Consider the following 71,838-nt stretch of genomic DNA (forward strand, 5'->3'; position numbering starts at 1 on the left):
ACCCCCACGCTGCCCCTCTCTGCCTGCACATCCCTTTGGTGTTAAGTTCTGGGTTGGTGCCAAGCAGCTGCAACTTTATATGAGCTTTTGTTTTTTGTTTTAGCAAGCCCAAGAAACAGGTAAAAAACACAAAGAATTGCAAAGCCTTCGAAAAAAAGTCAGAAGATGTACAGGAGGCCTGGGTTTTGGCTTGGTATTATTACCCTGGTTTGACTATGTTATGGCAAGCTGGGCAACTGGAAGGGGGAATACACACAGCCCATCACTCTCCTCTTCCCAGTAAAGTGATTTGGAAACCCACCCTGGCAATGGAAAGGTGCAAGGACTGTATTCTCAGGTCCACAGACCCCCTGATGGACCTCCCAAATGAGAAGGTGCTGCAGAAAATTAGATGTGAAGGAAAATAAGACAAAGGCACTGCAAAAACAAAGCAGAGGTCATTGAGATGAACTGAAATACACAACTGAAACTGCTGTGTTGCCTGCCTTTGACAGCTCTTCCTCATTTCCCTCCCTCCTCTGTCTCCAGAGAGGCCCCAGGGGCTGCTCAGGTTGAAGGATGAGAAACCATCAGCTGTGGTCCTGGCTGTCCCCTTTTGCTCTCTGTCCTCATCTTCAGTTTCCCAGCCTGGTGAATGAGGGGTGGGACACCCTCCAAGCGACACGGTGAGGATGTGATTAACACCTGGTCAGGACTTGTTCCCAGTGAGACAGATGGGAGCTGCGTCCCAGGTGTCCGTGGGCAGAGGTCTTCAGGAGTCGTGTCCCATCCTGAGAGACTTGCTGCTGTCTGCACAGATCTAAAAATCAGATGCATGGTGTAATTGGGCAAATCATTTGGGAAAAAATAAGCTATTTCACCAGGGAGGAGATGTTTTTAAGCATTTAAGTGGCTCTATGTTGGATCACACAGAAAGAAAATGTTTCCATGATGCAACTATTCAGGGTTGTAATGAGATTTAAACAAGGCCAAAGATGCCTTGTACTCATCCCTGGATGTACACAAATAGTGGGATGCTCCTGATAGGTCTACATAGATCCCCTCAGAGACAAGAAGCATGAGTAAAATCCTTATTTTACAGGGGAAAAACTTGATAGGCAGGCAGAGTAAGGTTTTCTTTGTGTAGGGAAGTGGCTGGGGAATGAACTTTTGGTGTGAATTTAAAATACCACACCACTTGTAGAGCTGGAGACTGTGTCCAGACCAAATGACAGATGCAGTCCTTTGTTTTAAGTCCCAATTGTCTGGACAGGGGCCAGGCTGGAGCCCTTTCCACCCAACGGAGGCCATGGCCTTTGTACATGTGTGTAAACCCTTCTCAGGATGGACCAAATTCCACTGCAGCAGACACTGGAAGGGGATTATCACGGGAAAATCAGACATCTTCAGCTGAGGCACTCACCCTGGGCAACTTTTGTAGCCAACATAAGCTAAAGTTCATCTCACCAGATCTGATGTTTTGTTTAGGGTGACACGAGTCCCCTGTTAAATGAGCTCAGGGTGACTGGCCCAGGTGTGGATACCTGCTGTAGGGACGAATTCGCCCTTCATATGGAGTAAATGCACGTACTTTGGGTGAACGTGGATAGCTTTTCCAGTCTCTTTCCTCGTGTAGTCAAGTCCTAAGTGACTTGCCCAGGGTCACATAAAAAGGCTGTGGTAGAGCTGACAGATGGAGCAGCTCTCCAAAGTCACAGATTTAATGCCCAGAAAACATGTATTCCTTTCAAACACTGAGGCAGAGTTGGCTGGAATTTAGAATTTTTGTCCTCTGGGAAATGTCCACATTTGCTTCCTATTTATCATTCTGAATCTGAACAAAACCATAAAATTTTAAAATGTTTGATGGAATGAGAATGTAAAAGCCATTCCATCTGACACCATTGAAACATTTCACTTTGATAAAGTCAAAACCAAGCATAACAAAGGCACAAGAAACATAAATCCCGGCACAATAAAATATAACACAGATTGAAAATGTTTCAATTAATATTGCAATACAATACAAAATGAATCAAAGAAAGTTGAAACAATGCCTTTCTATGTCACCAAAACATTTTAACAGTGCTGAAGTGAAACTGAGGAAATGCGATTTGTTTAACTGTTACACTGAAAGCTTTTCATGAAAATTGATGCATTCTTCTGAATGCATTTTAAGATGGGGAATGATTTTCTCAGAAAAGTTGAGCCTCTCTGAGATGTGTATTTTTTTATTTTGCTGCAAAATAAAGTCACTTCTAATAATTAGCAAGCTCTAGAAGTCATCAGGTATTTACACCTACTCAGAGATGACAGAAACGATTCCTTAGATGCTTTTTTAATGCACATCACATCCCTTCTCTTATTACATGCAGGTGCTTTTCAGTTGCTGGATAAATTTCAGAGCAAGTTGTCATGGTGGCACCAATGGCAACGCCCAGAAGAGGCAAAATAGTCCAGAAGAGACAATAAGATGGAAAACTCCATCCACCCGCTGTGAGATGTCACACATGCTTTTTCACCCCATCAGATTTGAGTCAGCAGCCAGGCTTCTCCTTCCTTACACCATATTAGCAAATGAGCTAACTAGTTATTACCTCTGTCTTGGCCAGAGTCATCCTTTTGTAATTTACCATTGGTGACTTATTGTCATAATTAGTCACGTTCCAAATGACGGTCATGTGCTGGATAGGTCCCCACCCGGACGAGAGTCATGTCTTCCCTCACCACTGCTGACTGGACATCCCATGCTGGTTTTAGGATGTGTCAAACTCAAACTCAAACTAACTCAGTATTGGAGAGAAGAGGGAAAGAGAGAAAATGAGGTTGCTTCTGTGTTGGACCTCCATGTTCAGCTGGGACCTTGCTCACTATTGAGAACCCTCACCATGGCTCCCCTGATGCACAGAGCTTATAAAAATCTCTGATTTCTTTTTCCTGGCATGAGCCAGGACACAGGGGTCTTTCCTTTGCAGTTCTGCTTGATTGCTTATGGGCCCCAGTCACTGCACATTCATAATTGCATATGCAAGTAAGCCTACAACACCGTGAGTCCCCCATTCCCTTGCTAGGCACAGGGGGAAACTGTATTTTGTGAAATCTGTCCTCTGAGAGCAGCCTTGAGGTCTCAGTTATGGGTCTCCAGAAGGAAGCAGGCTGGACACACCTGGAGATACAGTCTCCAGGGTCACAGTGGCAGGGACCAGACGGCTTCAAACAGCAAAAGGGAGCCTAGTTCCCTTTTGATATCTACAGCCTGATTTTAGGGGCAAACCTGTGCTTGCTGGCTTCAGTCCTTCTGTATGGAGGCTCTACCTTGAAGTTCCTTCAAGCTCATCCTTTGCAAGTTCATGCCCATAGCACAGCCTGATGGCAGTGGGGAGAGGGGTGAAGAAGGCACCACGCCACTGAGTATGGAGAGCACTGTGGGAAGGTAAATTAATAAAAGGAGCAGCATGAGAGAAACCACTACCCAGAAAAAAAGCCTTGACATGGCAGCACCATACGGTCCATTCACCTTCTCAGCCCATTCCCTTTTTCACAAGTTTCAGGCTTGCCTGTCCATGATGAAGACCAGAAAGGAGATGGATTTTACCTGGAGGGCTCCACTTCACCTCTGGAAGCATTTTTATTTTCCCCTGCATCCCCACCCCAGCAGCACAGCACCAGGCACCAGCACCCTCTCTCATCCCATAGCACTCCCCACCATCATCCCTCCTCCCCTTCCCCCTCGTGCTGTGGCTTGACACAGAGGAACCTGAAAATTCGCTGTGATGTTTGAATCCCGGCCAAAACTGAAAGCGAGACCCTGCGACTGGTTCGAAAGCCTAAAAAACATATGGCATTAATTCTGCTTTCCCACAGTTCCTAAAACTGCAATTAAAAGCAGCCCCCACCAAACAGAGCCCCATAACTCAGCTCCGTGATTTATTGGAATCACGAAGCTTTAGGGGAAAGTTGGCGAGGACCAGGAATTCCACGTCCGGGAGCCGGGCTCTGTGCACATGGCCCGCGCACAGCCAAGTTTATTTTATTAGCATGCCACTGGTGGAAGACCAGGATCAGAGAGGGACGTGCCTTTGAGGAGGCTTATCTTTGGCACCCATTTGGCTTCCAACAATAAACCAGCCCCAATGCGTGCAGGCTGCAGAGGATGCTGTGCTGCAGGCACCATCGAATGAAATCTGGCTGGGGTTAATCCGTCTCCGAGCCATGGCCATCCAGGGGGTAAACAAAGTGCCTTCTTTCCTCTCTCAGTAACAAATAAATGTGGCCCATGAGAAGGCAAAATTAAGACTCATTGAACTGTTGGAGTAAATAGCAAATCTCCTGTTGCCCAAGGAGGAGCTTTATCACACCTGCTTTCTCAAAACCGAGGCCTTTCAGCTCTCTAGCTGTGAGCAAACATGGAAGTTGAACTGCAAAGCTCAGATCTGGGTTTTAAGTGTAGCGTGATAGTCAGGGAAGGGAGGTGAGTAGGGGAAAGTCATCCTAGCTAAAGACGCAGATTTCTGCCTCCCTGTCATTTTGCTGATGCCTTTCTGATGGTTTAATGCAGTAGCTAAGTATAGACAGGATCGAACTAATTTCTGGGAGACATTTTATAATCCTTGTGAACTGACACTTGCACATCACTCTAACTGATATCATAAAGGCAAATTTTAGCCAAATTGAGTCTCAGGGTAATGATAGGAAAGAAGCACAGTGAGTATTTCCTCTGCTACAGTGGCACGACCAAACACATCAAACCCCATCTCCCTTAGAAAACACAGTTTCTGCTTGTTGTCCAGCCCTGGTTTCCACCTCCACACTTGTTGATATACCAGTTTAAAGGAGCACTGGTCCATCTGGCATTTGCCATCATGCTTGTAGTGATGGTTTTGCTCAGCTAAACTAATGCAGTGGTAGTCTAAGGTGCCCCCCCCCCCCCCAAGCTTCTTTTGGTGAGCTGGAATACTTCATCCCACAACCTGTTGCTGCACACTAATTTGAGCAGATGTTTGTTAACATTTTTTAAACAGACTTTCAGGCTCAGGAGAAGATTATATTCACCTCATGCAGAGCCTTAAGCTGCAAAGCCTTGTGTCATTGTGTTGTACAGACCTTGTGCTGGCAATTAGCAGAGTGGGGTACTCCCCGTACAAAGAGACCATTTGCTGAACACCTGCCTTGATAGAGATCTCCAAACATCGTTGCTGATGGGGAATTGTCACCGTGCAACTTTATACAGGAGCAGGTGCAGCAGAAATCTGGCTGCAGTGTCTGGTGACAGGGGACGCAAGTTGTTTGGTTTGATTTGCTTAGCAAAACAAAAGTGAGACATAAGAGGAAATAAGAAGCCTTTTTCTAATTGTCACAGGAATGAAGTTTTGGTTGGTTCTTGGAGCTTTCCAAGCAGAGAAGAGGAAGCAAGAGACCTCCAGGGTCAGAGAGGGTAGTTTATGGAAGGAACGAGCTGATAGGGCACAGATGAAGCTGGGGTTAGACAGTGAAGCTTGATAAGAGTCAGTGAGCATGATATTCATACCATCTAACCTTAAACATGCAGGTGTCTTCTTTGGGCCAAGATGAATCACTCTCTACAGCACATTGATGATATTGATTAGATGTCCACTAACAGCAAATTGAGCAGAAGATAACAAGCTTACTGCTACTGCTGCCTAAACGGGTGCTCAGTGATGCAGGTGGCCTTTGGACCTGCCTCCCCAACCATCTGCTCTATCCCAGTCTGACAGCCCAGCTCTGGTCCTTAAGCAGAAGTCCAGACAAAGTGCTGCAACTTCAGATCCGGACCATAACAGTAAGTTGTATTAGATACACTGATAAAGTTGAACCACTAAGTACAGGAGCAAGCGAGAATATTGGTGATCGCCATGATATTACAGTATCTCAGATGCCTGACCAGCATGCCTTGCTTACAACCTCTGGATAAAATAAGTCATCAGATGTGGGGTCAGGAAAGCGAGGCAAGAACTGTTGGGCTGCTAATCTTCCTTCATGGTCTACGTGCCAAGATTGTCTAGGAATTTTCTTTAACTTCCCTCTGGCCAGTGAAAGATCTTAGGACAGTGTGATCACTTGGGATCTCTTCTGCTCTCTTTCATTAACAGAGTAGAAAAATGTCTTTTCACCATTTCCTCCTAGTCTAGAGTCTAACTGATGTCGGGAGGCAACTGCAGTAGGTACTGTATGTAGGAGATGTAGCAGATGTTTGGTGGGCACTGTGGACTACAGCATTTGCTGCAACTGTAAAGGATAGGCTGGATGACCATAGGACCTAGACCATTTCTGTATGATGATATTACTGTAATTGGTGCCAGGATTAAGAAGAAGAGTAGGCCAATTACAGTTGGACTAGCTCTGACGTTGACTCGTTGGACAGTATGTACCTTAGCAAAACCAGAGGCCAACCATAATGCCAGGGACATTTGTTCATCCTTTGCAGATCAGCAGTTCCATGAAAGCTCGTGATGTCCTGGTGCTAGCTGCAGGGCAGGAATTCATAGTGGGGTGTTGTGGTTAGGAGAGCTCATGTAATTTGTCAATATGCAAGGGGTGTACCTGTTGGTGAGAGGAGGTAAGATCTTACCACCTCTATAGGCAGAATTAGTGAGAGATTACTGCAGAAACACACTCGTTTGTGCTGCCTGGACTTTTAAATGAAGTTTGTGAAATCTGGAGAGGGTGCAGAATAAAATGAGCTGAGATGAGAACTGCTGAATCTGCCTCAAAATATGAGTCTGGAGAAGCTCAAATCTTTCATTTATCTAAGACAGATGTCCCTTAAAGTGCAGACACTGGCAAATTCTAGCCCACTGACAGCTGGTGTCCTTTCCCCTGCCTCTTCCATGAAAGCCTCAGAAGTAATCAGTGTCCTGCCCTGCATCCCAGGGCTGTAGGCAGCCAACGCTCTCTCTGCAGCAGCACCTCTCTCATAGAACAACGCTCTTCTGTTGGACAGACAGAACCAAAATGAAACACAGAGGTCCGGAGAGAGAGAAATGCAAATGGAAAGCAAGTTGTAAGCAGATGGTGACAATAAACACAGGGAAGGCTCTGCTCTTTGACACCTTTGAAATAGGTTTTAGTACTTTGAGATATTGGCTAAGCCAGTAGCTTGTGGACAACACTGAAAAAAAATCCCTTTGCTGGTTTTAGTCAACTTCACAGAATCATCTGAAATAACCTTTGCACCCACTGTTACTCACAAACCACGAGTGGAAAACCACTAGTTCAGCAAGAAATACAGGAGACCAAAGAAGAAGACCATGATGCTCTCTTCTGACTTCAAGCCTGTAGTATAATGGAATAGTGCTTACTTTGCCCACCAACAGCATATACAAATATAAATATACTTATACAAATAATCAGAAAAGCATGGCAACAGGATCACAAAGCAATGGTATAATATTTCCCAGAATGACCTCAAAATCATAAATCAGATCTCTGAATTGTCAGCAGCAATCCAGCTAGCAGCCAAATTGCTCCACCATCCAGCATATTTTATTAACCATTATTATTGTGTATTATTTATTTACAGAGTGCTGTACATGTAGATACTGCTTTACAGGTACACAAAAGACCACCCCAAGCAGTTTAATTACATTCAGGCTCATAAATATGATATTCATTGCAGCAGCACTATGGGTTAATGATTGTGGTACTGCTTCAGGTTTCTTGCTTCCTCTTTGATTTTATTGCACTGAAGTCAAACACTTCTTAAACTCTGGACTTCAAGTCAGCCTGTCTGTCTGAGGCAGTATATGGCCACATTGTCTTGGGATCAGAGTGTCTGATGGGCTTGTTTGCTCTAGTAGGATAGCTAAACTCAGGGTTTTGAACCGATATTTTGAACTCAGCAACGGGGCTAGACAATTAGAACAAGCGTGTGGTTACTGGAGGTACTAATGGGATGATATTTCTGCTCTTTGTGCAATCTGATGGAGTTACTGAGTGGCTTTTCTCTCCCAGTACATGACCTCTTCCAATCCCAGTTGCCATGGAGGAAAGACATGGCAAAATCACTCTTAGATAGCAGCAGTTTCTCATCCAGCCAGAGCAAGCCAAGAATATTTCTCAACATGAGCATCAAAGTGCCCTTCTGCAGATGTCTGGAGGAAAGGCAGCTTCTGCCTGTCTGACAAGAAGTCTTTGCATCTCTCAGGGATGTAGGAAAGATCACTGATTCTTTTCTTCCAGGTCTGTTACTCAACACTTAACTATAAGAGAGGATTTTTCTGATCCCAGGCATTGCAAAGAACTTCACGTGCTGGTGGAAATCCATGAGCTCTATTAATTAATGACTTAATTGTTAATTATTTCAGTACTGGAAAGTATGCTAGACCCTCCCAGTCTGCACAGGTACACAGCCCTGCCCTGGGGAGTTACTGGCTCGTTTCTGACGGCGTGGAACAATGTCGTAATGAAGTGGTGAAAATTTGGGGAGAGAAGCTGGGACATCTACTAAGGCTAGGCAAGCCCAGCCTGGCATGGCATAGAGACGAAAAATTAATGCCCTGGACAAGGTGGTGTCTTTGCTTACTTGCTTTTCACAGGAAATATAGCTGAAGGTATCTTGAAGAAGAATGTATAAAAGATGTGGGGCATCGTTTCCTGAGGTATGACAAGTGAAAGAAGCTGGGGAGGAGGTTTTGGGTGGTTAAGACATAAACGTAAAGTTAGAAGATCTCCCTAATTTAGGATTAAATCCCTCCTTGGCCAACATCTTCACTATGATCATGGGTAAATCACATGGGTGACTCCACAGTACCTGAGCTGCCTCAATGGGAACACCAGCATTGCCAAGGGAAGAGTGCCAAGACAAACAGGAGTCGTACTGGGAAGTGCTGGTAGCCCTGGTAGCCAGGGTTGGCAAAAGCTGCAGCAGGCAATGCTCCACGCACGAGCCGTGCCACGACTCGCACACCCAGCCTTTATCTCACACCCCGAAACACAGTTCTCTCCAGTCTCCCCCTGGGCTGAGGAGGCTGCCAAATATTCAAGCCCAGTCGCCCCTGGGAGAACTGGAGAAATGCAAGCAGAGCCTGGAGCCACTACCCAAGAAGTCATCCCAGGCTTTTCTTCTCCATGGGATGACTTGCAGTGGTGGTAGTCAATGCTTTGTCCTCCTGTGGTGCAGCTGATGCCACCCCTGCGCCTGGTCCCCCAGCCGAGGTTGTGCTGGGGCACGGCCCTGCAAACAAGCCCAGCCAGATTCCTGCTGATGAATGCTCCTGCCAGAGCTCTTGTTTTCCCCTGCGTGTCAGGAGATAATGATGGGTTGTAAAAAGCTGGCTGAACTCTACCAAAGCGCTACCAGCACCAGAAGCAGCAGCTCTCCCTGGAGGCACCGTGTCCTCACCCTCAAGGGCCAGGGTTTAATAAGACAGAGGCAAGAGCGTCTCCATCGCAAAGCCAAAGGGATGGGAAAAGAGCCAGGTCTCAGCATGTCCAAATCCCTCGGAGTGGGGAACTTCCTCCAGGCTGGCACCCTACAGAGCCACATCTTTTCAGAAAGCAAAAGGGATGTAGCCTCAAGAACATGGCTCCTGCAGACACTTCACTTTGGTAGCATGAGCAGCATTTGAGAAATCCCACAGGTTTACAAAATTAAGCCTGCACCTAAATTTGTGGAGGAAGAGGTGAGTATTAACAACCTCGCTGCTCAGAGCATGAGCATGTATGTGAGTTCAGTTTTTCAAGGGCCACAGCTGGAAAAAGCTGATGTCAGGCAAGAACTAAGTGATATACATCTTATAGCAAGGCAGGAAACATATCTCTGTGTTCCTGCTAACCTTAGAAAGCAAGTACTTGGATTGCTACACAGAGGATTTGTAGCAACAAGGAGAATGTAATTAAATAACAGGGATGATCTCATTATTGTAATGATGAGGTGTCATTTAATAAGGAGAATCCGGGAGTAGGAGCCGAGAAGTGGAGCCCTAATCCTGTCTCTGGCCCCAGCTCCCTTGGCAGCCTTGGGTAGGTCACATAAGGCCGGCACACTTTCCTCAGTGTGTTTTTATGCAACATGCAGCACCAGGAGACCCTTTGCAGAAGCTCTTGCAACAGAAAGAAAAACAACAGTAACAATAAAAGTTGTTTTGTCCCTCTGCCTTCCTTATAAAAGCTGAGTTAACACAATTTCCCTTTATATAAGGGACAGCAAGGATCTCTGGCAAATGATGCTGATGCAGAGCTCAGAACCAGGAGGGCAGCAAGGGTACTGCTAAGTTCTGCCCTAATCCTCAAGTCCTTCCATAGAAATATAGACTCATAGAATCATTTAGGTTGGAAGAGACCCCTAAGATCAAGTCTAACGGTTAACCTAGCACAGCCAAGTCTATCACTAAACCATGCCCCTAAGTAATTGCAAGCCTCAGTGACTGGTTATCAGGCCCTGCTATTACCTGGGGTAATACAGCCCAGAGAAAACATTTCCCCAAATAAGGTTGTTTATATATATGTGCATGTTTATGTATGTTTATATAACAAGGAAGGTCAAGGTAGTTTCAAAACCACATCACAGAAAAGGTATGAATAGTATATTTTAACTGGGGGCCTGCCATGTATTATGTGGAACAAAATTGTGTTCAATCCAAAGGCTGGATCTCCTGAATCCAGCTTAACTCACCAACCCATCCATCCATCCATCCATCCATCCATCCATCCATCCATCCATCCATCCATCTATCCCATTCAGACCAGCATCCCAGCAGGCTGCACATTTTGGTTTTGTGGCTGGGAGCCATGAAGGGGTGATGCAGACCACATCAGGCAGAGGAGCAGTGGGCTCTGCAGTGCTTTGAGCTGGGCTGCATTAATCTCTGAAATGCTACTTCAGTTTTTTTGTTCTTCATCAATCATCACGTTCAGCAACAGTTACTCATTGTGGCGGTGCCAAGGCTGAGGTGCCAAACAGGGTCTCCTAAACACCCGAAATTTCCTTCCATGACGTCATTTCTGCAAGGCATGCAGAAGAGCTCAGCAGTTCCCATCAGCCGTGGCAGTGTTTCTGGGCCACCCACACAACCTCAGTGCCACCCCACACCCCGGCAGCCCAGTAGTCAGGCTCTCATACTGCTTCTGCCACCATCCCCACCCCGTTCCCGTGCCAAGGGACTTGTTGGAGGGCAGCATCCTCTCCCCCAGGTAAGAACAGAGAAATCTCCCACTGCACAGCATGAGACATCTCTTTTTTTTACCTTGGCATTAGAAAGCTGGAGCATGGAAGGGATTTTTCCCTATAGCCTGACCTGCAAACACTTAGCAAAGTCAACAGCTTTGCTCTCTGATCCCTTCCAGTATTACAGAAAGTTAAGACTACAGCAGCATGTGTAACAGATTTCAGCTCAGTCCCGCAGCCTTATCCCAAAACAAGCCTTTGCTTTTTAATTTTACCATTTGCTTCTGAGCCTTACATGACGCTGCTGTTTCTCTTCTGTTTTTAAAGAAGCCAAACACAGCAGATGAAAACATTGTGCTGCTCTGCCTGCAGCACGCACGGTGCACTTGCAGAGCACTGGGGCACGTCCATGAGAAACTCCCCTCCGTTCAACAAACAGCCCGCAAGACAAAATAAACCACCGGAGCATCCCGTGGTCACCACCACGTTTGGGGAATCCGGGTTTCCAGCAGATGATCTTTTCCGTGGCAGGATTCAAGGCTCCCAGGCTGCCAATTTTGGGGCTTTTTCCATTGCCCAGATCCTGGAATATTTGCACGCAATTTGTTTTAAGAAGCTTTCTAGCCCTTGCATTTGGGGAGAAAAGCTTAAAAGCCATTACATACAAATTTTCTAAACTTTAAGCCAACCTTACAATCTGGAAGAAAGCCAATGACTTATATTTGTATATCCAATATTAAAACATCACTAAAGTAGTTAATCGCTCACATTTGTGTTACCATCCAACAGTGAGTTTAATGAGCTGCTCACAGTCCACAATCCACAGATCGCAACCTTAACGGGTCTTTTCTCCAGCCTTGTGGTGCTACCATAAAATGTCTTAAGGAAAATTGATAACAGCTCTCATCTGCACTACTTAAAGCAAATAAATGTCAGGAGAAGTGAGGACTTTTTGATCTCCTAGGTTCAAAGTCTTGAGCCTAGACTTGGGTCAGGCATAACATAAATAATAGGCATTCAGAATACGGCCCGATGCTGCTAAGTGCTAGGTTAGCCCTAAACGAGGACTTCTGCTGGTCCCAGATCCAACAGCTCCAGGAGAGCCCATGCCTGTTGCCATCTCTGGAGCTCAAACCCTGGGGGCCCTAAGCAAAAAAACTCATGAAACCTGGCTGAGAAACACAAGGTTTCTCTGTGTAGCAGCCCAGGCTGGATTCCCCACTCCTTTCCATGGATGTCTGTAGTGCTTCAGGTAGGTTATATACGAGCTAAACAATGCCTGACTGGTTTGCCATATTTCAGATGACTAATTTCCACCATTTCCCCCCGGCCAAGGGAAAAGCAAAACTTAAACCACCACATTTCTTTGCAAAACTTGTCATGAAAAATTCATCCTGTTTCCCAGCTGAAAATAAAACCACACAAATAAAATTAGTGTTTCTATTATTGTTATTGCTATATGAAACCTAGCTGCTTTCTGATAAGCTCTTTGAAAGGAGGGAAATGTCTAGTTTTCTTTAGGCAGGAGACTGTTCTTAGACTCCCCAGTTATGGGATGATCTGGTAAAAACTGTGGAAGAGAGAACCCATGGAATTTCCCGATGGTTTTATTTTGTTATTTTCCTAAGTGGGAAGTGCAGGAGTCCCAGATTCTCTATTAATCATTTGAGGAACCACAAGAGAAAGAGAAAACATCAACATGAGTTCCTCTTCCCTCACATGCTGGCTTGAAAGTGGTTGTGGTTGGAGAGAGGGGAGTGAAAAACAAGAAAAAATGACACAGCAAGGTGGTTTAATAGAAATCCCAGACCAAGAGCTGGCTCCTGAAGTCTGCTCCAGCAGTGGAGGTGGATGCACAGGCAGACTGTTCCCAATGGTGAAAACAGAGTGTGGGATGTGTTTAACGTTGTCCTATTGGTGGTGAGATAGCCTTGCTGCTCCTCATGGGGCAAGGGGGACCTTGCTCTGGGTGCATGTAGAAGGATGGAGGGGTGGAGGGATGAAGGGCGGAGAGATGGACAGACAGAAGGATGGAGGGATGAAGTAACAGATAGATAGAGGAAGGATGGAGAGGTGTAGAGGGAATATACCCTTGCTCTCAAATCACATCATAACAGGACACCCACATCCCACAGTGTCCTGTGGAACAGATTTCCCTTCCCATCTTCTCTGACCTCAAATTCACATCTCTTCTGCCTTAAAACATTTCCCCTCCCAGATCTTCTCCAGTCGGGATCTCTCCCCTCTGAGCACACACACAGCAGATGCTGCAGCCCCCTTCGCCTCCCTCAGCTCATTTCCCATTTTTTGCAGAATCAGAGAGGCCAAAAAGTGCACTCGGGCAGGAGGGAGAGGAAGACATCGAGGTGGGGGGAAAACAACAAACACGTGGCAGCCTTATGTGTGCACTTCTCTGTGAAATGCCAAACTGCCCTACTCCAAGCACCAGTGGAAATGTCATTAGCACTGGACACTGATGAAGCTGACCTATTGCCTTGGATGAAACAAGCCAGGGAAGCAGGAGGAGTGGCCCACGCTGCCTGTTTGCAGAAGGGACACCCTGTACTGTACCCATGGCTCAGACGGGGCATACTGCACACGTATTTGAAGAGGTCGTGCTTGAGTGACCTACATACTGAGCAAATGTGACGCTGCACTGCTGAATCAATACCTGTCAGGTCACATTACCTGCTATTGATAAACATGGTTGTTAATCCCAACATATTGTATTTGCAGAGGTTCCTGGTCTCCCTGGGGCTGTCTGGGATGAAGTTTTGCTTGGCTGAAACTTCTTTAAAAGAGAGAAGCTCGACAGAGGAAAGACCTTTGTGCACAGGGCCAAATATGAAGTTTGTTGCTGCTACTCTTGAGGTCTCCTTGCTCCCTCAAAGGCAAGTTTTAGGAGATGTGCTAAAATCTGCTTTGCAGGCCACAGGCCCTGATTTAGCCACGTCATACATAAGCAGTTACCTGGGGGCACCATCTGTAAGCATGGCTACCAGGTGCTCTCCTTGTAGCCCACACAAGGAGAGAAACCCCTCTGCAGGAGGCTGAGCCCAGAGCTGTGAGGTGCTGTCTGCAGGGACCTGTCTCCTTCCACAGCCATCGATGGTGCCAGGATGCTCATCTCCTCACAGAGATGCTCCCAGTTAAGCAGGATGGACCCAGACGAAAAGGAACGGTGGCACTGACATGTGGGGAGGAGGAGACAAGGCATGGTGGTCCCAGCCCTGTTCTCGGTGCGAGACGCAGGAGGTCCGATGCTGTGGGCTGTGCTGAGATGCTTCCTCCTGTCCAGGGACTTTCCTTCTGTTCTCGCTTCCCCCATGATCTCCACTTGTCACCCTTCAGGTAGGATTCAGGCTTGCAGCCCCACACTGCAGCCTTGCTGCCCCCAAACCCCTCTCCCCTTCCCTGGCAGGGCCTAGGGTCAACCCTGCAGTTTCAGCATCTGGGCTCCATTGTTCTGTAGCTAAATAAGGTTTCTGCCATGCTAATAAAAACCCCAACGCATGCGATCAGACAGTGACTTGAGGTCCTGACCAGGAGAAGGGTGTATTTGTGTGAATGAGGTGCATTTTCTGCTGTGCCCTTGTAGGCTTCATGGCATGCTGCTGAACGAGCATGTACTGTGTGTGCCTGGTGTTTGCCCTTTAATCTGCAGTCAGGCAGAGCTCTCCCTGACACTAAGGGGAGCTTTGAAGGCTAGGCCTTTATTTTTACCTTTATTTTGTAGCAGAGATGGGTCTTCTTCTCATCTCGATGAGGGAAAGGAAGCAGCCTTTGCAGGTGGGAGACCCGCCGCAGCAGTTGGGGCCCTGGCCAGGTTCCTCTTGCAGCTGGCTTGAAAGAGCCCCCAGCCACCATCTGTTCTCAGGAACAAAACTGTTGTGGTTTTGAAACACACGCACTGACATTAAAAAGGCACACAGAGAAAAATCCCACCCCAACAACTTCATAAAAATAAGCGGCAGCGGCAGCCTTGCTAAACGCGCTGCGGCACTTGGGCTGATTAATATAGTTTGGTCTAATCGGAGTCTGTTGTTTTAGCCCAACAGCCTTGGTTTCGTTTGGGCAATAGCTTTTCATGTAAAATGTGTTCATTACAGGTCTCTCAGAAGTTTGGGAGGTCGATAGACAGTGGCAAAATTTGGGTGATCTTGCAGCTGGTGTGTTTGTGTGTGCAAGAGGCAGCCATGACCTGGAAGGACTCCAGGTGCCTTGTCTGTGTGTCACAAGCCCAGCAGCGTGTCTGCATAAGGGAAGCCAGGTTTCATTTAGATAATAAAGGGCCTGTGCTTTTAGCGCAGGAAGAGCTGGATTTAATCTCCATGGCTGCTGTAAAGTGGCCAACACGTGCGGCTGGGATGCCTCAGATGAACCAGATCTGCTTTCTATAGAGGGGAAGCTGGAGGGGAGTCCTCGCTGACATACCCCATTAAGAACCCCTCTTCCTTGCTGAGCTTTCTGCATGGGGTCCAGAGCTCACGAAGGGTCTGTTAGCTGGGCTATGTATCTATCTAGTGTCCACAAAGCCATCCAGCTGCTGCTTTGGGTGTGAAACACTGCAGATCAGAGAAGCAAAGCCCTCAGCCTGTAGCCCCAGTGGGGGCAAAACCAGCCTGGGGCTGTGCGAGGAGTAACGTGCTCCACCAGCATGCCGGGGCTGGGTGCAGGGAGGGAACTCCAAGCCATCCCTTTAGCTGGCTTTTCTGCTTTGATTTATTTGCTCTGAGTGGCACAGACAGAGAGGGAACAAGGGGCTCTTTGGGCTGCAGAGAAAGCTCAGGTGGGAAAGAAAACCCAGAGGAGGGCAGGATGGGTTTAGGGCAGTTCCAGGGCAGCTCCCTATGTGCATGAGGGGAAAATTAAAGGAAAAAAAATTAAAAATAATAATTAAAAAAAAAAAAAGCTCAAGGGAATCTTCCGAATGACAAAAGCTATTAGAATGATTTCTGTTCCACCATGCAACAACTTTCCCTTCCTCCACATCTCCGAAAGCTTTAAGCAGGCTGTGTGGATGTGCTTGTGTGTGAGAAACATGTTGAGCACTTGCTCTCCGGGGTTTCCCTTTTCTTATTTAAAATGGGCAGAACTCCAGCTGTTAAAGCCTGAACAAACCCTAGAATGTGATACCTGAGTCAGGAGAGAGCCAGGGGAACTCCTGTGTTTGTCCCCCCGGTCCCTGTGGCCATGGGACAGGGCTGTCTGCCCCCCTGAAAGCAGAGGCAGCTCGGGGTGGGCACTGCCAGCCGGTGACACCAACACCCACAGGACACCAAAGGTGATGGGCCAGGTCCAGTGGAGGGGATCAGGAGCTTTCTCTGCAGCTGTGATGGGAAGGCTTGGGGGAAATCAGCCTTTCGTTCCAGCTCTGCATTAAACAATTCCGGTTCTTCATTAAAAATCCTGCCAAGTACATGCTACTGACAGATGAAGAGGTAAAAATGCAGCAGCCAGCTCCTCTTGACCTCTGGAGCAATTCCTGTGCAGTGTTCCTGCTGCAGCTCCGGTTTTGTCTTTACAAGCAGCTCCTTTGTGTTTCAGTTGGGGCTCATCCAGCCCTGGGGCACTTCAGGTCTACGGCTGTGCTTTGCCTCTGAAGACTCTGGGTTAATTTTTATTGTGTCATTTGGGGAAGGAGAGTCCAAAATTGGTGCTGGGGAGAAGAAAAGAGGAGTATAGTTACTCAGGGGTTGTTTTAGCTTGTGCCAGCTTGGGCCTAGAGGGTTTGACCAAATTAAACTGCCCGAGGACTTGTCCTATTGGGTGTCCTAGTGCTCTAGAAATTCTCTTTGTGCCCCGGTTATTCAAGCAAGCACCGATGCCTGGATCTGCTCCTTGCACTGATATTCCCAAGATCTCAAAAGAGCTGACTTCTCCCCAAGGCCTGATCTAATATTGACCAGCTTTTGGCTGAGGACAGGCTGTGTCAGGAGGTCACCTGCAGCCAGACCTCCCTGCGGATGGCCTTTGCTCAGGTCCAGGAGAGCAGCCAAGGCTGTTTGCACACTAAGAGCTGCATTTTGCACCCTGGCTTCAGTGCAGGCTCCAGGCAGTAGCAGGAAGGCATCCAAAGCAGGGAAAGCAGAGCTGCCTACTGGGTCCAGAGAAATATCCACAGAGCACCTACAGAAACTAAAATCCTCACCAAATTCCCCTTGATTATTCCTGGGGTAAAAGTCACCCTAACCTCAAGGCCCAAAGACATCCTGGGATGGTGCTAACCCTAGTGTGAGTCACAGGCAGACCTTAAAACCAGTGGATATTATTCCTGACATCCTCCAGGAAGCCTCAGTGTGATTTTAAATCATATCTGGCTCCTGGATTCATTACTAAAGGATTTTGGGGAAGGGGAGAGGTTTTGTTTGTTGATGATTTTTCCTGAAGTCTTCCACTGACTACAGCCCAAGTGATATCCCAGCAAGGCACCGGACTCCTGCATCTGCAGAAATTGTCCATATGTGCACATTTGCAGGGGGGGTTCTCCTATACCCAGAGATGGATCAGACACCAGCCCAATGTCTCCCTCCATCCCTCTCCATTGCCCCGAGGGAAGCTGAGATCTTTATGCCAGGAACTGGCACGTCACCCCCATCCCCATGCAGGAGAGGAGCCTTGGCTTTGGTGCTTGCCCACCTCATGTTGGGTGGGACCACAACAGGTGTTGTTTATAGTCTTTTCTTTATACTTTCTACATATATACAAGTATAAAGTGTACTTGTCAGTATATACTTTACACTGATATTGCTAATGAGAGGCTGCATGCCACACACTGCTATATACCCTAAGCATTCCCACACTTCACATACATATCTGTTTTCTTAAGGTACATTCAGAGGGAGAGAGAGAGGAAACTTGGTCCAGAGATGGACAAAATCCAGTCAAAACCTGAGAGAAGCCAGGAAAAGCAGTGGGAAATAACGAGCCTGTCCAAGCCTTCCTCTTCCATTGCACCTCTTGCTAACCCTTTCACTTTAAGTGCTGTCTTCATGCCCAGCACAGCGCTTTAAAAAATACTTCTGTACGTTAGGATGAGGGCTCAAAATTTCCTTTGATGGTTACAGGAACAGACAGAGGAGAAAAAGCCTTTTAGAGAAGCTGGGACGGAGCTATCTGGGTTGAGGAGGAGCATGTCCGTGCATCTGTTAGTGCTGGATGAGGCTGTGGAAGTGCCGGCTCAGGTCGGCTGAGGTCACCTCAGCTCAGATCATTGCCTCCAACTCGCAGCTGAGCTCCAGAAGCCAAAGGCACCACTGTCGCTCTCCTGGCAGTGCTCACGAGTGATGTCTCAGTTGGAAGTGGACCTGGGGAGCAAAATTCCATGTGAGCAGTTTTCTGGTGGCTCCCAAACAAAAGGAGAATGCCAGAAACCCCAGGCTGAAGGATGAAGGACACCTCAAGAGCTTTGCCTTGGGCCAGGAACCAAAAGAGGCCTCACCCACTTGGAAGATGTTACCCTAATAATGTGTGGGAAGCCAGAGGCCACTCTATTTTGCCTTCAGAACAACATTTTACTCCACTGGAAGGTAACCTAAGGCTTGGCGTGAGGTCTCTGCTCTGCCCCAGGCCATCTGTGTGGATGCAATGAAGGTATTTAGTTCTGCTGCACTTCCATCTCCCTGTCTACAAATGGGAGAACAGAGACCATGTCCCAGTGCTTTGGGGCTGTCATGAAAATACAAGGGTTAAAAGGCAGGTTGTATTAAAGAGGACTATTCCCCATGCTGTGGGGAAGTGCAAAGATTTTCCCTCCCAGGACATTGATTTTCCCTCCCAGGACATTGCCCAAGTCTGGGCTTTCCAACTGGGGCAACTCAAATTGAGCTGGACCTTGCTCTTTGGAGGGTGTGGGTGGTGGAGACTCAGGCTTCTTTTGGTGGCAGTTCCCCTGCCCAGGGCTGTCTCTCCGAGGTGATGTTTTGAGGTGTTGCTCAGTGGGCAGAGGGGGTGACACCCCCCCAGTTCTTGAGGTGCCTTCTGGACGGAGAGCAGGATTCAGACGAATCCAACATTTTCTCCCTTAGGCATCTCATGGCCGAGGCTGGACAATTTTGTGTCCTGCTGTAAGCAGTCATAGCCAGGTTATACCACCCTAGAACATCTGCTGATCAACCCCAGCCATTGTGGGGTGAAAAAAAAGCAACTCCAAGGCCCTGTTTGCCTCCTGTATTTCCCTTCCTTTCAGATAAATCACTAGGATGCTGTGGATTTCAAACCCCGTAGGCTTCCAGGAATCTTGTTGAGGGGTTTGGAGGCAGAGCTCTCTCTCATTAGCAAGGCTGTTTGCATAAAAATATGAGCATTGTATCCAGTTCCTCAAGCTGGGAGCTGCTCTTGTGAGTATCCAAATGCCCTCAGCTCCCATCAGGGCACTCAGTCTCACTAAAGCTGAGTCCTTCAAGCTCCTTGTGACTCTCTACAGACACTTTGGGTGGGGAAGGGGGAGGCTGGATCCGAAAGAAGTAGCAGGGGCAATTGCAAGAGGCAGGAGATAACGACCCGTGTTGGGAAGCAGCCAAGAAAGCAGAAATAACATATGGAAAAGATTCTTTAAATGCTATGTATGTTGCTGATTCTTAGGAATAATCAGCAACACCTCTTTACATGCTGCATTTTTTAGCACAAATTGAGAGTAAAACATCCTCTCTGCTGAAACAGCAGAGTCCAAATTTCCTTTTCCTCACAGAGAGCTTCCTTTCGTGCTTCAGGTATATTGTGTGACGCTGTCCTGCTTCATTTGCTTGGGATAAATGCCACGATCCCCTTTTCAGCAGTGGGGAAACTGAGGCACAGACAGCTCAACTACCTTGCCCTTGGCCATAGACCTTGTCAGCAGCAGAGCGGAGATGCAGGCTCAGGAGCTACATGTACTGCTGCAGCTTTATTCCTGTGCTGTGTCAGAAAATATTATCTCTCACTCTGATGCATCCAGATTTTCTTGACATAAATTGCTGAAATCGCTGAGAGAGGCATTTATTTCAAAGTTCAGCACATTATACGAAGGGAGAGAGAAGTTGAGTAACTGGAAAAATCAACTTCGAGTTGCATCACCGGGAGCTAGAATGTTTGTTTAGTCCTTTGTGAGATGAAGCAAGCTCCAGTTTGGCCTCATCCAGGCATGATTAGCCAAGAGATAAGGAAAGGTTTCTGGACAGGTCCCTGATACAGAGCAATGACGAACATGGATATATTTTGTAAAGGAGCAGGGAGGAGGGGAAAAAGCAATAATCTCTTCCCCATCTGACCTAGCAGACTGTCATATTGGCCCTAAGACACAGCTTCCAAAATGGCCAGCCCCTCCCAAGAGCCTTGTTGCTCGTTTTCCCGATTCCCACCCTTCCTCACCAAAGGACAAACCCACGATTGCAGTCAGTTATAAATGGAGGGACCTTGCAATAAAAACCCAGCCCAACAAGATCAAAGGCAACTTTTATCTCCCATGTTCTTTGGGGTCCGGCACTCCAGGAGCACAGCTGCTGGCCTGAGCTTGCAGCTGTGTTCTCCCCGATGATAAAATAGCCACGGCTTTGAGATCCTCCATGTCAGGTTAATCCAAAGACACTCACCTCCTTCCCTCTGTGTTAGGTTAAGCCCAAGACACTCAACTCCTTCCTACCCTTTCCGCAACTCAAGCAAAGCTGTTGACTAAGCCCTGTCTCCTACCCAGCACAGGGTGACTCAGGAGAGCAAAATATAAGGAAAAGCATCAGGAATGGTGATTTTTGCCTGCTGTCCCACAGTGACAGCTGACCTTGCTGGTATTTCTGACTTCATTTCTTTTCAAATCCCTCATTGTGCCACCCAACGCATTCTGCACCAGCCAGGGCAAATCTTTGTTGGCCTTTAAATCTCTTTTGGCCTTTAAAGACCTGCCGTGTAAATGGCAGGGTGGAAAATGTGCTGTGAGGTCTGGGGTTTTAGGGGATTTTCTTTTGTTGTTCTCTAAGAATTTAGCTTCTGAGCCACGCCGTATCAAGCTCAAGCCTTGCTCAGCTTTGCCAAAGAGAGATCTCATCCCGATGCATTTACAGGTGCAAGGCCTGAGCTCCCTTGGTCAAAAATCTGCAGGGCTGGGACTTAAATTTAAAATAAAATAAAAAAAATAAATAAATAGTTAAAAAAAAAGACTTACTAACTCTCATCTCTGGGTATAAAATCCAGAAAGGACAGAATTTTGGCTCTCACAGGTGAGAAGTGCTGTTTGGGATTATTCATTCTCTTTGAGCCTGCAGCCTTGGATATGGAAAATTGGTGGACTTGGCAGTGCTGCTGAAACCAAGCCCAGGAACAGGAGTCCTGAAAAGTAATTAAACACCAAGTGGTCCTGGGCACGGCTACCAGAGGCTGGTTTCCTCTGGACACCAGTTTTTGGATTTCAGGGTGGCTGTATAGTGAAACTGCTACCAGATGCACCACAGCCCTGGAGTAGCAAGGGGGCTTTAATTTGTGCCAAAAGCAGTAACTGGAAATTCTCCCTTGTAGGTATGCCGTTAGGGAACTCACGTGAAGAAGGGGCTTGGAAGATGCAAAGCAGAAAGACTTTTGGGTTTTGGCTGTGGTGTAAGCAAAGCCAACAGGTTTATTTTGCTCATTTTCCCAGCACTTGTTAAAAAGTGTGCAGCTCAGGTGGGGAAGGGAAATGTCGTGCTTTCACAGAAAAATGGTTGCACTGACTTCCTCCTCCTTCCTTGAACCACTGATGCTTCTCAGCATCCTAGACAGGGCAGAACTTTGGTCACAGGTGGCTTTGGTCACTGCTCTCTGCAAAAAAAAAGGACTTCATGGACTGATGAGAGCTGACATGATTTGCAGGTTGTTCCCTCTTAGGTACAGGTGCTTTTTTCTCCTGCAGCATTTTGCACAGTGGTTGTCCATGAAGGGGCTAAGCTTTATTAGCCTCACCCAAAAAAATAATAAATAAATAAATAAAATGCAAATACAAAGAACAATAAACATTTTGGTGAACCTTCGCTTGTTCTGGGCTTGCTGATGAGGCTGGCATGGCCTTAGCTGTGCCATCACTCGCTGCCTAAGGGAAGGCTGCATGGATGCAGATTGAAATCACAGCTTCTCACTGGCTCTGCTTGCAGGAGCTTTGCCTCTGCCTTAGCTCCTGGAACAGGTGGGGTGTTTCCAGGTTTTGCTTGGTCCCAAAACTCACCTTCCAGGTGAAAGGAAGGGCTCTAACTGCTGCCTTATTTCTACATTAGCTAATTAATTAATCAGTCAGCTAAACACAAATATTAAACGCTGCTTCCCACGCAGTGAGGGGAAAAAAACCGCTGTGAATAGAGATTGTTCGGTCAGGACAAAGGATTTTGTATGAAAAAGAAGCTGCATGTGTGATTTGTTTCTCCTCCTGACCTTGGGAGACCTTTACCTACATTTCTTTCTCAGACCCGAATTAGTACCATAATAACACAGGGCTGGAAAATTATACTTAAACCTCCCAGCTATTTCTGGGTTACAGAGGCTCTTTCTTTTTTTCAGTCTAACCTAGTTTTCCAGTGGAACCTTCCCAGCCTCTACAAAGAGACATCCCAGTTTTCTTCCCTATATAATTATATAAAGCCTGGCTTATATTCGTGCCCTTTCGCTCAGTCGCCTTTAATGTCAGCAAGGGATGCTGCTCCCTTCGGAGAGGTAAAGAGCAGGAAGAAAGATTGGCTCTTCACCCCTGCTTCTGCCTTGAAAAATGGGCTGGATAAAAGTCACCACCATGGTCTGTGAAGGCACTTATTAGTGTGTGGTTGGTTGCAATTCACTCCGCAAAGTCAAACCATGTCCCACCACCATGAGGGCTGGTGACTGTAAATGTGGAGGAGCCATCATTGCTCCATGGGATGGGGTGAAGACCTGGAGAAAGTCCTTGAGAGAGGGAAAGGCATGTTTATGGCACAGGATGGGCTTTTATCTCCATGGCACAGACAGTGATGGGGCTGACAAGTACGATCAAAAAACTCAGCAAGGTTGTTGTGATATGTTTCCTGTATGTGAGTGTGATTAGCTCCAAAAAAAGAGGGTGCTTGCATTGCTATTTCTCATGGAGCAGAGAGCAAACCCAGGAGGTTCAAGACTGAGGTCCTCTAAGAAATGTTCAGACCTGCAGGTCTTAAATCCTTCAATTCCTTTTCATTTTCAGTTCCTGAATTCAGGTTCATTTCCTTTTTCATTTTGTAGGTGCTGCCAAATATATATTTTTTAATTATTTTATTTTTTTAATTATTTTTGGTTTAGTTTAGGTTTTAGTTTTGGTTTTTTTTGTTTGTTTGTTTGTTTTGTTTGGTTGATTGGTTGGCTGGTGGTTTTTTTGTTTCTTTTTGTTTTTCCCAGGGAAATGGAGGGAAACACAAGCTGGGGGCTATGCACGCACTGTAACAACATATTAACCCAGCCCAGCAAGATTTGCATTTTCTGGACACAGAGAAACTTCTCCAAGGGAGAAATCCCAGGGGAGGGATCGGGCATCTGCAGACCTCAACATCAGTCACTTCCAGCTTTGGCCCATTTCCTCCACAATGCCGGTGTCAGGAGAAAAGTAGATTCAAACCACTGGCTTTTCCAGCCTCAGCCAGATATCTGTGCTTTTGCAAGGGGCTTTGAGTCAGGCCGTACTTAGCCACATCAGCAAAACACCCTGAAGTCTGACAGGAGTGGCACCTTGTGTGACCGGGAAATACCCACAGATGACTAAGAAAATCTGCCTGCCCCCCCTGCCTCGCCTGTGCCTCCCGTGAGATGGCAAGCGGCAGGAAATCCTGAGCTCCTCATCAGGCAGCTGGGAGGAGATGGGCGCATTTGCAAGGACAAGGTGGCATTTTTTTTGTTTTGTTTTGTTTCCGCCAGGCTTTTGTTGACCCATCTCGAGCTCAAGGAGCACCACAAGGCCAGCACAGGGTGGTGGCAGCAAGGGGAGCAGGGTCTCTTTGCATCTTAGCCATGGGGAAAGGAAGGTTTGTCTGGCTCCACGGTCTCCTGAGTCATTTTGTTCCAGTGTCATCGGAGACAATAAAGCAGGACCCAAACCACAGCACCAGTGCTGAGCCCGGTGCACTCACCAGAAACACCGGGCTCTGCTAACCCTTGGCTGGTGGCCCAGCTACCCTCAGGCTAAACAGCCCTTTTCTAGCTTCCTACTGGCAGCCCCCAAAAACTAAGAAACCGTTAGTTAAAATAGAGAGAAAATAGCTCAAACTAGCTGTTTTTCAGAAAGAAAAAGAAAAGAAAAGAAAAGAAAAGAAAAGAAAAGAAAAGAAAAGAAAAGAAAAGAAAAGAAAAGAAAAGAAAAGAAAAGAAAAGAAAAGAAAAGAAAAGAAAAGAAAAGAAAAGAAAAGAAAAGAAAAGAAAAGAAAAGAAAAGAAAAGAAAAGAAAAGAAAAGAAAAGAAAAGAAAAGAAAAGAAAAGAAAAGAAAAGAAAAGAAAAGAAAAGAAAAGAAAAGAAAAGAAAAGAAAAGAAAAGAAAAGAAAAGAAAAGAAAAGAAAAGAAAAGAAAAGAAAAGAAAAGAAAAGAAAAGAAAAGAAAAGAAAAGAAAAGAAAAGAAAAGAAAAGAAAAGAAAAGAAAAGAAAAGAAAAGAAAAGAAAAGAAAAGAAAAGAAAAGAAAAGAAAAGAAAAGAAAAGAAAAGAAAAGAAAAGAAAAAAGAGAAAAAAGAGAAAAAAAAGAGAAGAAAAAAGAGAAAAAAGAGAAAAAAGAGAAAAAAGAGACAAAAGAGAAAAGAAAGGAAGAAAGGAAGAAAAAGAAAGAAAGAGAAAAAAGAAAGAGAAAGAAAGACAGAAAGAAAGACAAAGAAAGAAAGAAAGAAAGAAGAAAGAAAGAGAAAGAAAGAAAGAAAGAAAGAAAGAAAGAAAGAAAGAAAGAAAGAAAGAAAGAAAGAAAGAAAGAAAGAAAGAAAGAAAGAAAGAAAGAAAGAAAGAAAGAAAGAAAGAAAGAAAGGAAAGAAAGAAAGAAAGAAAGAAAAAGAAAGAAAGAGAAAGAAAGAAAGAAAGAAAGATGGTATTGCATGTTATTTTGGAAATGCAGCCCAGCTTCTGGTTGTTGTGGAGCTTGACTTGCACGGGAAGCCAGATTTGGTCCCAGCCCACCTGAGATATTGAGTGGAAAATGTGAGGTCTGCTAAGGATGGAGGGGATGGGTGAGGAACACCCTTTCCTGGAAGGGGGCCCACCATACTATTTTGGACCATTTTGCTACATTGCACAGTTCCCTCTACAGGTCACAGCATGAAACTCTGGGCACCCCAGGGGTGACTGATGCGGTGGGAAAGAAATGCAAATAAAGGCAATAAAAAGCTGGTGGCTGTCTGAGGAAGGGGCTTTGATTCTGGCTGGGAGCAGGTTTGCTCAGCTGGTGTTTTACTTTCAGGGTGACTTGGAGAAATCCCTACAGCTGTTTTAGTTTTGGCTTGAGGATTGTAATATCCCTGGTTTTTATAGAGCAGACTGGATGCTGCCCAGGGCATGGTGATCGTTCATTAAATGTAGCAATCAATGGAGGCTCTTTTACCTCAGGTACTACCATAACCCAGAGAATCGTTATTATAATTATTGGTAATAATAATAATAGGAATCTTCTCTGAGGCTTTTGGCCCTCACTGTGGGACAATTAATGGGTGGCAATCAGTTAAATCCCTTTGCACACATTTCATTTCCCTCCTGCAGGCAGACTCACACTTTCGCGAGGAATTTGAAGGATGCACCAGCAAAAGACCTGAGAAAACACAACACATCGCAGAGGTGTGAATCTTTCCACCCGGTGCTTGGTGGGGCGCTTGTGTTGCCACGTTCCCAGCCAACCCAAGCTTCGGTGAAGGCTGTAAGCTTGACTGATGACAGCAGCTGGCAAATTTCAGCCCACCCAAGAAACGGAGGTGCCTTTGCAAGCAGAGAGGTCAACCTGAGGCAGACATCTGGTTCTCCGTGGCCATCTAATTCTCCTTGGCCCCACTGAAAATCCCAGCTTTGGCGGGCAACAAAGAGCTGAGGACACTTGCAGAACCATCTTCCACCAAACCTTATTGTGGATGAGTAAAGAAGGTTGTGTTTCCTCTGACACAAAGGTATATATTGCATTTTCAGATTGGGCCACTTGTTTATCAGACTTAATCAACGCAGAGCACGCAGTCAAATATTTGCATGTGCTTTATTTCCAGCCATGCTTTAACACCAGGGAGCTGCTTCCTTCAACCCAGTGCTCAGTATCCTTCAGTGGAGCTCACCTTCACTGAAGAGCACACAGTTCTCTGGGGGGGACAAGTCCTCTCCTACAGCTCTGAGGGTCTTTAACATGGTTGGAAATGGATTCTTCCTCTCCCCACTGAACAATGGAAAATTAGGTTTAATTATGCTTTGGTTGAAAACAGGCAGAAATTAAAAGCAATTTGAATAAATAAATAAATAAATAAATAAATAAATAAATAATTCCAACATCAGACAACAGGAACTGGTTGCCCTACAGTATGAAGTATCTGGTTTCCCAACTGTTTTGGCAAGTGAATGGTCACTTAGTCAAAGAAGTAATCATCCCTTGAAAAAGAAGTTCAGTGAAAATTTCTGTCCTGCTCCTTCCACCAATCTGCCCCACCAGCTTTATGACCTGGGTGGCTTCCTAGAGTGATGGGGTCTGGACATTGATTTCCACAGGCAAATACCCTATCACTAGGGTGACAGGTAGGGGATGCTTTGGGCAAAGTATAAGAGTACGTATCAAGTGGCTCATCCATTGAGTTGTCTTCCAACGATCCCCAGTTTAGAGATGTCCTATGCTGGGTCGATGTCCACACCAGTATGTTCCAGGTCAGTCGTTTTCCTTGTGTGCAAAACACAGCCTGCTCCTTATCTGCACTTTGCTAAACCGCCTCCAGTCGTAAAACACTGGCAGCAACCCGCCGAGCGCTTGTGGCCGTGTCTGGAGCCAGCTTTCCTACTACAAAAGCTTTGTCTTTCTGCAGAGATGACCACAGTCTGTTTGGAGAAGTGCTATGAATTTATACCACAAATAATTATAGTGATACTATAGCTTTGAAAAGAAATCCATGAAGTGTATTTTGCGATGACATTTCTTTGATTATTCTTAATTGCATTTGACTCACCAATGCAGACTCCAAATTAATGAGCTCTTACAGTACCACAGAGCCTGGATTATAAACTGAGGCAGCAACCAGAAGAGTCATGATAATGAGCCACACGACGGGGACGGTTTTCCCTCTCGGCTCTCCCTTTTCTTCCCACCTCCCTCCTGACTTGCAGCCGGAGCAGGGCTGTCTGCCCTCCTTGCTGTGATGGATTTCAATTCCCTGGACCATCCTCACTGTTTGCTTTCAAAAGCCTAATGTTTTAGAGGAATTACTACAGAGGAAACCAGGCTGGCTCCCACTTGCAGCCTCCTGCTTTGCACTTTGATGGCATGCCTTTTTTTAGCAGGGATCATGTGTTTGCATTAACCCTGGCAAGCTGCATCCCTTGTCTGGAATGGGACATAAGCAATTAAACACAATCAATAATTCCTACCCTAAACTTTAAAGCATGCTTTATTCTTGCAGTGCAGGACAGCACAATATACACCGACAATCCCTCACAGCTGTTGCACACACAGCTTTTCTTCTTTTTTTTTTAAAAAACTTTTTTTTTTCTCCCCTGTTAAAATCTGCAGCTGGACAACACCCTGTGTTTGTTGAGCATGGAGCTGAGTCACGGGAAGGTGGCGGGTGCTGCTTGCAACCCAGAAGCAGCCAAGCCCTGCACTTCTCACCACTGCTGGGAGCACCAGCTGGCGATGTAGGTACAGAAAGGTACATTTATTGCAAGTTTTATATGTATATTTTTTTCCTTTCTGGATCTCAATGACAAAGAGGGTTCAGTGTCACCTTTCAGAGGTGAGCCCTCTTGGGAAGTGGAGCTGAAGAAACTCGTGTGTCCCCTGAGGACCTCTGGGATGGTGTCTTCATTCGCCCTGTGCACCTGGGAAACCCTTTTTGCTCTAGACCGGGCAGCACCTCGCAGGGGTCTGGTTTGCAGCTGGTGGTCTGGCATGCAAAGGGCATGAAATAGCCAATGCCTGGAGCCCTCTTTCCAATGGCTTTCTCTAGAAGATAGCCTGGCTGCCAGGATCCTCATTAGGCTGTCTTTCAGATGAGCTGGACAGCCTGGTGCTCCAAGTTCCAAATCTCTGCCTCATTTGAAGGAAAACTGGAGTTGTATCATGTGCAAAGGGAAGTGCCACAGCCTTGGTTTTCTTTATTGTCTGAACCCTGTAAACAGGTTCCAGACAAAAATAATTATTTGTAAGTCACGTTCCTCTATCTCAGAGGAACCATTTCTGTTCTGCAACCTTTTGCTGATGCGGCAAAATAAGAAAAACAGCCTGAAGGGGAGCGGCAAACATCCCAGGCTCCTCTTCCTAACCCAGAGAAAGCTCACAGTGAGAACAGCTGCTAAGCAGAAGTCTCTCTGAACAAGAGTGGTTTAAATTAGTAGGATTCTGGCTAATTAAAAGACTATAAAGACATAATTAAAAGAGCTGAGACCAAGCTATATTAAATTAGTCCACCAGCCGCCTTCCGAGCCACTGCAGGAGGGTGCAGGGTTCTGTCTGCACCTTTCGAGTCCAAAGCACCCCCGTGCCCTGAACGTGGGGAGTGGGGTGGATGTGCAGGGGAGGGCAGGGAAGGGGCAGGCAGGGTGAGGATGGCCCCAAAGCAATGCACCCTGGCCTCTTTTCCCAGCAAGATGCAATCCAGAGCAGTGGTTTGCTGCCCAGGATATTTTTTTCCCTCTCACATCGCTGTTCCCCTCGTGTTCCCACAGGGACCAAGGCATGGTGGTGGTGGGGGGGGGGGGGGGAATCCTCAATTAGAGCAACCTGGCTGCTCTCAAACGAGCTCTGAGATGCTGCCAGCCCAGGGGAACTGGTGTAAAGATCTGTGATGTCTTGGGGATGGCTGGGAAAGCAGCAGGGGCCCAGAGAGGGATCTGGGGAGTGCAGACAAAGGGGACCCTGGGGTGAGAGAGAGGACAAAGAGAGGTGGGGGGGAGGGAAGAGGGAGAAAGTGAGAGAAAGGAAGAGAAAGAAGGGGAGGAAAGAAAGAGAGGAAGAGAAAAAAGGGAAGAGAGAAAGAGGAAAAGAGAAGGAAAAGGGAAAGGGAAAGGGAAAAGGGAAAGGGAAAGGGAAAAAATGAAAAAGGAAGAGGAAGAGAGAAAAAATAAAGAAAAGGGAAGAGAAAGAGAGAGGAGGAAAGAGAAAGAGAGGGTGAAAAAGAAGGAAAGGAAGGAAGTAAAGTAAATATGTATACATAGAGAGAGGAGGGAAAAGATGAAAGAACAAAGGGGACATTAATGTTTTCCCCTCTAGATACAGCGATGCTGTCCCTCCGTTCCAGCACTTTCCCTGACTGCCCCACTGGGCTCACAAAGAGCCCCAGGTGCACAGGAACCCTTTGGGCCAAGGAACTTTTGCTGCGGTCAACAAAATCTCCCTACATGCAGAGAAAGGGTGAGCGCAGGCAGCCCAGCACCTGCAAAAGACTTGGTCTGGCCACCAGCTTCCCTGCACCCAGATGAGGACAATGTGCAAGACACAAAAATGATAAAAATCCTTTTAAATGGCAAAGAATATTATTGCGTGATGGCAAGTGAGTGCAGAGCTGACTTACAGCTCCTGCTCACAGCTGCTGAAGAGGCTCTCCATAGCTGCAGCTGCTCAGCCTCCCAGTTTCGCCGGCCAGTGGCAGTTTCAAAACTTCAAAATGTTTCCTTTATTCATGCCGTGAAAGCCAAAAGTTGGGATATTTTCTGTGAATCTAGAATTTCAAAAATGCTGCTGGGAGATGAAAGAAGTGCTTTTGATTTGGGGCACTGCTTGGAAAAATCCCATTTAGAAATCCAGAAGCGAAATATATTGTGAAGTTAAAAGCTGAAAAATCAAAAGCATTTCCTAGAAGAAAAAAAAAAAATAGTTTGAACCAGACTGTTTAGAGTTTGGGGGATGCTGCATTCAGGAAAAATAAAAAATAAAAAATCACTCCATATAAGCTTGGCAGTTTTGCTTTAGTAAATTAAAAAAAAAAAAAATAGTTGGGGAAGGTATGTCCAGAAACCAGACTAGCCAAGAAAAGGACCATCTTGTCTCACGTCTCTCTGTCTCCCTGCTGAAGGCTTAAAGAAAGACTGCACAAGCCCATGTGATGGGGATGTTATATACCTTTGTGCCCCAGACAGCAAAACTGGGATGACCCTGGCATGAGCACATCCTGCAGCAGGATGGATGCTCCTCAGCCTCCTCTGCTGCACGGTGCACTTATTAAGAGAAATGATTGTTTTTAAGGAGAAAAGCTTCCTCCTTCCACAGCACACTATAAAAGTGAATGATCAGTAATTTAGATGCTGTTGTGGCTATAAACCATTGCTCTATATGTCATGATAGTACCGGCACTGACAAGGAGAGCAGGTGATGAGCAGCTTGTGCTATAGAGTTAATGGGACAGAGAAAGTGCTTGCAAAGCCCCAAAGAAGAGTTTTTGTGATCTGAAAGGTTTCCAGATTGCTTTCTTCAGGAAATGCAGCTTGTATACATTCTTCATGTCAGCATGTGTCTGAATCAAGTTGAACCTCAGTGTTAGACCTCCACCTAAGAATAAGCTCCTGGACAAAGGAGACAACCCTGAGTTCCTCTCTTACCACTACAGAGTCCCCGTTAAACCAGCACCACCCCCAGGAGAAGCTGCTTTGGGGGGTTTGCATCTCATTGTACACCAGCAAATCCAACCTACAAGACAGAAATTGGCAGGAAAGCAGCCTTCAGTATTACTGTGCTCAGGGCACTATGAACTTAAATCTGAAGAGTGATGAAGATGCAACTGAATTTCTCAGGTATATCCACAGGCTGTGATGATGGCTGCTAATGTTGATCTATAGCAGCTTCCAGCATTTGAAAATATTAGCTTCACTTGTACAATTATCTAGCAGCACTTTTCTTAAAAGTCTTCGACACAGGGATTAAAATAACAACCCTGCGTGAAAGCCATAAGCATCCTCCTCACCTGAGCTTGGTTGCACACTGAGCTTCAAGGCCAGTCGTAGCATGCCTCAGGGTGGTATGGCTGCACCCACACCCCACAGCAGGACAGTGGGAGGGTGTAGCTTTTTTGATGCCCCCAACTCTTCTATTATTCAAGATGAGCAGTTGGTTGTCCCTTGGGACATTCTTAGTCTTTCATTTTTTTTTTTTTTATCTCTCCTTAGTTGTTTCTCTTTCAAACTGTAGATTTTCTCCTTCAGGACCTTCAGTCACCCTTGTTACCTTTCTTTGCATCTTTCCCAATCATATTTCTTTTGGCTTTGGGGACGGAAGTGGGGCAGACTACTGATGATGACGTCCCACGGTCTCATCCATCCTGGATTATCCTGTGAGCCTGTGTGGATGCACAGAGACATTTATAGTGGTATAATGGCATTTTCTGCTTTGTTCTCTGCTTCCTCACAATTCCTGATGTTTGATTTGATTCACAGTGACAGAGACTGTGTCTTGACAAAAAAAGTGCCCTGCTTTACAGTCTGAGAAGGCCTAGGACATGGATCCATGCCCTTTTCCAGCACCAGAGGGACTGGCTGAGATGGCTTTCCCCAGACTCCTGACACTGACTGCCTGGTAGAAACAGCCTTCTTCTCCTCTCTGGTAGCTGTGCTGTTCACATGATGGAGTCCTAGCTCATAACAATCTGAAGGAGCCAGGGGTTGGCTTAAACAGTTTTAAAATGACAGGTTTTTGGCGGCCTCACCAGTGGATGATCCCCACATTGCACCACCACTTTATCCAAGGCCGCACAGAGGCCGAAGCAGTGAGGAAAGCCCTTGGAGACTGGGGGCAAAATCTGGTTTGTATAAGGAGGTTGTGAACCAGGACTGTGAACAATGTGGGCAAGCAGCAGGACTAGAGCCTTGTCCCCCGGAATTGCAGCCCTCCAAAGCGTTCCCTTCATCACTGGGGTCAGGGTGAGTCCCATCCCCAGGGTGTGCAATCAACGTGCAGGTGGCCCCACCTGCAAACGGGCCTGGAGCACAAGCTGAACTTCCCCCAAACTATAATCATCTGTTGGCTCGAAAGGAAACCCCACCTGTCCTTCCCGCCTGCGTCCCTCCCTGATTTTGTCAGAGCGGAGGCACCGATGCGCTCTCAGAGAGGCTGCACTTGTGGTATTTTTGACCCAGCTGGAAGAAGGATGAACCATAAATCTCACTCGACAGCCTAATCTCATTACATTTCCCAGCTCGGTTTCCAGGCCAAAGGGGTTTGGCTAAGCTTCAGAGAAGCATCTGAACTTTCAGATGCCGCTCCAAACCAACCTCCTAGATCTTTAGGTGGTCACCCATCGACAGGAGCCCTCTCCTCTTGTTGTCACTAGCCGTGCAGTAATACACGCGGGCACAGCACAAGTAGTCATAAAGATGTTCAGCCACACCATCACTTCATAAAGGCATTACAGGGCACCATGTGAAGAGATTTTGAGGGGACTGGTCATAAAAAGGCATGAACTGGTTTTTGCAAAAAATCCAGGTGACAAATGGACCACCAGCATCCTCCAAAAGCCAGCTGGAGAGGACATGGCCTTGATGGATATCTGCTGGGGTTCCTGAACGAGTCACAGAAGGCCTGTGTGGAAAAAGCAAATGTTAAAAGGAAATCTTGAATTGCTCTGAAGTTTGCAAGCTTTTGTCAAAGGAAGATGGAGGCCGCTGCCACAGAGCCAGGGCTTTGCATGTGTCCATGTCCTGGTAATCTGGAGAAGAACAAAGCCAGGAGGGAGAGCAGGCCTGGGATACAGGAGGAGGCTGCTGCTGTAATGAGGAGCCAGGCCCACTCCGCCACCCTGGGAACTGGGGAAGAAAGCTGTGTGAGGAGGTGGTTCCACTCCTCACTGCTTCATTCAAGTGTAGCTTTGGTGTTAAGGTTCACAAAGGGTTGCAGCAGCCCCCTGTCAGCATGGAACAGACCCCAAGGCTCCTTAGAAAAACTCAGGCCATATCACACCATATTTTTTGTCAGAGGTTTGCCTTTCATCTCCTAGGGATGCAACAGCAGGAGCAGGGCAAGAAGCCCCCATTACCCTTGGAGGACATGACCCATGCTCCTTACCAAAATGCTGGTCAACGCTCACCCTCTTTGGGCTGCATCTCTCTGGTGTTCCCGGAGCCAGCTGGCTTGCCTCCATGTATCCAGCCTGTGCAGACCAGCAGAGCCTGGGCACGGGCCAGGCTTCAGTCATGCACCAGTTGCCCAAACACGAAGGCCAGCTGGCTCGCCCCAAAGCAGTGCCAGCCTGGCAACCTCTGCGTGGAGCACATGGACCATGGGCTGGCCCTCCAAAGCACCATCCTGGAGAGGGCATCCTCACTGTGACAATCAAGGCACAGAGAGTCCTAAATCCACAGCCCTTGTGCCTATTCTCCAAGGGGTTATCGGCCCCAGACACCCAAAAGAAGATTCCAGGTTGAATGAAGAATCCATGGCTTTATTCAGGAAGGAGAGAGCAGCTTTGATCTTAACAAACCGTCTTTGTATAGGAGAGTAAAGCTGCCTTAAGGACACACCTTAAGGGTCTTCCTGTATATGCAGTTTTCTTCTCCTGTCCCACCAGTGCCTGGATGGCTTCTCTAAGTCCCAAGAAAAAAACATTTCCCAGAAAATCTCAGCTCTCAAAATTTTTAATCTGTTTTAAACATTACTATCAAGCACTTCCCATAAATTGTCCTCTGGGCATCTGTGGCAGAGTTTCCTGGCCCTTTTTCCTCCTCATATTCATGCTCCTATTGTGGAGTCTCCCTCCTTGGAGATCTCCAAAATCCGCCGCGACATGGACCTGTGCAACCTGCTCTGGGTGGCCCTGTATGAGCAGGGATTTGGATCCGGAGACCTCCAGAGGTCATTTTGTGATTCTGATTATTGTCATTATGGGGCTCTCAGGCTCCTTTTGGGGGTCTTCTCTTCTGGGCCAATTCGTGTGACAGATTTTCTTCCACGAGGAACAGAAACGTGGTGAGATCCTCATCCATATTTTGCATCAGTGTAACTCCATTGGGCACACTTTGTAGTGGGTAAATCTAGCCTTCAGATTTTAAGCTCTACAAAGCAGGGCTTATTAAAGCGTCCAGAACTGCCTGGTGAGCTTGATCCACCAAAGGCATTAACATGCCACGTTTAGTCACTTCGCTCACTGGAAATATCTCCTCAGTCTGTAATGCAGATCCACTTAAATCAACCCTTGAACTGAAATTCAGGAGAGCAACATCCAGCAAAACAAAGGGAAGAAATTCCCACTTGTAACATGAGCAGCTGCTACTGGCTTCTAAGATAAATTAGCACTCCATAATACAAGAGGCGTGATGGGTCTCTAACGTCAAAACACTGCCAGGGGACAGCAGCCTACGAAAGGATTTTTTTTTTTTACTTAAAAACAAACAAACAAAAAACAACAACAACAACAAAACCGCCATCATGTAGCTTTATTAGTATAAAATTCAAGGTCGCCACACCACAGGTATCAGCCCTCTATGTATTTTGTCTGATTCAGAAAGGCCACGGGTGGGGCTTTCATGATGCTGCTGCGAGCTGGGGATGCGTGCGCTGCGTGAGCTCTCCATTTCGTTTCTGTGTCCATGGATGCTTTCCTTGTGGGGGATGTGATGGGGCAGGAGACAGACCCCATGGCTCATGGGGTGAAACCAATTGGGCAATGGGGCTCTCCATCCTGACAGAGCCCATTCTGCACCCAGGGACCAGAGGGGACAGTGGCAAAAGGACCATTTCTCCTCTCCTCTGTATTTAATGTCTCCCTCAGCTTAAGAGCATCAGTCTGGGAGTGAGCCAAGGGCTTCTCCTAAAATCCCCCACGGGTCTGCTCTCCAGCTTGGACCATGAGCAGCTCCGGGGCCAGGAACAGGGTGGGGGGACACTGCAGAGCTGCAGCTTGCACAACACAGAGCTGACAGGTGTCACAAGCCAGGCGTGGGACGCAGGGCACTCTGGGGTCCCAGGCAGCCCAGCTGTACCTCGCACGGCCGGGGGTGTGGGACGGGGCCCCCCTGCTGTGCTGGGAGCATGCCACCGGCCAGGCTCCCACCGCAGAGCCCGCGGGGATGCTGTGCCTCTCCTGGCACGGTGACACATGGGAAAAGACCAGGGGAGGGGGTCATCAGGGATGGGGGACTCGCCCAGCACAGCAGGGATGTCTCCTCAGCTAGTTGAGACATCTCCGGTGATTATGCATGCTGAATCCATCAATCCCTTTAAAAAATAAATAAATAAAACAAAACAACTAAATTAGCATTTGTCTCTGCTTCCTCCTCAGCTGCACATGCTCATTGCTCCCAGCCCCCAAAATCCCCAGCCCTGCCCCTAAAACAGCGAGAGGACAATTGCTGTTGGTACTTGCTGTGTGCTATAATTGCCCTTTAGGGCCAACACCTCTAATTAGATTAACAGGGGCTGGGGCATCCCCCTGCTGGTTTCCTTGTGGGGCTGGGCAGGGTGGGCAGCACCCAGAGCCCTGCCTCGAGCTGCCCCCATGCCCCCCTCCTGCTGCTGCCCTCCCCGTGCCTATGTGTCCTTTGTTTGCACTATCAGACACACAGAGGACAAAGTGGGGAGTGGGATTTGACCCTGGCTTGTCCCCCACTTGCTATTTCTGGACTAAAGCCTGCTGGGGAGGGTAAAGGCAGCTCAAGAACTGTGCAGGAATGGAGCAGGGATGTTGAAGAGGAAGCAGAAAGGAGAAGCCCTCGCTGCTCTCCCTCTGCCTGGGGAAATAATTCACTGTGCAGCGTCACCTCAAAGAGTTAAATCAACCAGAGTACACTGTAAAAAGGCATTTTAGCCATTTCCATAGATAATGGTTAGGTCATGTCAAGATGCTGGCTTTCACGATGCTATCAAGCCATCCATAATTTAATGTTTAAAATGCAACCTTAGCAATACAATTAATACCATTTTATTAGCCCACAGAGGCTTCATGTAACTACTTAGAGCCATATAACACCAGCCCATCTCACAGCCCCATATAAATTCCTCCGGTAAGATAAACTTTTAGGTCTGCAGTTGCAGGCGCTGAAAATCTGCAGCGCCAGCAGAAAGTAAATGGCTTTCCTGTTTGATAGAGTATCGCTTTGGAGGAGCGCACCTCTGGCTCCTCTGCAGAGAAATGTGCTGGTGCCAAGACCTTGGAGAGGAGGCAAGTACAGGACTTACCTTGAGAGCGGCACTAAATCATCCCCTCCTGCTCCCCAGCCATTCTCAGTCTCTGTGTTTTACACCCACACTGGCACACAGATGCACAAACTCACACGCACGCACACATACACCCACATTTTCTCTCGCAGTTCTGTGCCTGTTGTGCTTTACCTACCTAAAATCCCTCCTCTTTGTCTGCTGGTGGGTTCCTGTGGCTGACATTTACAGGGCATCTGCCCCACTGGAGATGTCCCCTTTAGGAAGAGCTGAGCCCCGGACACCACTGCCGATGTCTCCGTGGATGAGCAAGGATGGCAGCCTGAACCCTGAGCTCCTGCCCACCCCTGGGATCTGGTGTGAGGCTCCTGCAATGAGAGAGGCTGCAATGCTGATGGAAACCCCTCCAGAATCCATGGCAGGAGGGAGGCTGTAGGAACTGGGGAGGTCCTTGCCAGCACTGCCCTTTTCCCGGTGGTCTTCAGCCACTTGTGAATGTCTAAAACATATCCCTGACTTCCCTGGCTTCATATCTCCATGTAAGTCTGAAACTCAGCCCAAGGCAGAGTTTATCTGCAGAGCCTTGAAGCAAACCTGGTTCTTCCGCTAGACACATGTCCACAGGGCCGCACACCCGCGGACAGGAGCGCAAAGCCAATTAGGCACATTAGCGTGGCCTCAGGCCAGACTAATTGTGTCCTGCTTCACCTGGGCCCTGAAAGTCTCCCGTTGCCTTGTGCAAACTGTGGCCATTTCACCTCCAAGGAAGAAGAGACCTCAGGTTAATCCCAGTTTTCCCATTGCATGGTAGTGGCTCCAGCCCCATCCAGAGCCTCGTTTAGGGCTGCCACAAAAACAATCCCTGCCCCGGGGCTTTTTGAGATCATTGCATGAAGAAGGCAGAAAATCAAAGCATTGACAGACTTCTGCTGGGGCTAAGCAACAGAGAGGAGGTGGCTTGCTCAGAGAGGCTGTGGCAGAGCTGAGGATGGGACTGAGATTTTGTGGTTCCCAATCTCCCTGCTGAAACCACCAGATTCTTGCGCCCACTCACGGCAGGGTGTGTCTCTGGGATTTATTGCCTGTTCCACCACCAGAATAAAAAGCCACTCCTGGCACCATAATCTCTATGTGCTCTGTATTCCCCATATTTTTTCTCCCACAAATTCCCACCTTCTGGAACCAGGTTCATCTCAGCTTCTATGTTGAAAACATTTTTCTGACTTTGTTTGGCTGTGGAGAGAAGCTGGGACCTAGGAAGCTTAAAGAGGTCCAAATTCAGAAAGCACACATAAGCACCCTTCCTTCCCCACCGTATCTGCATTATTGATTTGGTAATTGTCAAGGTCCTATGGCAAACTAAGGATCTGGGGGAACATGCAGGGTCTCTTCACCTGTTTTTCCCATATACTCTGATATGGAAAGACCCTGGAGTTGAGGAAGAAAGCACTCAAATCTCTTTTAAAACTGCAGTGATGGGGACACCTATTAAAAATTAAATGGTTACCCTGCCCCCAAATTTTCTAAGTTTAGGACCAGCTTTTCTTATTATTCCAGCCTACACTTCCTGTGCATTTTAATTATTTTCTCCGCACTAATGCAAACACACACAGTGAAGACAGCCCAAGCTTCCCAAATCAGTTTAATGAATGTCCTCATCTGAGACAATTGTCTTTCGTAATGACTGAGAGGGATGAGAAATATAACTCTCCAGCCTAGCTCCCCAAGAAGCAGCGGGGCCCCAAAGATATGAAAAAATGGAGCAATTCATCAGAAGCAGCAGGAGAGAAAAGATAATTAGAGCCGGAGATGCAAGGAATGAAAAGCTGAGCACGGAGGGCACTTTAGGGAGAAAGAGGAAGGGAGCTGAAAAGAGCCATGAGCCTAAATCTGTTGTGTGAGCCATGAGACACACTAAACACCTGCACAAAAAGGGGAATGAGCATGCTGACAAAAAAAGACTTCAGGGGAAATTCACCTTTCTCACTTACAGGTTTTGTTCCTGGAAGAAATCTTCCTCCATTTCTTCCCTTGCTCCTTCTTTCCTTCTTTTTTTTTTTCTTTTTTTTTTTTTTTTTCTCTGCCTGCAAGCAGACACAATGCCCAGCTCCCCTGGTTTGCAGAGATGTGGGTGTACAAATTTTCCCTTCATCTCCCCCTCCACCCCACTGCCTCTGCTCCCCCTTAGCCCCAGAGCAGGGAAGTGAATGGGGTCAGGATGCCCCCACAATGGTGTCAGGATGCCCCCACTATTGGGTCAGGATGCCCCCACAATGGGGTCAGGATGCCCCCACAATTGGGTCAGGATGCCCCCACAATGGGGTCAGGATGCCCCCACAATGGTGTCAGGATGCCCCCACAATGGTGTCAGAATGCCCCCACTATTGGGTCAGGATGCCCCCACAATGGGGTCAGGATGCCCCCACAATCGGGTCAGGATGCCCCCCACAATTGGGTCAGGATGCCCCCACAATGGGGTCAGGATGCCCCCACAATGGGGTCAGGATGCCCCCACAATCGGGTCAGGATGCCCCCACAATGGGGCCCCTCTGTTCCCACTGAGGGCGATCCACGATGCCTGCAGGAAGCATTAAGGAACCACCCCTGTGCTTGCTACATTATTGATGCCTGTATATTCAATGTCAAATTCAGGGTTTCCTGCATGGAAAGGATGGAGAAAAACCTAAACCAGCCCATGCTAACACAGTAGCTGCTGCATTAGGAGCAGCAAAGCTCCAGCATCCTTTGAGCTGCAGCACACACAACCTGGCAGGTCCTGCCCTGGAGCACTCAGTCTTCAAAAGCTGAAGGAGGGAGGGTGATAACCCTTTTGCCCCTGTTTCTGCAAGCAGAGACCTGAGGCAGTTCTGTTGCACAGAAATAGGAGGGCTCCATGGAGGAGATCAGCATCCAGCCCTCTGCTTGGGGCAGCACCAAAGTGGTTTACTGGGCTGGTTACGTTCTCCCTCTGCACTCATTTGCTGGCTGATTTTCTTTCCTTGTCTGCTATAAGCCTGTAAACCCTTTAAGCACAGGAGCAGTAAACAGCAGAGAGCAGCAGACAGTGCAAGCAGGCTACGAATTTTCCCACACTGCTAGAGCAGAGGAGCTCGGATCATCACAGGGCGTAAATGGGCTGAAGCTGCCTGGATGTGGTGGTGCTAAATCTCTCTCGCTCCCCATGGTCAGTGGGAGAACATCCTCTGTTCAGGCACGTGAGGAAGACAAATGGGGGTGCACTTGCTGTCCAGGACCAGCCCACCAACCATCATTCATTCTTCCTCGCATTATATGGGACACAATGTTTCCCCAGAGGCACCAACACCAAAGCAATTCCCAAAATCAAGGCCAAATTTGAAGGACCAGAGCAGACCACCACTACGTGGGCATTCCTGCACACTTGGTGTTCCTCTCATTCGTTTGGCTCTCTGCAATGCCAAACTGATGGGATAAGAGTAAGGTAGCTCAGCTGGGTGCCTATCCTCTTCTTGTCCATTTTAGCCTTTTGAGGTACCAGGTGAAATCTTCTTTTGGAGACAGTGCCCTAAAATGCCCCTACTCATGCTGAAAGGGGAACATGCCCTTGGTGTAAAGCAAGAGCTTGGCAGGATGGGATCTTATGAGGGCTCAGAAACAGGACTTTTGCAGCATAAATCCTCTGTATATCTTCCCCATCAGCAGAGTATACCATATTCAGGGGCTGGCTGCTCAGATCCTGGACTAGCAGAGTAATGGATTACCAGTAAACAATGGAAAAGCAAGCTGAAACCTTTGGCAGGGGCCAGCTGGACAATTAGTATGCTGAACTGGCTGGCCCATCAGCATGAGTAATGAATCGGTGCACAGACTATCTCTTGCCACAGAAGAACTGTGGTTATTGTAGTCAAATGCAGCTAAGGGAAGCCAGGGTTTATTTTTCCCACTGCTTGTGGAACCACTTACATTTATATTGCCAATTGCCCGTGTCCCACTGCATAGCAAGAGCAAGATTTCAGGCAGAGAGTTTGATTCTCTTGCATTTCAACTCAGATAAACCAGCTTGCATGGAAAATATCCGTGCAAGAGAAAAATGTTCCCCAGAGCATGCTTTAAATCCATTCCTGGTGCTGCTTCCTGTTCTTCTTCCTGACTTTGCTGTGAATCCATCACAGAGTGGTGTCCAGTTTTTTCTAGGAAGGACTTCATTTCTCAGCATCCAATCTCTTTTAACACGTGGTTTAACATTAATGGATACACACTAAGTGACATTAGGAAGTAGAGCAGGGGAACGGCTCCACCGGATCGTATCACTAATTGCTTCGCTGCTGGTTCTGCGCTTCCTATCCCTGTGACATTCCTTTGAAGTCAAAGTGGGAAGCTCTGACATATCTGGTACATCAGGGAGCACTGAAAGGTTACTGCTTCCTAACTAAATAAGAACAGAGGAATAGTTAATTCTCCTCATCTGGTATCCATCACACAGCAGAGGTCAGTGCCGTGTGTCGGGGAGGATGCTGAACTGGACACATTACAGAACTGGTAGCTGCAGGATGCTGTGCATCCTCTCAAAACCTCTGGAGTAGAAGTGAATGTAGAAAAATAACTGGATTTGCTGTCACTCCAGGGACAGGGGTGAGAACACTTGATAGGAGACACACTTAACGGATTTGCAGGTGCAGATTAGCCATGCTTTGCACAGGATCCTGATGAGCACTTGCTGGGTAGTGTTTGATGCAAGCAGGTTTTTCACTTGGCACTAGCCATCTGTCTCCACGGCCGTACTGAAGCATCCTGCAGACGGAGTGCCACAGAGCTGCGATACAATCGTGCTGCAGTCACGCTGCCGAAAGAGCTCTCGTAGCAGTGCCTTCGATAGATTTGCACTTCCCTCTCCACTGTGCATGAGAACATGACAAAAACAAACCCATAAAGAAGCTCTGCACAAATTATCCCAGGCAGCAGTAGCTGGAGCAAAGTACGGGTCTAACTTCTCTTGTTTCTTGGGCAGGTTTTACAACCTGTATGAGTCTGGAGTCACAGCAAGGTGGCTACCAGGGCAATTTGAAATCTGTGTGGTTATAGCCACACTCTATTCCAAGGTAGAGAGACCATGCGCATGGAAAACCTGCTTCCTTAGGCAGGCTGTCACACAGCCTCTCTTATTTAAAACACCATCCCCGAGCAGGGCAAGTGTTGGAAGAACTCCAAAAAGGTTCAGGCACTTGGTTCCAGTCTGAGTGGGTGCTGTGCGGTCTGGATGTGCACTTGCAGTTCAGCCTGGGCTTTTACACATCCTGGTTTTAGCCTGCTTGGAAATGCCCCAGAAATGACAGAGCCGCTCAGCTCTGCAGACTCAAGCCCGCAGCTATCTGCTGTAATATAGACGTAGCCACAGGGAAACATGCGATGGAAGTCAGACGAAGTAAATCAGCACCGAAAGGACTTAATCGCTGATTAGAAAGAGGCGTGGTATGCTCTTCATCACCTAGTCATTAAATTAAGATCAGTTGGCCTTCCAGGAGTGGAGTCCCATTTAGCTGCGGGCTATTGGTAGCGACGCAGGACTTGGCACTGATCAGCCTCTGGCCGCCTCTGCGCAAGAGATCAGACACGACTGCTGCAACTGTCCATTTGGATCCGCCTTCCTGCTGAGCAGCTGGCACTGGATTGTTTGGGAATGAGCTTCAGTCAGATTTTTGTGGCAGTTGTTCCCTTTTTTTGTTTTTATTTTTTCTAGAAAAGGTTCTCGCTTCATGTTTGTCTTCCTGGCTCACAATGGGAGCAGCTGGGGTGACGGGGGGAAGGTTGGTGGAGCTCCTCTCAAAGCACAAAACTTTTCTTCTAGGATCCTCAAAGCACAAAACTTTTCTTCTGGGATCCTCAAGGCCTGCGCTGTAGCGTGGTTGAGAACAAAACTGATTTCAAGGGGAGTGGAACACAGCAGCAAGTTTTCAGTGGAAATTACTAATTTCCTTCCCCCCTTCAAAATATATAAAAATAAAAAATTAAAAAACGCTCCATAAGATCTCACCTCTACAGCTTGATGGCAATTCCTCACTGTTTCCTTGGCTGGTGAAGCAGCAGAGCTCTTGTGTAGGGCAAAGAGCCTGAAACCAAGCTGCGTGCTCAGGGAAAGCACAAGATAGGGAGGTAGGAAGCTGAGCACGAAGCCATCAGGCACCAGAAAATGAACCCAGCTGGCTGTGCATCGTAGCTGGAGCTGGGCCAGCCCAGCCACCCACGCACAAGAGGCGTTTGCATGTGGTGGAGAACAGAGCAAGGTGAAGGATGCACCCGGGTTGGATCCACTGGATCCTTTCCCCACAGAGCAGCTGAAGCACATCCTTGTGAGCACTGGGGATCTCATCACACAGGAGGGTGCTGACATGAAGCCCGGGCCTGGGTCACACTGCAGCTTGGCAGTATGGCTGAATAAGTCTCAGGATGTATGGAATGATACCTTCTGGAGGACACCGGGTCTGGATGTCGTGGGTATTTCAGAGCAAAGCTACAGCTGGGATTCCTTTCTGGCTGCAGCAGGGACACAGGATGGGGCAAGTCATCTGGTTCAAATGTCTTTGGCTGGTTTAAATGAGCAGAGCTCCACCGAGTTCAATTAATTTTGGATTATGTCTATCCTCTGAAGAGCCTGTGTCTGTTACAGGGCTGAATCCTTCCCAACATGGGACTTCAGTCATTCAGCTTGGTGAAAGGATTGGACTTATCTCTAGTGATGGATGGGGCCCAAGTATTGGGCTTTAGGATGCATGCATGCACACGTGTATGCATGCACACATATACACATGCACTCACACAATATTTTTGTGAGATTCATCAGTCTCCTTTTGGAAACATTGAGGGAATTTAACGGGAATCAAAAGAATAAAGATTTGTAGGCAGGACGTTAAAATCATATATACCGTTATCAAAAGCTGAGATCCTTTCTTTGGGATTTGTAAAAACACCCTGTGGTCTTTAGGAGATTTGTGTCCTGTAGTTTGGTTTTAAAAATACTACAGTAAGATTACTAATCCCAGATAAATCTGGTAAGCTTTTTCCTTAATGGTCTGGCAGGATTCATTGATAAAGTCCCCAATGAACCACATACAACCTGTACTTTTTTATACCCCTATCAATGTGTATATTGATCTGTTCTCTTCCACTCAGCAGAGCTGGTACTGCCTTCCATACTGTAGTGTTGTTCAGACTGGCTTTCACACCACAGAAACACTTCTGCTCATTTCCCACTAAATTCTTTGGAGTCCAGAATCCATCCCGCAGCCTGATGCTGCCAGGTGCTGGGATGGGGGCCGGGGCACCTCAGCATCCTCTGGGACACCCCACAAGATCGGGATTCCTCCACTGCAAGCAAGAGGGAGGTGTGCTGACCTGATTTGCATGTGCGGAGTTAAGGGAAAACGCTGTATCCTATTAAATTAACAAACTAGCACATTCCATCAGCCAGTTCTCATGCCCTCCAGGCATCCTCCGGAGGTTTCCGCGACATGCCAATGAAACATTCAAACTACAAGACAGCCCAGTCACTTCCCATCCATTTTTTATGGTACCATGGAAACAAAGCAAGCCTGGCAATTCCTTCATTAAGCTTTCAATAAATCACTCCACAACTGTATGAGGTACATGCCTTCAATGCCCCTGGGTTTTGCTTGGCTCCCCCAGGCTAAGCAGGCTTCTGCCTGCTCTGCCATCGACGGGTTTGGGAGCGGATCGGCTCCTTCCAGGGTCTGTGTTCACAGGCGTTGCTTGGCTCTGCGTTTCTGGAAGCCGTCCTGGACATGTGCTGGGCTGATGCGAAGCCAGAGCCTCAGACGGGAATACGGTTTTGCAACATCTTCACCAGCCAGAGTGGCGGCTGAGGGCAACGGGACAGACTGAGCGACTCCACTGCTGCACGAGTCACCTTTTGTCGTGCCACTGGGGATGCTTCCTCGTCCATTTGTGGACTCTGATGTGTCCATCAGAGCAGTCTTTTCCCTTTTCCCATCTTAAAGTCCCTCTCCTCTCACAGTCAATGTCAGCGTGCATGTCTGCATGCGCAAACATTTCTCTTATGCCCCGAAATCTGCTCTGCTGAAGAGGCCAGGGATGCTCGGGGCTCCCCTGGGCTGGTGCTAGCTGTCAGTACCATGGTGCCAGAAGTCACAGAGCTGTCCTGGAGGACAACAAGCCCCTCAGCTTTCCACACACCACAGCAGTTGGATGATCCCTGCCTGGGATTAGGAGTCAATGCTTGTGTGTTTGGCCCAGCTCAAGTCCCACCACCCTTTCGCCTAGGGCTGTCTCTGGGGCAGCTGGGCCTGTGGTACCAGAAGCTGTCTTCCCAGCACCTGAGATTTTACTTAGGCTAAGAAGAAAAGTATCCAATGGAAAAGTCTGAAATTAAAACAAAGGAAACAGAGGAAAGAGGAAAAAAGAAAGCCAGACCTCTACTTTCCTGGCCCTCGTGGCCTCATGGGAGAGCTGAAAGCTGGGCCTCCCTGCCTCCAACATGCTAGGAAACTCCTCAAGCCATACTTGAGATCACTGCCTGATTATTAAATAAGTCTCTTTACTGGCTCTGAATTACAGCTGCAGCAACTGAAAGTCGGGAGTTGGTCCAGGGGGCTCCAAGAGAGAGAACTGGGGGTGGGAGAGGATGGGGCCTTCACCAGCAAGGACCCAGTTCAGGCAGAGGTTTGCCCAAGATTTTACATTGATGCCTCCTGCAGACATCTGGAGAACAGGAAGGTTTGTGCACAGAAGCACAGCAGCTGCTGGGTGGGTTTATCCTGGTCTGTGCTTTATTACCTTTATTATTATTTTTTGGGGGCTGGTTATAGCCAAGACCTCATCTTGGACCACAGTCAGGAGATGAGTGGGACCTTTGGTTTGAGGCCAAATCTGTTGGAAGGCATCGCTAAAGCATACCTGCATGTAGATGCTGGGCTCGGCTGTCTGGCTACTGCCCAACGCTGATCAGCTCTCACCTGCTGGAAATTGCTGCATATTGGTGTAATCCAAGGCAGCAGAAGTCAAAGGCAGGAAAAAAAATAACACCAAACCTCCCTTTGATTTCAGAGGGCTTTGGATCATGGCCTTCATTGTTTCATGTCGGCATTCACTGAGGGTGAAACCACATCTCACAACCCTGAACGGGCACGGGGAAGGGTGTGAGTGATGTGTTTGGCATTCTGACTTTGCTTGCCTTAGGTGCATCCACGTGCCCACAGAGCAGGGGTCGAAATGAACATTAAGATAAAAAGATGATAAGGCAACAAGAAGGTAACATTTCCCTTTGCAGGAGCTCTGGCTGGTGTGGTCCCACCAATAAAAAAGTTTCCAAGCATGGAGATGTGTATCCGTGGGATGTGTATCCCGTGTCTCCATGCTGCCATCCCCACATCTGTAATAAATACATCCCCTGAGAGCAAAACTGGGAAATGGGTCTCTCCAATAATGTGAGACAGAACTGCAGGGCTAGGATGGAGAGGAAGACCTTGCTCTAGGTGGCTCTGCATTAACCCCTTTGCTTGGAAGCTATCTTGCCTGGGCACATTTCTGTGCTGGTGACTTAAATTAACCTCCCATTAAATTGCTTTCATCAATAAATTGCCAGAATCTGCCTGGGCGCTGTTGGCAGGGTGGGATTTGTGCCTTTGCCAGATGGCCTGGCACACACAGCAGCAGTGAGCTGCTTATGGGCACTGGCTTTATTAAACATTAATGCTTCAGCTTGTTTCCAAAAGCTAATAATAAAAGGGATTGCTGAAGTTTATTCTGACACAAATGAAGAGATTTAGATTTACCAGGAAGCCGCTCTGTGGTGTTTCTTAAATGTTTAGGACCTGTCTGCCAGCAAGAAGATGCACGGGCATGGGGGTGTTGTGACAGAAGTGCACTCACTTGCTCTGAGCAGCTGGTCCCAAACCTCCATCAGCATGGCCAGCCCTGACCAGGCACCTTCCCTGAGGTCTGGGCACAGGTTTTGGGGACATCCCTCTCCACAGCCAGCTCACGTGGTTCCCACACATGGTCCACCCTGCTGGCAGATGGTTTTGCTGCCCAGCCTCTGCAAACCGCCCCTCCATATCCTGAACAAAACAGACTTTTCAATGAAAAATGACAATGTTCAACCAAAAATAGGTTGTTTTTCATTAATTTGGCTAATGGCTCGCAACAACCTGTGGGTTTGCTTGACATTTGACTTTGCTTGGTCAGATGGGAAGGTCTGTCAAAAATAATAATGATGGAGTGGGGGGAACAATAAAAAAGTTTTTAAGTATCTCTGGATTAGAGACCCCGGAGGGATCAGGAAAGGGATTGTGCCAGGCTCCATCACCCCAAACCCACTATGCCTGCTTCCCTCACATTCACAATGACACACATTCACCTGTGCATTCAAAAAACATTCTCCTGGTGTTGAGGTTTAGCAGGGAATGGACCATTTGAAGGGTGCTGTGTCCCTAAACTGTCCCCCACCATCCTTGTCCCATCCCTTGCAGACCAAGCAAAGGGCAGGATGTGACCCTGCGCACCTGCTCCCCATCCCTGCTACTGGAGAGGATTATTTCCAGGCTGTGCAACACCAGCTTCGGAGCCCTCTTCCCCTTTTGTAGTTTCAAAAGAAAACATCTGCGAGCAGCTCATCACAACAAACCCCTGCCAGTGTCTGATCTCTTACGATAACACGCTCTAATGAGGTTAGAGCTCCCCTCCTGCCTTGCAAACGTTTCGGAGTCGCTCGGGCTGAATGAGACGGGAGGTAATTAGAGTGACATGCCTTCGTGCACAGAGAGAATAAAGGAGCACAAATTTCCTGAATGGACAAGAGCAGTTTGGCCTCGGCTGAGTGAAATAACCAGGCAGTGATCTAATTCACTTTACTGTTAATAGATTGTTATCTGCGGAGCCCTAGTGCAAACACGATAAGCTATAAAGGAATACAGATAAAAGCCGTGAGTGTTGCAGAGATGCACGTTCAGCCCACGCTGGACTCGCTGGCCTGGGCTCAGCTCCAGTTTCAGTTCACCCCTGGAGCTGGCTGGGGTGATAATGCTCAAGTGAGGCCACGCAATCGAACCACTTCCCAAATTGCAGGATCGTTTGGCTCCAGCATCAGGTTGGGAATTCATTGGTTTTCCTCTCAGAGTCCAAGCCACGGCAGGCCGAGCTGGAGCCCAAAGCCTTCCTGGGTTCAATGCTCGCTGCTCAGCCCCATGCAGGGAGGGTGTAAGGTGGCAGCACGTGATGCTGCATCCCCCAGCAGAGTCCCACAGCTGTCTGAGAACATCTGTCCCATGGAAATGGCACTGTTTCATCCTCCGGCACAGCATCCTTTGGCAGCGTGGATGCTAACACATGGCCCCATGAGGTGGCTTAATTCCCCCTACCCTTCCCATCACAGCCCTGAGATACAGGGGAGGCTGCTCCCATATGCTATGGTTAGACAAAAGTCCCAAAGTTTGTATCAGGCATGTAGTGTGAGAGGAGAACCAGATGTGAACATGGGGCTGTGAGTTTTCTCTGCCCTTAGGGTAGCTGTGATGCTGCCCAGTGTGTCTGCAGCGTGCAACTGGGTGTCCCATGTACAAAAATAAAAACAAAAATCAAATAAAAAAATAAAATAAAAATAAAAAATCTTGACACACACCAGCACAAGTAAGTGCTTTTGTTGCATTTTTCAAGCATACCATGCCATCAGCAGTCAACATCCCCCATCTTTCTTCTCTCCTGCATGGAGCTCTGCTGAGTTTATCACCTCTGTCCCCTGCCAAGCCAGCTGCCAACACTGACAACGTTACATCCAGCTCATGCCACCCAAAGGTGAGCTCTGCCCACATTTCAGATCTGCACCCAGGTCTGCCCTGGTCAGAGGAGATTTCCACCCTTCTCCAGTGCCAGCCCTGGATGGCTGCAGGAAGGACAGGTCACCCCTGGGGCCCTGACGATTTGCTTCCAGTGCCACTGTGAGATGGATTCATGCACGACCGAGTCAATGCAGGAAGGGGTCCGCAGGGGTCTGCCCAAGCATTCCTCAGTACCATGGGGTGCAGCCTCGCCCCCACACTGCTTGTCTCTTCCCATCCCTTACATGCTGCCCTGGCCTTATACATGACAGACTGTGTCTTTTATCCATTTTTTTTCTTCCCTCAGGCAAGAATGCTGTCAGCTTCCCAGTCAGGTTTGAATGTGTCAAAAAACATAATCTCTTCAGCCAGATTTAGTCTGCTTTTGGGAAGTGTGTGTAGTCTGATTGCTGCTTCATTGACAGCTTCATTAGAGGTGAGATAAGCCCAGCCTCGCCCACCCCATCTCTCCCCAGACAGAGCTTAGCACAGCAGAATCGTGCAGCTCCTTATCGTTACCTTCCTCCAGCTCCCCCAGGAGGTGCTGGGTCCCTCCAGGTCCCATTTCCCCACCAGTATCAAGGAGAACATCAGAGCTTTTTATTCCAGTTATGGGGCTGGATGGAGCCCTCCTATGCACTTGTGTGTCTCCATCACCCCAGGTGGAGCCTCTGAACACGCTGCACAGCAGATGTTAGTAGGTGCTAACCCATACATTGCTTCGCCCACTCCTTCAGCAGAGCAGTGGGGAACCAAGCTACAGACATGGTAGCCAGCATGGGGAAACCCAAAAGTCATCAATAAACTGGGGAATGTGCCCAACATGTTCTGTGATAGGCCGGGCATTGGGATCACGGTCTCTGGCCAAGCTCTGGCCATTGAGTTTGCTCCAAGCCCCAGTGCAGACTGATGTCTGAGCCAAGAACATGACCCCGATGGATGGTTTGGATGCAGCTGCCCCGTCCTGAAGAAGAGGAAGGTTATGCATTGGCATGCAAGCTCTGCCAGCTTCTGCCTGTGCCAGGGAGCAAGCCCTGGCCCATTTTATTTAATAGTATAGACACAGCCTTGGAACTTCTTCAACCCACCCTTTGCATCCTGCTTCTGCATTAATGCCATGCCAAGCGCACGGAGAGCAGCCTGACTTTGATCACGAGTGCCAAGCCCTGCTGAAAGCAGAGGAGACCCACACCGGCTCCTGCTCAGCTGGAGAGTCTACCGAAGGCCACAATTTTCCAATTGCTTGAAGAGTTGTCATTAGATGGTTTAAGATGGCAGATTGCTAAATTGCTTTAAGTCTGGTGCCAAGCAGCCTTCAATAGGATGCTCTTTGCTGTAAGGATGTGTGTATGCACTGCAGTCCCTCATTTGGGAGAGAATAGCAAAATCACAGCTTTGCTTTGAGCGTCCTGCACTGCTGGGAAGGAGCACAGCTTGCCGTGGAAATAAGGGGGAAAAGACACAGGGATGGGAAGGAGGATGTCTGAGAACAAAGTCCCCAAATCCCTCTGCTGTCTGGTGTCTGCCCCAATGTCGTTCAAGTGCATTTGCCTTCACTTACTGCTGGCACTTTCCTCCATCAGCAGGAGCTAGTATTAGAGCTTGTTCAGACCTGGCAAGGGTCCGATGGGAGACTGTCCTGGAGGAAACATTTCTGCCTGTGACCTCCACAAGGCAGATAGCAAGGAGAAGAACCAAATGGAAGGAGATGGAGAGGAAGAAGAAGGGGCCTCCTTACACATCAGCTGGTGCAGGGGAGCTTCTGGAGCCAGCAAGTAGCTCCCTGCTTTGAACCAAAGGAGTTTGGCATCTGCAGCAGCATATTATCAGCAGGAATCAGACCGTTACACATCTCTCCTTAAAGCAGCAGCCATGGCCAGATCCCAAGCTGCACTTAGGCCACCGTGTTTCCAGGCCAGGCAGAAGTGTTGGCTGTCCCACCTCCTGTGCCACCCTCTAGGAAGAGATACTTGATTTATTCAGTGGTGGGGTCTGAGGGTTACTTCTCTCTGGGGGCTCTGGGGTTCTCACTGTTGCACCATCTCCACTGAACAGAACCCACAGGACTGAATTGTGCAAGGAAGTGCTCATCTAGTTTGTGTTTGAAGACTCTCGTGGTGGGTGGAAAGGATGCACTATGTCCATGCTGGCTAGAAATTGGGGGTCATTCTGTCCCCTGGAAACTGCACGGTGCTGGTGGAGCTGGTGTCAGCTCTTCCTGAAGTCTTTATCAACCATCCCAAAGCTCTCTGCTAAGCCAGCACACAGGAACCAGCCAGTGAAGGAGCACCCACAATGTCTCATCAAGGCACATATGACACCAAACCTTGGTAGTGACGAATAGACCATAGGCTTGTCCATGCTCTCTCCAGTTCCCAGACAGTTTGATCCTCCAGATCTCTGTGCCTGCCCAGCACACTTTCTAGTAGGTCCTCTGAATCCCACCCCTGCGAAATTAAGACATGTGACCTTCATAAATCCCCATCAAAGGCCTTTATTCTTCTGCTATTCTTTTTGCTGTTGTTCACATTAGGCCTGCATGTGACAACCAGATAAAAGGCGTCATTCTCGAACGAGCTAATTCAAGTTAACCAGTGCAATGAGAAAGACTGAGCGGCACCAAAGCACTCTGGCATTTTGATGTGCAACAGGGCTTTGAGCCTTCAGCTCATTTTTAGTTTCTAGAATCCGAAGTGTTAGTGAGATATTCCCCGCAGGTTTAGTAGGAAGCAGGAATGTACAAATCCTGACTTCCTACGTGCCTGTGTCCCAGGATTTTGGTGTAGGAGAGGGAGGGAAGCTTGAAAGATGTGTGTTTGAAGAGGTGAACATTGGGGCATGTATTTGGAGTCTCACCCACGTGGATTCCTTAGCATCAACCCGGTAGGAAATCACTTTTCAGCATTTCTTTTTTTCCAAACACTTAGAAGGAAACTGTGGGACACCTCTCCTCCTGTCAAATTTGGTTGAAATCAGCAGACACATAAGTTCATATATATTTAGTAGAGGCCACTAAAAACATACATTTTAAAAGTATTGAAAACTAATTTTTTCACATAGAAGAAACTATGAATGGAAAACTTATATGAAAATGGTCTGACACTTTATTTCTTTTTGACTTCAGGTGAGTTCACACAGGGATGCTTCTGGGATGTACATTAGGAACTGACCCTCCACTACCTTGGGCAAAAAGATCCTTTAAATGCAGAAAAGATGATGGGAATAAATAACATGGAATTTCTTCCTCTCATAGATCTTAAACCACAAATGGTGGTACTAGCTGCACGACCTGTCTCCCATTGCCTCATCCCTTGTGAAGGTCTAGAGCAGCCACAGGACTGAAGGGATGTTCAGCCTTTCTGAGCAGGGCCCTGATGTAACCAATTCCCTCTGAATTCTACCTGAAGTGATGTGCAGGCTCCCAATCCTGCTGCCAGATGGCATTTAGGATCTGATCTATGTCAGCGCTCTTGAAAAATGTTTTCCATCAAAATGAGGGGTGTTGTGAAAAACCAAGTGATACGAACTCAGGTCCTAAGAGATAAAACCTGTTGTACTTGCTGTACTGCCAAAAGATGATGGATAACACAGCAGGCTGAGCAGGACAAGGGTCACATTTGAAGGAGCTTCCAGAAGTACCTAATATCAGACCAATATCAGAGAAACCAAAGGACTAGGTCAGTGCATTTTCCCTGCCAGCCTGGGATTGCTCCTCCACAATCCCTGAGGCTTTATGCTCCTGGTCCCAAATGTGCTGGATTTCCCAGTGGTGAGATCCCCTTCCATAGGTGATGGGCAGAGCCTGGTGCATGGCTTCGACTTGTGCACGGTGCTGGAATGTGCTCCCATCTTCATCTGTCATTCCCATCATGTGGAGAATGTGGAGAGATGGGGAGTGACAACAGTCACACGGTGGTGGCTGAGTGGGGCTCTTTAGTGGTTGTCCTGTCAGTGGGGGCCCTGGGGACCTCATCCTGTACTCCAGTGAGGTGTCTGGAGCAGCCAGTGTTGGAGGGGAGAACTCCTTCTGAACAGAAATGCCACTCCAGTACTTCTCAGTATTTTCTCACTGGGTTCATTCTCATCTTCTCACTGTCCCTGGCAAGCTTCTTTGTGGTGGCTCTTCATCTACTAGCTCCACAAAGGGAAATTAAAAATCACCAGATTTTTCTTTAATCTTGTCCAAGCCTCAGCTGCTCTGGAGGCTGTCACCCAGGAAAGTTTGCAAAGGCTGCTCATCTCATCTCACCTCCTTCAGTGAAATTCCTTCTTCTGCTCGATTCCTCAAAGCACACAAAGAAAGAGGGAGCAGGGGGAAAAAACAAAGGACCACAGAAGAAAATCTCTGCAGAAATACATTCTCTGATGGCCATTGCTAAAGGGCAGAAAGAGGGGGAAGTTTGGCTGCTTGCAAGGGGCAAACTCCTCATTCCTGTGGACTGCTGCAGGTTCAGAAGGAAGACGAAAAGACATTAGAGTTTCTTTCTTGGTGCACCTCGACCACTGCTGTCCGCTAACCATGGCCAAGTGGCATCTCAGCCTGGTCCAGGCTTCCCACCTGCCGCCTGTACGGTGCAGAATGTCCCAGGGCAAATATTGGAAATCTCCAAGGCGTGGTCAGATCCACATTGGTGCCTCAGGAAGGATTTTCCTGACAGGTCTGCGACAGCACTCCAGATGTGAAAGAGGATTCCCACATGCTCCTCCTTTAAAGCTGGGTGATGCCTGTGCCACAGCTACCCACAGGATAAAACAGCTAAAGGTTTTGGGAGGATTCAGTTACCCATCCATCTGCCAAAAAGAAAAAGACTTGAGCCATCAGGTTCTACTGGGTCATTCTTCCAAAATTTCCACCAAAATATATTGTTTAGTCTCACCTCATCATCACGCACTGCTTAACCTCTTCCCTACCCAAACTCTCTTCTTTGCACATCTTCATTAAAAACCAGCACACAGTTCGTGAGCTAGCCAGAGGCTGAAAAACACAGCAGAGCCTAATCCATGAACAGAGACTGAATGATAAGTTACTTTTGGGAAGAGTGGCTGTGTTCGGTTACTTTGTTCCCCTCTATTATTGCCAGCCAGCTCTGGGTTCAGAGACGTTGCCTGATAAATTGAAGGACTTCACGGACGTATTAACACAGCTTGTCTGTAGTCAGTGAGCAGACAATTGATTATATGTCAGAAAGTCACACATTGGGCAATTTTGCTTCCAGGCTTTGCCTCCATTTCTCAAAATATATGTTTCAGAACAGAGAAGTCAAACGTTAGAGATAAGATGGGCCGCGCGGTTGGAAGTTGCTCACAACAGGCTCGTTTTCTCTCTCTGATTTTGCACAGCACTAAGCATCTTGTTAGGATTCAGGGAGGGACGGAGCTGGTCAGCCGATGTCTTGCAACCAAGAGATATTTCTTAATGAAATATGGGATTCTGGCAGAACACAACTTTTGTTCAAAACCATGACTTTCAGTGACATTCTCCTATTTTTCACCAAGTCTAAGCAAGCAGCTTGCTCTACCCCTGCCCCAACTTTGAAGTCATTGTTTGTAATTTTTTAGGTTTTAGCTCCAAACATTAATATTTATGTCAAAAAATGTTGAAATCTTTCCCTGAGACCTGCCACCTTTTGTCAGACTTTGTTATTTGGTGAAGACACTCAGGTACGCTTGTTCCCGAGTCAGGTTTTTCACAATGTGCTAGGAAGATGCCAAACATTGAGATGCTGCAACGTTTTGGGGGGCAGAAATTACATTTCCAGGGAAATAAGAATCTTCGCTGTTTGATAGGAAGGCATTTCTGGTGAAGACTACCTGAGATAAATCCTCATTATTTGCATCTCAGATTGGGCACTGGGGGTCACGGTGGGTTTGGGTGGCCCGTTGTCCTGCTTGCTGAACAAACACACAGGACGCAGCACCAGCAGCAAAGAGCTCAGGGGCTCAGCCGAGAAGACAAAGCAGTGAGGGGAACGGGAGGCAGGGAGAGGTGAAGTGACTCACCTGAAGTGCACCACAGGCCAGGTCAGAGCCGGCAGGGGAACCGGCATTTCCAGATTCCCAGTCCGGAGATGGCACGACAGCCACGTCAAGGCAGGAGTGAATAACTGAGGATGTTTGTTCAGGCAGTCACCTTGTGTCCTGAGACCTGGGGGACCAAAATGGCCTCTAGCGGAGGCCAAGTCCTCTCCTACCAGCTCTGAAGGGTCTTTTGGATAAGACCTGAGGGCTCGTCCTCCAGCAAGGCGAGCCTCCTCATCTACATCACCCACTCCATCATACCTCTCCCTATTTCTACCTGTTTTCTGCAGGAAACCCCCAAGCTTGTGGGCTCTGCAAGAAATCCCCAAGGCTGTGGGTCCTGCAGGAAGACCCCGAAGTTGTGGGTACCTCACTGGGTAGGCCAGAGCCACTAGCTCCAAACCTGGAGCAGATTTACCAGCAGGGCAAAGCTGAACATGGCAGACATCACCATTACCACCAAATAGCATGACTTGGTCTCCAAAATAAGTGACACATGCCCCATAGGGCTGAGCAATGCCAGGGATGCCAGGAGGCCTGGGTAATGCTGCATTGGTTTATTCTGTTGGATTTCAGCAGAAAGCATGATTCAGTAGCCATGCAGCGTGGGAGCATCCCCTCCTCCTGCTGTGGGTCAGCCTCATCTGTGTACAAAAATCAGTTCTGGCCCATCTGCTCCTGGGGCTGCTGAGCACAGCACACCTCCTGCACCTTCCCAGGAGGAACAACAGGCTTTTCGTCTCCAGTCTGCGGCAGCTGAGCACACTGGAGAAGAGGATCAATATCTATCGACCACCACTATTTCCTTCAAGTGTCCCCAGCCCCCATGGTTATATATCTGCCCTCCTTTCTTGGCCTGCTTCCCACAGCAGGAATTCACCTCGTTCCCCTCTAGAATGGGGTTTCTTAGAGCTGGTACCAAGTCACAAGCCAAAACAATATTATGGGAGATGTTTGCCTTTGGATTAGAGCTACTCTGGAAATTTTGGCTTTGTGGGTAGAAAATAATAGGTATTGCAGCCAAAAATGCCTTTCTGGTGCCTGTTCTGCATGGAAGCAAAACATTCAGCCCTGGTGTGCAAAAAACATTTTGTGGCATCCCTGCAGGGGGAAGGGAGGATGGTGAAGGAAGGGGTCTCTGCAGGTGGCAGAGACGTGGGATGCCCCCATAAACTTTAATCCGCAGGGTCTGGGATCCCACCCTCCCCGGAGGCACCTGCCCTCCCCCTGCAGGCAGCTGGCTCAGAGAGCCGGAGAGCTAAGCCAGCAGAAACCCTCCCAGACAAGCCAATAATTTCCTGCTGGTTGAGTTCCCCGAACCAGCTCACCCCGGGGTGAGCCGTGCCTCGCTCCCTGCCAGGCACGGAGTGGGAAAGCGCAGCTGCAGGGGGACGGGGACAAACAGAGTTTTGGGGACTGAGCTGATTTGCATCAGTTTCATCAGGGCAAAATGGCTCTGTAAGCTGGCTGAGGATCAGTCCCCATGGAAAAAGGGGCACAGAGGATCCCCGGGTCCCCTTGCAACCAGCAGCTTTGCACAGCAGCCCTTGTTGTTTGGGCATCCCACCTGGAAATGCTGCCTATGCACAGGAAAATCATCCTCCAACCCTCTGATACCAACTGCTTAAAAACAAATGGCTGCTGGCCAAGGAGAGGGGGAAAAAGAGCAATACTCCAAATCCCAAGCAGGCAGAGGGTGAACAGTGTGTTGGGATGCTTGTGTGATACAGGCAACTTCTGGGGATCTGTGTGCCACTGGCTGAAGGCACATCTTGATTGCATCTTTTCAGATAAAAGCTCGGATCCACTCCTCATCTCTGTCCTCCTCCCCACCCCCAGTGTTTACAGCTCTCAGACTCTGATTTAGGTGGTTTACTATGGCTTTCATCTAAGTGCATCAGCATTTTTAAATTAGTCACAGGTGACTCAGAGGGTTACAAGAATAATGTTAAATTACCAGACATACACAGCCCATATACTTTATTACCTCATTTTTGTATCTTCTTTATGGCCTGTGATAGCAATGACCTTATAGTCTGTGGCTGAAGAGCCAGTTAAACTTGTTCTCTGTCAAAATGGTAATTAAAAAAATTCCTATAGGGTAGGAAGCAAACCTTTACTCTCCAGTATATTTCTCCTTCCAACAAGGCCCCTGAGTGAGGCTCTGAGAGAAAGAGAAGACAATGTGCACAAAAAGTCTCCGATGAACATGCTTATCAGCCAGGCAGTGCTCAGTCATCTGCATTAATATTTTAAATAAATATATATTAGGCGTAACGGCATACAGCGTATGTCAGGGCCAGAAAAACACAGCAATTTCTCTTCAGCCGCCATGCAATACTTGATCTGATTGAGAAGAAGGGGGAAAAAAAAGACAAATATATTTAGCAAACACTTTGTATTGTTCTTACTTTAAAATGAAGATGACAGCTTGACTATCTCCTTCCTTTTTTTAATCCCCTTCTCCTTCTAATGTTTCAACTGTCAAGCTGGAGGAAGAGAGAATAAAAAGGAAGGGAAAATACAGTGTCTGAGGATATTTTGGTGGTTGGGATCATGAAAGAAACAGAAGCAAAACCTGAAAATGTAATTATTTTGTGGGGGAGGGAGGAAGAGGGGTCAATTTTTATCTCCCCCCAAAACTACAGTAGTTACAGTTTCACAAGGGCATGTGTTTAGGACAGACCTTCGCTGATTGCCTCTGATTTTTTCCTCAATTTCCCCTCCAGCCACCCCAGGAATAACATTGGCAAAAGCCATGGGGATGGTGGCAGGGCCAGAGCTCGAGGTGTAGGAGGGCAGGTCCTGAGCACCCAGCTGGTGCTGTGCTGTGGCTGCACCCCCAGGGCATCCGTGGGCAGTGCCACTCCCAGCCTCGTGAGGAGGAGGAGGAGGAGGCTGTGATTCTTCATCCCTGTCTGAACCTCTGGGACTGGTGGAGAGCACCTCAAAAAAGTGGTAGAAACAACACTGAAAATATTTCACCCTACTATTTTCCATGCTGTGATATTATAGACACATACTCCCTTCACCATCATCACTCCCCCACCCCTGAAAAAATAAAAAATAAAATTAAATTACATTTAAAAAAAAAGACTTCCCTTGAATAAATGGGGATCACATCCAGTTTTTCAGCACATGGTCCTTGCTGGGTGCCAGGTGTTTTTCTTGCTGGTGAGAAACAAATTCCCAGAAGCAGCAGAAGTACTGGATGAATCGCATCTTTTTCTTTCTCTCCTCCCTCCCCATTCAGAATCTCTTTTATTGGTGTCATTTACAGGTTACTAACCAAGTTGAAACATTCAAGCTGAAAGTCCAGCAGTTAAAAGGCAGCAAGGCATTCAAAGCCTGCTTCCCGTGCAATTTTTTAAAGTGCTGCACTAAGGAAATGTTCAGGAGAGTGAAGCTTTGCCTTTTATATATCCCAGCAGACTTACACTTTCTAATAGACCCGTCTAAATCAACAAAGTATTCCCGAGCCAGGGCCAAGAGTCGGCGAAAATGGCTCTAAGGCAACTGATGCAGCCACAACTTTCCACTGGAAGTTAATGAACTTTTAAAAACATTTTGGAAAGTGATGCATGTGCGAGGCTCCTTGGTGTACCACGGTTAATATAATGCATTCCCTTCCCTGGGGGAGACCCTGTCTGAGCTGTCAGCTGTCAGGTTGTTCTTCTGGAGCTTTTTCTTCATATATACAAGCCTTTCTCTCTCTTCTTTTGTTTTGCAGGGGAAGCAAAAAAGCAACCAGCTCCTGTTTGTGTAAATTCTGTGCTTTGAAGAATTTGAAGGGCATATGAACAGAGGGGAAAAAAAAATCAGTCTGGCTGAGTGAGCAGAGAAGTCATGGTGCTGCCCTGGCCATCATCAGTGGGGCTAAGCATCCCGTGGGTGTGTAGCTTGCACGTGAGTGCACATGTTGCTGCGTACTGGTGTACAACAAGGATCACCGGTGTAAGGGAGCATCGGCTCATCTATGTGGCCTCAAGCAAGAAATGGACAAGTTTCTCCTTACAAAATTCAAAGATTCCTTCACGAGTCCTTCATGGCAGCCTGAAACTGATCAGCTTTCTCTTACCAAGGATGAATAAGAACTGTCAGACCTGAGACAACGTGGGGTGAAAGGAGGATCACATCCAGAACCTCACTGGTCCAGGAGGCCACCACTTCTCCAGCTGCACACATAAACAATATTTCCTCAAAGCTGAGCTGAAGCATAAGCCAGGAAGCTAAGCAGCCTCTTTGCAGAGGGTCTGGTCCATCACCCCTGTCCGGACAGGTGTTTGGTTGCCTCCAGCCTTTGGGAGCTGAGGTTTAGTCTTAGGTTGCATTTTTTGATTTCCAGCTACTGCTGTCCAGTTTTGAGTCTCTCTCTGAGCTCTTCTTCATGCTTGCTCTTCCAACACACCTGGACGCAGCATGGCACTCCCCCCAGGGCTGTCTTCTCCCTGTGCCAGCTGACATTACCTACCTTTTAAAAAAAATCCAAAGATTTGCTTCCCCTTCCGTGGAACTGCAATGAGAGCTCATCCTGAGGGGTTATTGCAGATGACCCTGAAGTCGTTCCTCAAGACACTGCTTTCAAACACGGAGCTTGCTTTTCTGTAAGCACAGCCTTGCATTCTTCAATCCCAGAGGGATTCCCTTCTATTAGGCTGGACTAAAAGCATCCTGCTGAGCCATGGCCAGTTAAGTACACAATCCATATCTCTCAGTATGAGTAACCTATATCTTCCTGATTTGCCAGTCTGCAAATTTCTGTGTCATCTGTAATGCCATAAATGGTTCCTAACCCCTATATGTTCTATATCACTGCCAAATAACTTATACAAAACCTTAAACAGTGTCAGAGGAAGACCAGTCTCTGGGGAAGCCACTTCAGAGTAGCTCTACTCATTGGAGTTATGGCATGAATGGTTCTCAACATGCAGCAGTGAGTGGGTCCACTGAATTGGCACTGTTGGCACTGCAAAAATACATGCTTTCAAAATCAAAATATCGTGCTCTCATGGGTGAAGTTCCTTTATTAGGTTTTATAAACCATATCAACGTGGGTGTCTTCCTCAGTCCCAGTCTATGATCATGAGAAAGATACGAGCAGGCTGTTTTCAGTCTCCCCTGACTCACCCCTTCTAAGCAACATACAAAATTTCTCCATTCCTGAAGGAAGATTTGCTAATATTTGGCAGAAAAATAGCAGAGTGAAATCAATAGGGGGAACTGAAGAAGATTATGGCTACAGGTCATTTGTTTACACAGCTTTGCTAGTGACCTGACTAAGGGAAAATTAACATAAGCTTGCCATTTTGGAAAACAGAAAATGTTCACATGGCCAAGGAGTGTAGGAATCAGAGCCTGTGAAAATGGGCACACTGAAGGAACATCCAGTGGAGTGATATTTTAGCTTTTCAATGTTACTCATTTATGCTGGGTCAGAATACAATCCCTGAGCAAGACTTCAGCAAAAAACTAGACCCTGCTTTGGGTATTCAATTTCATGGATGTTTTCAATAAGAAAAAAAAAATCTTTTTAGGAAGCTTATACAAATGGTAGACACTATTTAGAGATGAGCATTTTAGTCAAAATATTTCCTTGTTCCTACTGTTCGCACTGTAATTGTACATTCACATCATTGTCCATCTCCACATCTCTCCAAAATGATTACATACAACCATGCTTTTCAGACGTTTACATGAAGTCTGCTATCACAAACACTTTGCTGAATATGAAACATCTGGAATGGACAAATATAGCACGGTTATGGAATGGCCTTTGTATAACACGCTGCACGATGATCAAATAAGCTAGGTCTTGTCTGTCTTTGAAAGTCATTGGGGAGAGGGTAGGATTGTGATGTCTAAAAACTCATTAGTGGCTCAAAGAAGATAAACAAGGACCAGGTGTCCGTGGTCTCCACCAGTACAGGAATAAGAAACCAGCAAGTAAAACTAGCAGGCAGATGGCTTAAACAAACAAAAGGATGTGGTTCATTACCCAACGTGCAGTTGAGCTGTGGAGCTCCTTGCTGCAGGATGTTGTGGATGCTAGAAATGCACAAGGGCTCATAAAGGAATTAGGCAAGTTCCTGAAAAAAAAAAAAAAATCCATCAGGGCTTATTAAATCTAACGACACTGCCTCGGAAAGGCTCCATATGACATTGCAAAGCACTGAAGTGTCCGGTGGAAATATTATATATCCTTTTCCTGTTTTTCTGCTTTTCTCCATGCATCTAGTCACTGTTAAAGATAGGCTAATCCAGCAGTTCTTTAGCATTTTCAGCCTATTTTACTGTTTTCAATTTAATTTTCCAACAATATTTTGGTATTCCTAGTGATATTAATTTTGCCACTGCCAAGACATTACAACAGGAATCCAACTGGCAGGCTAAGAAATCTACATGACTAGCTAGACGGAACAATATTGCTGTCACTTTCATGAGCTCATGTCAGAGTACAAGCAGCTGTACACGAGTGGAGAAGTTTTATAAACTAGACAGGTTCCTCAAAGTCTACCAAGGGACCTGAAACACAAACCTGTGGACACAACCCTGTGGATCAGGAAGCCACTCATCTGCTATTTCCCAGCAAGTGGGGCAATAGAGAACTGAAAGCACCATTTCGGATGTCCTTCATTTCTCCTTTGTTCCTTGGGCATCTGCAGGGGACCACTATTAAATCTGAGAGGCTGCACTGCTTAGCCCCTGTACGGCCATTTAAACCCACCACATTACCAGTCCTGGCAGCAGATGCCCTCCAAAGGGTTAAGAGATGTTCCTAGAGCAGCAGTGCTGCTTTTGTGCCATATGGTCCTCATCACCACGCTGTTACCACGGCAGCTGCCGGCAGAGGTACTGTTAGGGCAGCAGACACCCGCACGCAGAGCTGCACTGCTGCAAGCACCCAAGTACAAAACCCAAACATTTCTTCTTAAGGCCCTTGGCTACAACAGCAGTAATGGAAGGATGGGGTGATGGGGTTTCAGCAGCAGGTTTGTGAGCCATGCAACCAGCCGAATGCCACTGAGACAGTCCATGCTGGCACACAGCACATGCCTGCCCACCTTCATCCCAGGAGCACCATGAGAGGAAGGGAGACTCCCAGGACTTGAGTACAATGTTGGCAGCGACTCCCTGACACCTCACGTCTCTCCAGAAACACCCAGGATGGGATTTGGCTGCCCATAGATAAAGTTTCTTGCCATTTGTTCTCTGCCCTGGACTCCAACTCTTGCTCCAGAAGGGTATGGATCTCCTCTAGGTTCTGATCATCTCTGTGAGGATGTCCCAAATAACCTGGAGTGTCAAAAATGGCATCAGACACCCATGTTTAAGTCATTGAAACCTATTTGCAATGTGATATGTGGTGAAATATTCTGTCTGTTTGTCTTCACCAGCCTGTAAAATACGGACAACTTTTACCTATATGCAGAGTGCTGCAAAATCTAACTCATGGATTATGGCCAGTCCTTCAACCTGAACGTATCTGCCCATCAGCTGCTGTTCAATCTTCACACTGCTTCCATGCAAGGGAAATCAGTGCCGTCACCAGAAGATGATCTTAACTCTTCAGGCTAACATTAGTGCCAAAAAACCCTGCAGCTTCTCTTCGTTGTGCCATGGACTATTGCATTGTGATATCCATGGGTTGTGGAGCCTTGGAGGGGATGGAAACTGATTATTAACATTGCAAAACCTTTATGTGAACTGATTCATGCCTGATAATGTGAACTGGTGTCCTTGTCCCAAAATCCCAGTAGTTCTTAGTGACTACTAACAGGTCTGTAAAGTGCTGGAAATACAGTAAGGTGCATTTATTTGAGCACTGCTGCTTTTGAACATTGCAGCTGGTTAGCTGAAGAAGGTTGGTTCATTACCTTCATCGTGGGTTGTCCCTCCAAGCCCCAACTCTCAGGGACTGCAGTCTCTCAGACATGTTCCTCGCTATTTCAAGGGAGGTTTGTGAGCAACAAGATGCTCAAAGATGAGGCACCGAAACATTTACATCACTCCGATATCTCTGTGTGAGCCTGTGCTGACTCTTAAAGATCTTTGCATGGCTCAGTTCATTAACTTCTCTCCATGTCTTCCAAGGAAGAGGCAAATCACCCTATTTAAAAGGCCTGGTTTTCTCCACTGAGAACAATATTAATATCAGATGGAGATGTCCACAGGAAAGAGTCCTAATTTTGGCTTGCAGGCGATCCCAGCCTAGAATGGCTTGTGAAGGTTAATGGCAGAGAAATTCCAGACACTGAGGAAATCTAGAGGTCTCGGCTTGTTCATGGGAAATCCACAAGCAAGAAGGGAAAACAAGGGGGTCAAATTCCCTGGATAATTACCTAGACTTTTTTATTAAGACTTAAGACTTAAGTCCCAGCACAGTGTGCTCTTTCAGAATGGTTGGTTTTGATGGGAACTTCATCAGAATGACTTTGTTGGTGCCAGAGGGGCAGAGAAGGAAGATTCAGGTGTCTGCATTAGGGAGCTTGACTACGAGGCAAAGGTCTCTGGTCCTGGACAGACAGAACACATGGACAGGCTCTTCCTGTCTATAACTCACAGCAGGAGCCTGAACAACGCTCTGGAAAGGTTTTTTTTCCTTGTTGCTGGCCTACCTAAGCAACCCCTCACCACCCTGAGACCTTCAGGCTTGCCAGGCTTATAGCTTGAGTCCTGTTCTGGTGAAGTTGGAGATAAAACTGTCCTCTGAAAATTCAGGCAGGGCAGAGACTTGAGCACTTGCAGCTCTAGAAAATGCCACATGTCACAGGGAAATATTTTAAAAGCCTTGCTTTCATTCCCATGAAGGAGGAGGACAAGTCTGGAAAGGCTGAAGGTTGCCCACTGTCCTGGTCCAGTGTCAGTCCAGCTTTTCCCCATGCAGAGGCTGACCTCTCTCCAGGAGCCCCTACAGCAGGATGAATTAGGATGAATTAACCCAATTATCTTTACGCAGGTCCAGGTCATATCTGTCAGCTCCTTGCCACCCATGGGAGCTGCAGCCAGGCAGACATGCTGGCTGCTGGCTAAAATGCAATGGAGACAGCCACGGAGAAGAAGCCCACCTCAATAACCATAGAAAAATGCTGATTTCTTAGGGGTTCCTAGGGTATGTTATGGTACAAAGAGCTTATTGAGGTGTAATTGTTTAATTAGCTCCTGTGGGCACAGCGGGCAGAGAGGTAGAGCATGGTGAGAGCTGACACTAAGCCATTCTCCTGCTCCTCCACACGACTCAGAGCGAGAGCAGCAGGTCACACCACTGATACAGCAGCTGCTAGGAACAGCACAGCCTTTGATTGCCGTGCCCATCTCGGGTCGAGGTGCCAAAACCCAGGGCTGGATCAAATTGCCATCAGTTTGCAGGTCAGGCTGTGCCAATCTGACTTTTGCTTGCAGGGCAGACACATCTCGCCCAGGGCGAGCAGAACTGAATGAGTCCCAAACACCAGGATGAGCCTCAGCCCAAAGCAGACACCGAACTCCTGGACCCCAAACAGGACTGCATGTCCACATTCATCTCTGGCTGCGGACAGCCTCCCTGATAACAAGCCAGTTAACGTGGGGGCTGGAAGCTGCACACAGCTTGGGAATTGTTTCAAAGCTACCTTAGTCAGGCTGTGTGAGGTCCGTGCCTCCTTTCCCATCACTGTACATGGCCAGACACTGCGCTGGGGAGCATCAGCCCAGCTATGTGGGGCCAGCAGTTGGACTCGGCGATCCTTGTAGGGCCTTTCTAACTCAGGGTATTCTGCGATTCTGTGAGTCCAGCAAGCCCAAGGAGCTTTGCATGTCACTCAGGATCTGGTCCCTTTTGTGCAAGCAAGAATGCAATAGGCTCTTTGAGACCTGCTTGTTTTCCCCCCAGTTCCTCCTTAGTGAGCTGGGCTCACCTTGGATCCCAAGGATCTCCTGGTCTCTTACGGTGTCCCCAAAGAGCAGGGACAGGCTCTCCAGCCTTCACTCCCACTTCACACTGCTGAAAAGCACCGAGGGCCAGTGTCCAAAGCCAGAATAGCTCTGGATGCCCCAGAAAGAGCAGCCTACTTGTGGCTGAACACCACTGCAAACCCAAGTCCTTCTCTCACCCCTCTCCACCAACCAACCCTGAGCAATAACTGCTCGCTGGATCTATCCTGTGCTCCCTAGAGAGCCATGTCTTCGGTGGTGGCTGCAAACCATGCACATCTACTGCAAGAGGAGTTTGCACTTCACCCAGTGCTATGTTTTTCCCAGCACGTATTCTATTTTTTCCTTCACTGCTCTCTTGTGCTCAGGAGCAGTCGGCAGGGTGTGCAGGGCTGCATGTGTCTGTGTTTTGCACGCCCATGCGTAGGGGATCGGGAGCAAACTTTGCCCCCTGCCCGCAGTGGCTGCGGGAGTGATTTGCTATCACTTACCACCACTGAAGCACACCATCAGCAAACAAGCTGAGAAAATGCCACGGGGCTAACAAGCCACTCCAGATCCTGCAGGGAGGTTGGCGACTTATGCAGCGCCGTGCCCTAGAGCTGATTTTATTAAAATATTTCCACCGAGCGCTTGAGAGCCGTGGATTTTTGATGTGATTGTGTGCAGGCAACTCGGAGGGACAAGCCAGCAAGGCTCAACCTGACCTTTCAAGCCTGGGTAATTGCAGCTGTGACTCTACAGCAGGATGAAGCCCGATTAGTGATTTTCAGAAATGTTCTGCTGATAACAGTGATTGCTCCAAGTTGCTGAACGAACGCAGACACTGGTGCCCCGCTTCCCAGATAAAAAGTGATTAAAGTCTCCTTAAGAGCTTCTAAATCTGCTCTTCAGAAATTCCATTAAGCAACCTAATTAGCTAATTCTATTAACTGATTAGGTGATATTAATTAGTTAATTTAGGGGGGAAATTTATAAAGCTATTGAAGGAAATACAGAAAAAGGAGGGGGGACTTTCGGCCAAGAGCTTCCTTTCTTCACCCCCACAGTGCCTTAATTAGAAATTTTAATTAGCCATATGCTGGGGGTAGGGAATCGCTAATGGACCTCTGCTCACCCCATCCTCTCTCCTGCTAGTCTTGCATCTTCTGGCAATTCACGGTGTCCAAAGCAACCACAGAGGGTGGAGGTTTGGCTCTTGGGTACATTTTCTTCCCTATTCTTTTTGTCAAAATCACATTGCACAGGGCACCAGCCTGTGGATTTAGGAGATAAAAGTCCTGGTGTCTAGGACACCTCTGAAGGGGACTACGGGGACATCAGGCAGCCTCCAAACACATTCTTTAATTCGTGGCAATGGTGCTGAGAAGCTGGCAAGTGTTCCTCGTGCCTTTACAGATGGACGCCCCTTGGCAGGGACATCCGAGACCCTGGTGCTTGTGAAATAAGTGGTGTGCCCATGGAGTTGCAGGTCTGGAAGGGTGGTCCGTGGGCGGTGTGAAAGAGGGATGAGCCATGCCCCAGGCACCTTCCCAGAGGTCCTGGGTGAGGGCTTACTCTTGGCAGCTTCACGCAGCATCATCCAGATTGGAAACTTGGCCACCCTTGCCAGCGACACCCAGATCTCAGCTCCTGACAAATACTGGCAGGGACACAACCGTGCGTGTGAATCCTCCTGACCCAGGCTGATGTATGGGAGCTCCAAAGGTGCCAGGAAGACTCCCACCACATCCCGGGTAGCTGTGAACCCGGTGCACCAGTCTGTCACCAGTTACACACAGATCTGGCAGGGGGAGGCAAGCAACCTCCCAGCCAGCTGCAGCGATTCCTCCTGACAGGCACACACGGAGAAAAGGCTCAGCCTGCTCCAGGCACCTCTCTAAATACCTTCTCGACCTCCCCTCCCAGCATCTTTTCTCAAAAGCCAATGATTTCTGAAGGAATGGGAGTGGGTACCACCACCACACCGCTCCCAAGGTCTCTGGGAGGTGCTGAGCTAATCCCATCAGAGCCACCTGAGCAAACCCCAATATTAATTAACTTTGATGTCCCAGGCGAGCTAGGGCAGAGGCTGAGGAGCTGCAACCCCAGGGAGAGGTGCAGGTGGTTGGGGAGAAGGGGCAGCTACTGTGAGACAAAACCTTTGTGCCTGGATCAGGTGCTCCTTGGGGCAGGGAGGTCTCATGCATCCCTTCTGCAGTACCTACAGGAGGTAATTCCCCAGGTTGAGTTGTTATCACACAGCAAACGCAAATGAAATCCTGGACCACGGTGGCTCTGTTAATATTAATGCTGCCAATGTTACCGCTAAAAGCACCAGTGCCCCTGCCTGTGCCTCCACACACACCCACAGCAGGCTTCTGAAACCAAGGAGTGTCAGATTTTAGTGTAAATTTTGAGGTGTTAAGCCTTGCAAAACAGTCTGCTTTCAAATCTTTCCTAGCAACCATCAGGATCACAGATTTTCAAAAGGGAAGGTGAAAATTCAAGAAAACCCAGGAACGGGGGCAAAACCCCACAGGGATGGCATGACTCATGCAGGAGGCCTGGCAGCGTGGCGCAGCTCTGCCTCTCATCCTGGTGGGAGAAGAGCAGCCCCACAGGCTCAGAGAGCCCGAAGTGATCTCTGCAAGGCACTCACCTCCTTTCGCCAGACTTCATGGCTTCAACCACAAATACTTGCTGCAATGTGGGAATTGCAGCTCTCACCTGTGGTGCAACCAAGGCACTTTTCAAGCCCTGGTCCTGCTCCATCGCAGGGACACATTAAGGCACAGATCAGCTGGGAGTTGAGTTTGGACTGTCTTTGAAAGGTGAAGATTCATCCTGAGTAATTAATGTTGCTTTGAGGGCAGATGTCTGATGAAACCAATTTCCACAGTAGGCAGTTTGGTCCAAACTGAGACACGCAAGTTTTAACAAATGGATGGCAAAGTGGCTGCTCCCTGTCTCCCCTGGCTGGATGCTGAGGAGTTGGGTACCAGACTCCCACAATCTAGGTGCTATCCTGCCACTGGGGGGGACAAGAAGTCCCTAAACATTGCTCACTAAAAGCTCAGAGGAACTTTTTGTGGGAGGAGTGGTGCATACGTTCCATTTCTCATAGCTTTCTTGAAGTTACCAGCCATGCCACGACAGGGTGTTACATGCCCAGAGAGATCCAACGTGGTAATTCGCATGGCCTTTAGTTCACAGAAGCCTGTGAGCCATGCACGTGAGAGCTCACCCGCTTTGGGATACTTCTTACCACTGGGCTGGGAACAAGAAAGCCCAAAGAGTCTCCCAGCTCCTCAGTTCTCATCCTTCCAGGCACCCAGGAAACGATATTAGAAATAATGAGCTCATCTTATGGGTGACCTCAAATATTTCACTGTTGAATATCAGGCAATCCTCTGATGGGTGTCCCACCTGCCTCCCAAAATACATCCCCCAGATGCTGGAACATCTGGGGAGCAATGTCCACCTTCAGCATCCACATGGATCCCATTTCCCTCACCCTTCCGTCAGCAGAATGGCAACAGGTTGGGAGCAGTAAGGCCAAGGAACGTGACAGCTCTTGATCCGAGCTGCAAAAAGTAAATCTTGGACAGCTCTGGGATTGACCTCACTGTAAGCTGGATGCATAAAAAGCACTGAGATGGATGAGGGCAAATTTAAAGCTCAACTTGTCAAAACTAGGCACCCAACTAACTCAGCTGCATGCAGAAAGCATCGAGGTGATGGTTTTTGTTATTTCAACCCATATTGGTTATTTTTTGTCCCACTTCTCTATTAAGTGCCTCACCCCCATCAAAGTCTGCTGAGTCTTATTTATTATTTCATAGGACAAATTCACAGTTTTTGGACCAAGTGATCATGTAGAGGAAAGGGCAGGGTCACAGAGGGACTTTGCTGTATCAGAAGACTTAGAAATCACTCCTTGAGCTGATTTTCCCAAAACTACCTTGATATCTCTTTGAAGAGGTGAACCAGCAGGATATTTTTTACAGTGTTTCCTTATTCATGGTCTGGGGGCCTGAATAATATCAGGGAGACTCCAGGGCCTCACCTGGAAATATGTCTTTTTTTTTTTTTTAACCCTGTTATATATTCCAGCATCATCCCCCTTGGAGGATGAGAACTGCCACAATTTTCTCACATATCATCATATCATTATGCCACACTAAGAGCCTGGACCATAACTGTAAGTCCTCTGCTGGGAATTGCCTCAAATCCTGTTTTCTGCAGAAGTGATGCAGGAGGAAGCAAGGATGCCCAGTGTTAAATGTAGGCTATGGGAGGCTCCCATGTGAGAACAGACTGAAAGGATTTGGGTTCTTCCTCTGAAATGAAAGATTTCTGTGAGAATATGATATTAGAGCTTGTAAAACCGTGAATAGGGAGGGAAAGATGTATATTGAACAATTATACCCAGGACTACTTGGAAAATTTGCAATTAAGCACATTTTAGACATAAAATGAAATGTTTTCCCAAGTGCATGGAATTCACCCGTGGAACTCATTGCCAAGACTCTCAGCAGAAATTCAGATCTTTAGGGGGGGTATATCAATTAACATCTACTGATCACCATCTTCATGAGTCCTAAACCGCTGGCAACAGCAAAGGAGGGCTTTGGGGACAGCCTGGGGACAGGACGTGGTGGCCTCTGCCGGCTTCACCGCCACCCCAGCGAGGTACGCCGTGCTAGCTGCAGCTCACTGTGTACTTTTGCGAGGATCCCTGGAGCAGCAGAAGTTGGTACTAAAGTTCAGCTGTAACAGGAGCTTTGTTTAGCGGTGCTGGGACCAGAAGGTCAGCAGCAGCTGCTCTGCCAGGCTTTAACGCTTTGTTCACCTCTGCGCGCTCGCCCGTGCAGAATTTCCTGTTCCCTGGGCAGTGCAAGGAAGAACCTTCTGTTATTTTGTTAGCCCTATTATTCACCAACTTTTAACGCCGAAATGCCGACCCGCGTGCGGCTCCATTGTGCTGTAAGACAGCAGCCAGCAGCAGTTCCTCGCTGCTTTTTCCCAAGCAACCAGGAAATTTCACAGCTTGTATTTTTGCAAAGTGCTGTTCAAATGATGGCAGCTCTTGAGAGCCACAGGGATGCACCACTGTCAGGGTATTTAAATCAGGGCAAACTTCAAGTACCAGAATAAAGGCTCACATTGCAGGAGATAAGTGTAGCAATGCAGAGCACTCAGCTGCTATTTTGCAGCCCAGATCCCACCTAATTTTTTTTTCTTTTTGAGAAACTGCAGGGCAGAGGAGTTCATGTGTTAACCTGGCAGAAACCGGGGAGAGTTCAGAGGTGATTACAAATGAACAGACAGCCCTCTAGGAGGCCATTTTGTGAGGTGGTTTGAGCACATGATGGACAGCAAGGTCCTCCCTGACTTCCAGCTCCGATTCAGGGCACGATCCTAGCTGCAGATGCCAGCAGGGTGGGCACGAGTCCCTTTTCCAGTCCTGAGGACGTGTGGTGCAGGAGCACCGCTTGCGTCTATGCCACTGATGTCATCTATGCCACAGATGTCTTGTCCTTCAAAACAGACGTGTGACCATGTCCCTGTGACAACTCCCACACTGTGCCTGGGCATCACCTGGGAAATGCCAGCACATCCATGCTGTGCTCACTGCCTAATAGTACAGACACCCTTGTGTTGCTGGGGGGGACCTTTATATTTCACCATTGAGTTGAGGTGGTGCACGTACCCTCTGGCTGCTCCCAAACCCAAATTTCTCCTCCCAGCCTGGTAGCACACGTGTTTCCAGCAGCTCCTGAGAGGCCAACCCAGCCCTGCTCCAACACACGTGCCAAAGCCTCTGTAGTTCTGATCCCCCCTGGCAGAGACATCCCCGAGTGTGGCAGCACGCCACGTCCTGTGCGTACAGCCAAGGCATCTCGGAGGAGATAAAACTACAGCAAACCCCAGCGGCTCCCCGTGCTTTTACCCACCCTGCCAGGCCATCACCACGTGTCTCCCCCCGCTGAGCTGCCCTCCAGGTCATCCCGTCTCATATCACAGCTCTCCAGCAGCCCCTGCCTGATGGCTCAGCAACAGCCCCAGGAGTTACAGTCCTAAATTATACTGCTTTGTTACGGTTATAGTCTTTTATTCTCAAGGCTCTTCGCTGAACAGTCGTGACACTTTGACCAGAAACCTCAAAGGACTCCAGCTACTTAGAATTTGCCTCTCCTCTTCACTAGGGTTTGCTGGTGTGAGACTTCCCTGGGGATTTGCTGTTTATTCTTCCCACAGCACCTTATCAAGCTGGATCAGCATGTTCAGACGAGAGCATTGTAATGTTGGCTACATCACATCCAGGGTTCCTCAAATCCCAGCTCGGCACTACTCACTGCCATCTCCTGTGTCAGGTCTTGGACCTCTGTGCTATTTTGTAAAGTGCTGGAGGACTCTTTGTGCTGTTTCATAATTGGATCATAGCAATCTTTGGCAGAGTTGACCCTTTACTTTGAAGGTGATACCTGATGATATCCCACAGGGGCTTGTGGATTATGGGCCATGCTTACCTGGTATCATGCAAAGACTCCTTCTGCAGATCACCAGTCCTCCTACTTACAATTACATGAGAGAAAAGCCTTTCCTGTGCATGGATGTTTTGGCAGCTTTATTTCTATCTAGATTCCTATCAAGAAAATTTATCAGACCAGCCTTCCCCAAATCAATATGTTAGAAGAAATAGGTGCAGTAAAGCTGGATAACAGGGGAACAGCAACCTACCAACCTGGAGATGCTCAAGTAACGTGACACAGCCATGGGCACGTGGTCCATACTTGCCTGTACCACAGCAAGTCTCCATCTGCACACAACCAAACGGAAGGAAAAAGCCTTTTATAGCTGTTTAGTAGCTGCTCGTCTTGCTGAGGCCACAAAGGGGGAAGCTGGATCATGCGATGAATTACGAAGGTGCCTCCTTCACCAGCTCCACCATGAGCAGCTGTGGCCATGGGAGTTCAAGCTCCCATGGCTCTGATGCTCCACAACACACCAGACCAAATTACCTTCTGAGGTGAATGGAGCTCAGCTCCACAGAATCACGCCGGGAGCCAGTCTTGTCGTATCATCCACAGAGGGCAGCGGGAGAAGGCAGATACTCTTATCTGATCTGAACCAGACTGCACATCTCTGGCAATCCCTGTGGTAATGTATAATCTTGGGCCAAGCCAGGAAACCCAATCCCGTGCTGGTACCTCCAGCTGTTACTGCGCTCCATCATAAAACCTGCTTCGTGCACCTGCTTGTATAATCCACTTCCAAAGGGGAAACAGCCTTCCTGGCCATCCCCAGAAATCAGTTTTGCTCTGCCAAATGAACCTTGAAAGACTTTGTAGTTTTAGCTAATATGGTTAGCATTGGCTTCCTTCTTCTGTAGGTTTGTTAGCATGCTTCCTGCACTGAAAGTATGATTTTTGAGCCTTTGAAGTGTCTTCTCCTTCACTGTTCAGTGGCTGGTAAATCCACAGTCCACAAGAAGATGCATGGGCACTCAAGGTAACCAAGACAGTCTTGTAACACTCTGAGCTGGAATAGGAATATAGCCAGGACTGAACACAAGGACCTTTTTCTCTCTCTAATCATTCTCTAGGAACAGACAAGGAGAAACAGTCATCATTTGAAAAAGCAAGAGTGACCTTTCAAGAAAACTTCAGGAACACTAATTACCTAGACCCAAGTGAAAGTCCCTGTGTGGGCTGTGATGACCACGAACACTGTGCAGTTCTTCTTAGTGACCGTCCTCATCAGGACAAAACCTGAGCCCCT

The 71,838-nt window shown here is 47.7% G+C and overlaps 1 long non-coding RNA gene across 1 annotated transcript; it reads left to right on the plus strand.

The window, feature by feature from the left end:
- The first annotated feature begins 6,857 nt into the window (after positions 1-6,857).
- LOC310895870 lies at positions 6,858-28,787 on the plus strand. Its single transcript, XR_014581013.1, has 3 exons — positions 6,858-14,455; positions 25,765-26,162; positions 27,755-28,787. It is a non-coding gene; the product is annotated as an uncharacterized lncRNA (long non-coding RNA).
- Positions 28,788-71,838: the final 43,051 nt, after the last annotated feature.

The sequence above is a fragment of the Anser anser genome (genome assembly GCF_964211835.1).
Source record: "Anser anser genome assembly, chromosome: 2".
NCBI lineage: Eukaryota > Metazoa > Chordata > Aves > Anseriformes > Anatidae > Anser > Anser anser.